The sequence below is a fragment of the Trichoplusia ni genome, chromosome 3 (assembly GCF_003590095.1).
Source record: "Trichoplusia ni isolate ovarian cell line Hi5 chromosome 3, tn1, whole genome shotgun sequence".
Taxonomy (NCBI): Eukaryota; Metazoa; Arthropoda; class Insecta; order Lepidoptera; family Noctuidae; genus Trichoplusia; species Trichoplusia ni.
The window spans coordinates 3,357,548-3,421,547 of record NC_039480.1 but is presented as its reverse complement, the minus strand read 5'-3'; the positions used below and the strand labels follow the sequence as shown (position 1 = coordinate 3,421,547).

The 64,000-nt window shown below is 37.3% G+C and overlaps 3 protein-coding genes across 5 annotated transcripts in view; all 3 read right to left on the bottom strand.

Moving 5' to 3' along the window:
* Positions 1 to 3,752: 3,752 nt before the first annotated feature.
* Positions 3,753 to 8,126, bottom strand: LOC113508913. The gene is made up of 2 exons (XM_026892091.1): positions 7,706 to 8,126; positions 3,753 to 4,641 (listed from the first exon to the last, which is right to left on the bottom strand). The coding sequence occupies exons 1-2, from the start codon at positions 7,749 to 7,751 to the stop codon at positions 3,779 to 3,781; spliced, it is 909 nt and encodes a 302-aa protein (XP_026747892.1). The 5' UTR covers positions 7,752 to 8,126; the 3' UTR covers positions 3,753 to 3,778.
* A 2,636-nt stretch (positions 8,127 to 10,762) lies between these two features.
* On the bottom strand, positions 10,763 to 33,591 carry LOC113508912. 2 transcript variants are annotated; one of them, XM_026892090.1, is made up of 10 exons: positions 33,213 to 33,591; positions 18,175 to 18,368; positions 17,390 to 17,524; positions 16,140 to 16,494; positions 15,335 to 15,711; positions 14,487 to 14,608; positions 13,921 to 14,055; positions 12,917 to 13,171; positions 12,400 to 12,513; positions 10,763 to 11,713 (listed from the first exon to the last, which is right to left on the bottom strand). In XM_026892090.1, the coding sequence occupies exons 2-10, from the start codon at positions 18,349 to 18,351 to the stop codon at positions 11,626 to 11,628; spliced, it is 1,758 nt and encodes a 585-aa protein (XP_026747891.1). In that variant the 5' UTR covers positions 18,352 to 18,368; positions 33,213 to 33,591; the 3' UTR covers positions 10,763 to 11,625. The 2 variants fall into 2 exon arrangements, with proteins under 2 accessions (XP_026747891.1, XP_026747890.1); XM_026892089.1 differs by having other exon boundaries at positions 18,175 to 18,354.
* Positions 33,592 to 39,753: 6,162 nt separating this feature from the next.
* The window catches only part of LOC113508911, a 27,924-nt gene continuing 3,677 nt past the window's right edge, over positions 39,754 to 64,000 (bottom strand). Inside the window, exons 1-24 of one of the 2 annotated variants that reach the window (XM_026892086.1) lie at positions 60,114 to 60,136; positions 59,999 to 60,004; positions 59,618 to 59,629; positions 59,513 to 59,521; positions 58,530 to 58,651; positions 57,609 to 57,632; positions 56,840 to 56,848; positions 56,146 to 56,308; positions 55,247 to 55,430; positions 54,671 to 54,682; positions 53,668 to 53,786; positions 53,310 to 53,315; positions 52,481 to 52,486; positions 52,362 to 52,367; positions 51,701 to 51,706; positions 51,002 to 51,182; positions 49,696 to 49,781; positions 48,825 to 48,830; positions 47,939 to 47,944; positions 47,502 to 47,605; positions 46,909 to 46,980; positions 45,978 to 46,096; positions 40,235 to 40,386; positions 39,754 to 39,800 (exon numbers count right to left, since the gene is read on the bottom strand). In XM_026892086.1, the coding sequence (XP_026747887.1) occupies positions 40,245 to 40,386; positions 45,978 to 46,096; positions 46,909 to 46,980; positions 47,502 to 47,605; positions 47,939 to 47,944; positions 48,825 to 48,830; positions 49,696 to 49,781; positions 51,002 to 51,182; positions 51,701 to 51,706; positions 52,362 to 52,367; positions 52,481 to 52,486; positions 53,310 to 53,315; positions 53,668 to 53,786; positions 54,671 to 54,682; positions 55,247 to 55,430; positions 56,146 to 56,308; positions 56,840 to 56,848; positions 57,609 to 57,632; positions 58,530 to 58,547 (1,269 nt within the window). In that variant the 5' untranslated portion in view covers positions 58,548 to 58,651; positions 59,513 to 59,521; positions 59,618 to 59,629; positions 59,999 to 60,004; positions 60,114 to 60,136 and the 3' untranslated portion in view covers positions 39,754 to 39,800; positions 40,235 to 40,244. Of the gene's footprint in view, positions 39,801 to 40,234; positions 40,387 to 45,977; positions 46,097 to 46,908; positions 46,981 to 47,501; positions 47,606 to 47,938; positions 47,945 to 48,824; positions 48,831 to 49,695; positions 49,782 to 51,001; positions 51,183 to 51,700; positions 51,707 to 52,361; positions 52,368 to 52,480; positions 52,487 to 53,309; positions 53,316 to 53,667; positions 53,787 to 54,670; positions 54,683 to 55,246; positions 55,431 to 56,145; positions 56,309 to 56,839; positions 56,849 to 57,608; positions 57,633 to 58,529; positions 58,652 to 59,512; positions 59,522 to 59,617; positions 59,630 to 59,998; positions 60,005 to 60,113; positions 60,137 to 61,715; positions 61,727 to 62,243; positions 62,371 to 63,095; positions 63,251 to 64,000 lie in introns of those variants that run through there. The other variant, XM_026892087.1, reaches the window with a different exon arrangement.

Genomic DNA, 64,000 nt, shown 5'->3' with positions numbered 1-64,000 from the left:
TCTAAATCTATGTTCGGGCAGTTTGAGTATGCGCAAAATGGTGTTGAAAAGAAAGTATGTCTTAAAGATTTTGACGTTTAAAAGAAAATCTAGCTATGATAAAGCGTATTTTGAAACGGAGTTTAAAATTATTAATAGTAAACTTATATGTATAATTATTAATGTTCTATTTGTATATATAAACTATTGTGATTGTACAGCGCGATCTGGCAACGTCGCAAAATATCGACGCGCAATTTAACTTCGAGAGAATTCATTAATAACGGTTATTTAAAAACGGTATAAAGAAACCGTTATTAAAATCACGGTATGTTTAACAATTTCCATTTATCGGCCGACTAGTTTCGGACCCAAATATCGTTATCGGACGAACTAAAAAATATATATGTAGGTACATTATATATTATACATATTAGTGTATAGGTATAGATTAGTTAAAGAGAGAAAGAAAGTGATAAAAGAATTGTGAAGTATTAAAATTTAAATGATTGCAATACGCGGTGATTTTCGAAATTATGCAAGCAAACATATCGATCTAAATAATTATGTATTTTCAGCCACCTAATTATAAACACACTCTGCTAAACTAAAAAATGTACGAAAAATACATAATAAACGGACAAAAACATCACAAAAATGTTTGTCCTAGGTGGGAATCGAACCCACAACCTCCGGTTTACCAGTCAGGGTCACTAACCACTGGACCAAGTATATGATTGCTTGACTAATTTTGATAAAATATTTGTCTATCAAACGTTATGATAAGAGTATGAAGTCTGAAAGCCCCGATGTTATTAGTTAAGATAACAATTAATTATGATATTGTATCCTATTAATGTTTTAAGACCAGAAAAATAATTGTACGAAGCTGTCATGTCAATATTTTAGTATGGTAACACTGTAGCAGGAGGCTCTTTTTTAAACTACTCCTTCAAGCAGACGTTTTCACAAACATTCAAGTCACATGCACAAGACACCCAGACTCGGAACAAGCATTCGTGAGTCACACACATGCTTGTCCTACGTGGGCATCGAAATCATGACACGTCGCGCTCAGTGGCTTTGGCGTGATGACCTCAACTCGGCTATCCGTCGCATTAAATGTAATTTTGACAGTAATATAGCAAAATACCAGACGTTCTTGAATCTGTGCTTCATCAGCTGTTTTTCTGGTCTGTAGTTTGACATTACATAAATCGGTTTTCTCTTTCTTTCGTATAGAAAGTGAGAGATAGAGATATTCGTTTAATGTTGAACATACCTTTATAAAGATACTGGAATAATTTAATATTTATCTTCGTGTATTTAGATGAGTGATAAATAATAATATTTAATTAGTGATATTAATTTCGTTTAGTAAAACGCACATACGTTTGTATTATTAAGCTGTGTAAGATATTACATAATTGACTGAATCTTAGCAACTGTCAAAAAAACGCGGGAAGAAAACGCGAGGCAAATCTCTATACAATATTAAATAGATTGGGTATCACACTAATATTTATAATAAGAGGTGTGTTTGTTTGGTACCTTTTGACGCCTAAACGGCTGGACCAATTTCAATGAAGTTTGGTAAGGAGATAGCTGATACCTTGAATAACACACAAATACATACGCGTCTATAATATAATAGTGAAAATCAAGGCCATATGCAATAACAATAAAAAAATGAATTCAAAGTCATTTTAGATTTTTAACGAGGAATAATCAAGTGTTAATTATTTAATATCTTATATGTGCATTAAATAAGGTGCTAGTCACCAAAATATGTATATTGAGTTGTTCCAAGTGTAGAGATAGTCACAGAATAAATATAATGTTTTTCATCACATCTGAATGTCAATAAAAAAGATCTTGTAAATGTTGTTTTATTTGATCTTACCAAATGAAATGTCATTTATTCAAATAAGGCTACTAAGTAGCACTTTTTGAAGGTCAGAGTACATTACACAGCACCCTGTTTCACCCACCCTTCACTGCTTCCTAAGTGCTTTTGCTGTGAGAGAAGAAACGTAGTTACCTAAAGAAGAGGAGGGTCTAGATAATGTTACGTATATTAAATTTATTTAGGTAGATACTTACAAACAAAAGGTACTCGTGACTAAATTATTTGACTAAGGGCCGATTTTTCAATCACCAGATAACTTTTATTCGACGAATATGTTTGACGTTTTGACAGCTTTTGTATTGAAAATATGTCAAACGGCCATATTCATTCCTCAAATAAAAGTTATCTGACGATTGAAAAATCGGGCCTAAATCTAATATAAATCTGTTCAGCCTGTCAGACAGATTTTCAAAAAATATTGTTTACTCCTTTTTTGTTTTATCTCGTGTACGTCACTTACCAGTACGCTTTTTACTAGCAAGTGATGTTACTAGACCCCATCTCTATATATTTCATCATTTTATGTTTTTTAGTGATTGTTACTAAGATAGACGTCAATTTTATCTGACACTTTAATTACTCACCTATATTTTTTATTGACTATAAATTGATTACTATACTTTTATTGATTGATTTTGCCTTTGTAATAAATTAGAAAGACAAATTCTTCTCTCAAGGATTTCACAAACATACAATGTTATGTATACCTTAACATGTTTTTAACAATAGTGCACCACCTACCTCTGTACATACTGATATTTTTCCTGTCCATCCAAAGGTTGTCTGGAAGATATCGCTTTTAGCGATAAGACCGCCATTGTACCCTAACATTGTATGTATTAAGAATCACTGCTGTAATTCCATGGTGTACAATAGAATATTCTAATCTAATCTAAAATCTCGTGTGACGTCACTTACCAGTACGCTGTTTACTAGCAAGTGATGTCACTAGCCCCCACTACTATACATCCTAATTGCTTTTAATCTTTGTTACTTTTTATTGTAGTTTTTAGTGATCGTTACTAAGATTGTACTTTCTTACTAGCGAAAAATTGAAGATGTTGACGTTAAATATTTTTAATCTGACACTTTACTAACACTGTTATTGATTATAGATTTTGCTTTTCTACTATAGTAGGGATGATGACTGGGTATAAAAAGAAAAAATCTCATTAGTCCCTCAGTTAGATAATTGAAAAGTATGAGATGCATATTTTTTACTTTTTCAGAAAAACTAGAATTGACAAAGATTAACTGCTTTAAAGTTTAGGAGAGGGGGCTTGTGACGTAACGATAGGGTAAAATTTATACTCAATCGTGACGTCACGCGTAAGTTTCATTCACTGTAATTTGGTCAATTTATGTTTGCGGGACAAATAAAAAAATACGTATCCATTATTATACAAAAAACTACAAGACGGATACTGCAAAAAAAATTGTCATCATTGTCATTCATCTGGGGAGTTCGTTGTGCCGTTTTTCTTCCCACAGCAAAAGCGGTGAAGGATCTGAATACCGTTCATATTATTATGATAAGTCAATACTAATGAACGGAGTTTGTCGAAGTGATTCAAAAATGTGTAATCCAGCCCAGTAGGTACAACCGAAAAAAAACCGTTCTGACATCTGTTCATTCTGCTGGGGAGTTTGTTGCGCAGTTTCTTCTCTCACAGCAAAAGCACTTAGGAAGCGGTGAAGGGTGACCGAAACTGGGTGCTGTCCAATGTAAATGGTGCTGACCTTCAAAAAGTGCTACATAGTAGCCTGATTTGAATAAATGACTTTTGATTATTGATTTTGATTCTTAATAGTATTGGATTCCTAATTTTGATCACCTAATGCACCAAAAAAAAAAACACGAAAATGTATCTTAATCGTTTATTACCCTAATTAATATTTCGGTAAATACTTTTTAAGCGACTCAATAAGACTGGTCGCGACTGCATTAGTAGCTTTAATTCTATCAAACAAGTCCAAGACTTTCTCGTCATCCCAATAATGATGGTGTAACCTCATATCACTCCTCATCTTCTTCAAATTGACCTCCAAAGTGTCTAGAGTAGCTATAATATACCCTATCCTATAATGATCGTCATTGGATAGAGCAATCTTTATATTTGTCAACGGTCTAATCTTCCTCTCAACGTCATTAAAAATGTCTTCTAAATAGGAGAGTAATTTGTCTTTTACTCTAGACGTTCTTCTTTCAGGCATCATTCTTCTGCCACTTATATCTTCAGTTTCATTATTAACCCTCAAAACTTCTAGTTTCTCTTCAGGTTTCTCCGTAACCGTCTCTTCAGTTACAACGTCGATTTTAACTGTAGTCGTTTCGGCGGTTCTTAGTAATGTTGAATTTTCAGTGCCAGTTGTATTTGCAGTGGTTTCATCTGCTAGGTCTCTCCTGTATCTCCTTTCGTTTTTAATGATTGGAACTTCAACGGTAAGGATACCGTCGCTGTTGAATCTAAGTAGATCAGTTTTTATTTTGTCTAAAGCATTGGTTACTTCGCCTAAAACTTCATCTACTTTCTCTTTATTCGATTCCTTGTTAGCTCGTACGAATTCAAAGTTATTTTCTTGGTTTGTACCTATATTGTCAACGAAGTTGTTTGTCTTTTCCTCGAATAGGTCGTGGAGGTTTGACAGCATTTGGTCGTATCTGTGTTTATTTGGTCGCTCGTATTGATTAGACTCCGGTTCGTCATTTTCTTCGTAGTCTAAAGCGCTTTGCGTTGTGTGTAGCAGGATACCTGGAAAATTTTTAATGTTTAGAAAGATACCCTGACATTTTTTGGGGAATATCTACATTGCAGGGACCACAGAGAGAGCAGTAGGATAGAGCGAAGTGGAAAAGAGTAGGAGTAGTCTAATCATCATCCTAGCTTAACTTCCCAACTATGTTGAGGTCGGCTTCCAGTCTAACCGGTTTCAGCTAAGTACCAGTGTTTTACAAGGAGCGACTGCCTATCTGACCTCCTCAACCCAGTTACCTGGGCAACACGATACCTCTTAGTCAGACTGACACACTTTCTAGCTTCTGACTACCCGTAACCCGCAAAAGATTTTTAAACCCCATTGCTTTATTTTCCCTACTCCTCCTATTTAATACTTCTGATTAATTTTGATGCAGGTTCAAAAACAGACAATCATTTCTGGACACACCGAGCTTAAGTGTTTTGGTGGTTTTCATTGGTTATCATTGTTGATCCTGGTTTACAGATGTGGAGTAATGATGAGAATGGAGGGCTTGTCCAATTATGACAGCCCGCCATTTTGAAAACATTAATTGACATACAGTACCGCCGATGTAACTTGGCACTTCGGATATGAGATAAAAGTTTGTAAGACAGATCAAAGTATACAAGCTAACTATCTGAAACAGAGACAGCTATATTTTGTAGCTTTTTCCCTACATGCCAAATTAATCAGCCACGATGTACTTATATTGAAGGGTATAAGGTTTTGAAGAATAAATATTGTCCTATTCTCAGACCTACCCAATATGCTCTCAAAATTGCATAGGAATCGATCAAGCCGTTTCGGAGGATGTCAATTTGGTACACCGTGACACGGAAATTTTATATGTTCTTTAACTTTTAATTCTTTATAACCTCACGTGGCTATTAACGTGATAAGATTTCGCATTAGCAATTTGCAAGAGTTAGTCATATAATCAGTAGGTATACATTTACTACATAACTACTTCTGATGACGTTATCTAACCTAAGCACGGCTAATCTTTTATGATAGCTGATATCGCTAGTTCTGGGCCCCAATTCTGCTATTTACAATGGCCGATGAATGAATGAAAATTGGCTTAAAATTAAATTTTTTGTATTTTTTTCTACAAAATAATTGTAAATTCAGTGGACGGCACACTCAAGGCCAATGCAATCAATTTCCAATTATTGTATTGACAAAATGCTTAAGGAAATCGGAATAATTTCAAATTTAATCCAACTGCCATTCATTCATCGGCTGTTTAAATAGAATCGGGTACCTGCTCTCTCTTTATTAATCGTAGCGTGATTATACTAGCTGTTGCTAGCAGCTCTGCCCGCTACAAATTGTAAATGATCCCACGGGAGAATAAAACTCGATGTTTGTTCCACTTTCACACAAAAACCACTGAACGGTTTTAGACGAAACTTGGTACACAGATAGTTTATAACCAGGATTAAAACATAGGATAGTTTTATCCCGATGTTCCCGTGGGCTCATATTCGATTAGAAGTGGGCGGGCAAGCGGGTAACAGCTAGACCCTAATATAAGAAGCCTATTTTTAAGCTTTTAGTTATAAAGAGACTATCTATCACAATAATAAGTCTTCAGATCGCATTTCCAAAAAGAATGGTTTCGAGTCCGTCCTTAAAAAAGAGACTTGCCTGGTGGGTGATTCTCCAGAAAAAAATAACACAAATTAACGTCGTCATTATCCTCACCAACTGGTCTAAGTAACTGTAGTACTAAATTTTTAAGTCATCTATTAATAGCCTGAGTACTTTACGAACTTGGATGAAAATAATATAGAATACATCAATCTGCAGTATCAAAAGTGTGGTGTGGATAATGACGTTTTTAACTTGTTTAACTTTTTTCCGGAGAATCACCCAGGTTCCAGTTTAGGTTGCGAGACAAGAAACTCAAAAAGCGACTGTGAAGCGAGCTCAATAATAATGCAGAAATATGTGAGTGTGTTTGAATATTAAAAACCGTTAATTTTATACACAAGTAAGAAAGCAATCTTCTCACTTAGATATGCAATATAAAAACACAGGGATTAATAACCATTTATGTTAATCCATTGCGTCAGCTTTATCCTAACCTAATTCTATCAAAATCAGTCCAGGAGTTAACGAGTGATAGGTTAACAAACATGTATGATTAATCTAACTATTATAAATATTTCATCAGCTATGTTTGATACAAAACGTTAAATCCGTTTCTTTACATGAACACTAACTAGTTCCAAAAAACATTATGAAATGGTACAAAATTAAAGATTGGGTTAAAGAGTGATCCTAATCCCTACTAATATTGTAAATGCGAAAGTAACTCTGTCTGTCTGTCTGTTACGCTTTCACGTCTAAACCACTGAACTGATTTTAATGAAATTTTTTACAGAGATAGAGTTTGCCTTGAGAAAGAACATAGGATAGTTTTTATCCCGGACTTTTGAAGAGTTCTCTTGGAAACGCGATATAACCGACCTCGACGCGGGCGAAGCCGCGGGCGAAAAGCTAGTTCTTTATAATTTAAATAGACAAAAGCATTCTAAAGAACAGGCGCACGTTTTTAAAAATAAAAATATTTTTTATGAGGTATTTAGTCCAATGAAAGTGTTCAAAATAGAAACAAATCTTTAAAAAAAGGATGGAAATGCAATACACAATCTAAAGAATAATACAAAAATCCGTTATTTTATAGCGGCGAGGCAAGCTTCTATGGAAATCTTTCAGCGTCAGATACTAAGAGCATGGATTCCATCACAATGTTGCATTATCACACAGTATACAAATAGTAAATAATTAATTGGTAATCCCTCTCACAAGAGTTTAAAAAGGCTTTTAAGCTGGTTTTTTAAATCAAAGTACCCTAAAAGAAGATTAAATGAGCCCAAACACAATGCAAAAATACTTAACTCGTAGCTTAACACATCAACTCCTTGTAATAATACTTAATATTGCATTATTCCACAATATACAAATACATACCTACAAAATCTCAAATCAATCGTAAACCACAGAGAAGATTTAACTACAGACAAAGTGACAGATGAAATTAAATAAATCCGTAAAAAAAACGCAACTTACAAAATAATATAAAAAACTCCACCATCTTAAATATACACAGACTCATATCTGCGTAACGATTTTCGTTTAACTATTCAGTACGCAAGGCGTACATAAGGTGACATGTCTCAATTTGTTTTCAGTACAATCGGAATCTTAACTTGCAATACTTGCTTATAATACATGTTAAAACATATGTATTTCATAATTTTGCCGCGTTTTTTACTAGTTTTGTTAATTAAACGTCATGTGACTGTATTAACAAAATGGCCGCCTTGTTTTTTTTTCTTTATAAGCACAGGTTTCGTTTTCTGATAACGGTTATTAAATTAATGTCGTTTGATATTTTCTTTTAAAGTTTTGCAATATTTAATGTTATTATTCAAATAAGGACTTTTTATTTCCCTTTTACTAATTTGCAGTCATCCTTATATCCACCTATTTATCCACATTAACTGACCGTTATTTTATTATTGACTTCTTCCTTTTTCAAAATGTATTTCCTTTTAATTCATTTCCATCGCTTAGTAAATTATATGGATTTCTTAAAATAAGTCAAAAAGTTAAAAAAAATCAATCAGCAATGGTACCTATCTTCAAATATTTCTAGAATCATAAACGCATGAGTCGCACTAGACAACAGATAAATCTATACTAATATATAAAGCTGAAGAGTTTGTTTGTTTGTTTGTTTGTTTGAACGCGCTAATCTCAGGAACTACTGGTCCAAATTGAAAAATTATTTTTGTGTTGAATAGACCATTAATCGAGAAAGGCTTTAGGCCATAAACCATCACGCTGCGACTAATAGAAGCGAAGATACAATGGAAAATGTGAATAAAACAGGGCAGGTTTAAATCATAACTTATATCTTCTACCCACGGGGATGAAGTCGCGGGCAACAGCTAGTCATCACACAAACACTAGTCCTTTGTGGGAATCGAACGCAAGACCTCCGGTATAGCCGTCAGGATCACTGACCATAAGAACAACAGGCCAGTCCATATAGCAAGGCGTATGCCGGGCCGGATTAACCATCTTGTGGCCTCTAGGCACAGTTCGTTTCGGGCCCCCCTTTTTCATACCACAGAAATTTTTGCAATTTTTACAACCCCTAATTTTTTTTTCATTTTTTATTCGTGAGTGCTGGGCCCCTGCCCATAGAGGCCCCTAGGCCTAAAGTGCCTTATGGATTTAATAATACGGCACTGGGCGTATGGAACTACTGGAGAGAGATGCCGATCCTCGCTACGGCTGTGGACAATACTCAATATAATCTTTATTGACTTCCAAAATGTATATTTGTAAGTTAATATAAGCTAGTAAGTTGTAATGTAGACACAATTTTGGACTCTGTCGGGCACAACATGAATATGTCAGAAAGAAGGAAGAGTTTAATTTAAATATATATATATATATGTATATATATATACACGGTGATTTTTAGTCGTCTTACAAAAGAAGCCCAGTTCATGTATCCGACGTAAAATACCCCTAGGAGCGATTATTATTTTTGTATCATCAACTAAGATAATAAGTACGAAGAAAAATTAAACAAGAGAAATCTAAAATATACTCTTAAAAATGATAAAAACGCCGCCGCCCGCGCCCCTCGCCATTGTTACAAGGCTCGAACCGCACTCGCAACTAAAAATCATGGTGTATATATATTTATATTGTATATTAGCTGTTGCCTGCGGGCCTGTCTGCTTCAAATCGATTATGATCCCACAGGAAAATAAAGTTCTATAAAAACTATCCAGGGTATAAACTATCTGTGTACCAAGTTTTGTCTAAATCCGTTCAGTGGTTCAAGCATCCATTCTTTCATACATAGAAACTTTAACGCTTATAATATTTAAAGTAGGATTTCTTATTATTTTCAAATACTAACTAATACGGCCAAAACTAAAATGCTCTTGAATTTAAAGATTGAACTCAAATACCCGCCATCTTTAAACGTCATGCCGTATAGTGCGATGTCATAATAGGGATGATGACTGGGTATAAAAAAAAAACATGTCATTAGTCCCTCAGTTAGATAATTGAAAAGTATGAGACACGTACATTTTCCTTTTTCAAAAAAAATAGGATTGATAAATATTAAATGCTTTAAAGTTTAGGAGAGGGGAGGGGAGGGCTTGTGACGTAACGATAGAGTAAAATTTAAACTCAATCGTGACGTCACGCGTAAGTTTCATTCACTGTAATTTGGTCAATTTATGTTTGCAGGGCAAATTAAAAAATACGTAGCTATTATTATACAAAAAACTACAAGAAGGACCCTGCAAAAAAAACTGTCATCATCCCTATTTGACGATATCAGCCATCTTGTTTTTAAAAATATATTTTAATGGTGCCTTCTTAATCTGTATCAATATTAAAATTTCAAAATATTAAAACAGTATTCTAAGCCTTAATTTAAACCATGACAAAGAAATAAGCGTCCATTTACAAATCTAACTGTACCCCAGTAATTGGACAAGGCAGGTGTATGTCACATTCGTCATGCCAAACCAACCTAACAGGCGAGTAATTATAAGATACAAATACGTATTACTTAATAAGCGAAGTGGTTAACTGTTTTAAAGATTAAACCCATATATTTTAAACAAGAATTTTCATTTTTGTTAAAGTTTATAATAAAATTTGTAATAGTTTTGTAGCTACATTGGGCCGTCCATGTTTATTCTTTGATACAGAAGGGGTGGATGGCCCCTGGTAGATACCCCGTCACATTTTAGATTATAGTTCTCAATAAGGCCTCTGCATGTTGGACCCCTGTCTTCGGGTCCTTTCTCATGAAGTTAACCCACCATTGAAAAGATATACAATTAATAATTACTTTAGTAAATAGCCCTCAAATTTGTAATGCCTGTAAATGGCCGGTTTTAAGTGCTTACCTACCAATTATATTCGATCTCATGAACACATGGTTTACAAATATAAGATTGATTGGTTGATAAATGTATTCGAAAATATAGTACAACACAGTTTTCACAAATATTTTATATTGGATCAGCCATAGTTTGACAAGAAGGCATGAAAAATTTAATCATTGACAATTAGGGGCGCTCGTAGCTAAAAATCGCAAAACATAGAGAGGTTTGGAAAAGAAAGGATGCTGGGCAAAGGCGGGAGGCCTTTGCCCAGCAGTGGGATCATTCGTTGTTGTAGAATATATATTCTATTCTTAGTATTATAAGCAAAGTAAAAAAATGAAACACAGATGTTTAAAATAAGGATTTATTATAATTTATCAGTCTATGATTTAACAACATTAGCCTCAGCATTAAAAATACAATAAACCATCACTATTTGTACTTAAAAATATACTAAACTCTATAATTAAGTACTAAAATAATAATTACCAAAAATGGTAATAACACGAAAATAAATTGGCAACATTTAAGTACAAACTTCAAACCGCGCTTAGGATTTAGTGGAAATGTAATTTATTACCCTGCAACCCCAAACGCGGTTTAAATGCCATTGATAAATAAATTGAAAATTAAATATAAAAACTTCTTTAAATTTGATTGTATTTTAAAAATAAAATTTAAAAACTTAACATTTTGTCTGTTTGCCGCTGCCGCATCAACTGTCTGAATTATGTTTAAGGATTTCGGTTGAGTCTGAAAGCAGTCGAGATATTCTGATAAATGTAGTTACATCTATAAATCGTTTTGGTTATTGATCGAATATCAATAAGTTCAAAAACTGTCATAATCTTTACTAATTCATTATTTCACAAAAGTATCCTAACACATCCTGCTTTTCTTGTTGAATAAAACCATTCTTATCCCTCCAAGGGAATGAGTACAAAGTTTCATGACGATCGGTTAAGTATTCGTCGCGTGAAGGCGTAGCAAACAAACTGTCATTCACATTTACAATATAAGTTAGGAATAGGGATGTATATTTTTAACTAATTAACTAATTTATCGTCCTCTGTTACTGACAGTCGTTTTTCTGTGTGATTGAAGAATAGAATCGATTACTACTGCCGCCGCATTTACTTTACTGCATCTGCAAAAAAAAAATGTAATTTAAATGGAGTATATAGGTTGTATGTATGTATTAAAAAACGCAGTGTGCGCAATTTAATCCTTGTGTCGCGGGTTTCACAAACATTCAAGTCACAAATACATCCGACAGACTCAGGACAAGCATTCGTGGATCACACGGATGTTGTCCTACGCGGGGATTGAAACGCACAGTGGGTTTGGCGTGGTGACCTCAAACACTCGGCTTTACGTGCAGTGTATTTATAACTTGCAGGTTTGATCCTAATGCAGGATAGTAAAAATAACTTAATATGTCAAAGTATAGTATTTCCATAATCATTTTGACTGCACGGATAGCTGAATGGTTGAGGTTACCAACAGTGCCGGCGTGATGGGGCGATGGCCCAGGGCGACAAATTCTGGGGGGCGCCAAGGTCTGAAGTTGGAGTCTCTTGCCTCTCCTGGCGCAAACCCTCAGAACTGTGCTCTACGCTACAGGTGGAATACTTCCACCGCCAAACGTAACGCTAAAGGAAAGATGAAATTCTTAAAATAATTTTACTTGGGATTAGCAAAAAACTAACACTTGATATTGCTTCCCTCAAGTGGGCGCCACAATATTTTCGCCCGGGGTGTCAGTGGCCTTTACGCCGGCCCTGGTTACCAAGCACGCAGGTTACAACCACTTGAGGCTCAACTAGATCTCACCTTGGGAACATTTCATTACACTTTAGCTCCGTCCATCCTGTTAGCAGCTCATATAACATTGTGTCAAGTGCTTTATTGGCCACCAGCTCACCAGTCAGCATTCGAAGCGCCACCCTGGAAGATACGGAAGGTAAGTTATCAATGCTCGTTCTCTGTATGAGAGGCCTGCAGTGGGACAGTTACAGGGTGGTGTTATTAACAGCTTTGGTAATGGCGCTCCACCGTGGGGGCAGCTCACAAGTGTGGTGATCAATGCTCGTTCTCTGTATGAGAGGCCTGCAGTGGGACAGTTACAGGCTGGTGTTATTAACATCTTCGATAATGGTGCGTTATTTGATATCCTCATTTGTTGTTAAAGCGGCAACAGAAATACATTTATCTGCGAAAATTGGCTATCACGGTTTATAAGACACAGCCTAGTGACGAACGGACAGATAGACAGAGGACCTTCAGTAATTGGGTTCCGATTTTAAAACCCTAAAGAAGCCTAAAAATTACAACAAATAAACGCACTCACCCATTAATCCTAGCCATGGTACCGTACGGCGGATTCAATTTAGTAGTTGCCATTAAATTTCTACAGTACAATAACCACACGCAGTCCAGTTCGGTATAAAAGCTACCATTATTGTTGCTGGCAACACCTTGAGTACTGTCATATGACGTTTGCAAGTGATTCAGCGCGTGAGTGTTGGCATCAAGGTTGCGTGACATTTGATTCTGAATGTTGGCGGCCTGGAGTTCTTTATTTGAAATCTGGTTTAGGATGTTTCTGAAAAAGATGATGATTTTTGTGTTTTTTATTAACAAATAAAAAATGGAATATCACATCTTAAATAATTATTGATATCTGAAGTTATAATATAATAACTAATGTTGCGGTCAAAAATCGGATTGTTATTGCTATTAGGGGTTTTGTTGTTTAAGAAATACTTTGCATTAGTTTACACACTTATTTACATTTTAAAATTCTATGGACACTAACAGAGTCCGCGACCCCTCAATTTGTTTCAACATCCCTCTCAGGATAGTCAGATGGGATATGTCGACTCTAGCATTCACAAAATGATTTCAATTCACAAACATTCAAGTCACATGCACAAGACACCCAGACTCAGGACAAGCATTCGTGGATCACACAAACGCTTGTCCTGTACAAGGATTCCATCAATACGTCGCGCACAGTGACTGTGCTATGTTTACCTATAATACCATTTACGTATATAATAATAATAAAATAATAAATGCGGACAACATCCCATACATTGTTCTGAACCCAAAGTAAGTTGCTGAAGCACTTGTGTTATGGAATTCAGATACAACGAAGGTACCACAAACACCCAGACCCGAGACAATGTAGAAATGTGAATTTTTACATTGACCCGACCGGAGATCGAACCCGGGACCTCAGAGTTAGCGACACCTTGAAACCGGTGCGTACGGCACTCGACCACGGAGGTCGTCAAAGTGTATGTATGTATGTATATTTGTTCGTATATGTGTGTATATTTAAGATTTTACTTGGTATTCTTATACGCCCTGCCCAGGTGTATTGCTGCTCTGGCCGTACTCATTCCAATCTCCATTATATTTTCTAGAAGATTCTTGCCAATATCCAGATCTTCGATAACATTCTGCCGAGGGCTCAGACGCTTCCTGAAAAGAAATAATAACGATAGGGTATTTGACCAAAAGAATGTTAGTAGTCCGAAGATCGGTTTCCCATCCCATCCCATAGGCAGCCTTTTCCCAACTATGTTGTGGTCGGCTTCCAGTCTAACCGGATTCAGCTAAGTAAGTACCAGTGTTTTACAAGGAGCGACTGCCTATCTGACTTCTTCAACCCAGTTATCCCAAAAATACATCGAATATGTAAAATTCTCGTGTCACGGTGTACGAAATTGAACTCCTCCGAAACGGCTAGACTGATTCTTATGAAATTACGTGTACATATTTTTTAGTTCTGAGAATTGGACAACATTTATTTTTCAGACCCCCTTTTTTATTCTCTAGAACTCATTTGTATTGCAAAACAACGTTAACTGGGACAGCTCGTTCTTGTATAATAAAATCTTATAAAATCTTACAAAAATAACGATCCATCATGAACGACTTCATTTTGCTTGGATTCCACCTTCCCAGGGTCTAAGAACAGCGCGTTAAACGCAAACACGTCTGGGTCTTTCAGCATTTTGTTTCTGGCTGCCTCCTAAAAATATATCACAATTATTCATGCGTACATTCCTTATATTAACACATCATTCCCCTGCTCTTATCCCAATTTTTATTTGTGGTCGGCACAACATGTCTTCTTCTTCCATACATTTTTATTTGACGTCATCTCACGAGAAACACTCTTTGCACAATCGTCTTTCAGACAATCCATCGTTTCCGTGGTCGTCCTCTTCCCCTATATCCCCCTATATTGAGTATGGATGTGGATACATCCATACTCAACACCTTCCTCACCACATGACTCTCATTTCTCCGCATAACATGCCCATACTATGACAGCCGGTTGCTACGCAATTTTTGTAACAAACTAGTGAGAATCCTTCATCATCATTGGCCTAGCCTTTTCCCAACTATGTTTGGGTCGGCTACCAGTCCAACCGGTTTTAGCTAAGTATCAGTGTTTTACAAGGAGCGACTGCCTATCTGACCTCCTTAACCCAGTTACCTGGGCAACACGATACCCCTTGGTTAGACTGGCTGTCAGACTTTTTCAATCTTCTGACTACCTGTAACGACTGTTAAAGATGTAGGAATAACAGCCGGGACCCACAATGTAACGTGCCTTCCGAAACACGGAGGAACTGGTTATGATAAAGATGGTCACCCATCTACGGACCAACCGCGTCAAGCATAGCTTAACCTGTGACCGAATCACTTATGGAGTGAGAATCCTTCTAAACAGTTAAATAAATGTCTGTACCTGATTCTCCCACGCCATTAGCTGTATATTATGCAACAACATGACATCCAACGTCAGAATCCCAAAAGAAAGCAAATCAGTAGAATTAGTAACTATAACTTTTCTAGTATTATTCGCGTTGGTATAATTATCTCCGAAATAAACCTCTTTTAATTTATTCATTACTATAGTGACGTTGCCTTCGACCAGGCTTTCGTTTAGAGCCTTCAGAACAGTGCTGAAATCCGTTGTACTTGTGTGATTGGTTTTCAAGTCTGGGTCACTCGATACCCACTCATGTAGCTCCTGAACTTTTTCTATTAAGTAACTGGTCAAAGTATTGCTTTGCATATAATCATCGTAGAGGTTTTCGTCGTTGTAAAAATAGTCTTCTCTGCCTGAAAAAAAAGCATGGGTTTCATAAAAAAATTGTACCGGAGGTCGTGGTTTCGATTCCCACCCAGGACAAATGTTTGTGTGATGAGCACGATCTTTTGTTCTGTGTCTGGGTGTAATTTATCTATATTATGTATGTATTTAGAAATATATAAGTATGTTTATCAGTTGTCTAGTAATCATAATAGACTAGATGGCGTCGTGTGAAAGTTTGTGTAGTTCAATGTCACTCCATTCGAATTTATCAAAAACGATCTAGCCGCTTTATAATTGTAAATTGCACTGTCATAGAGTTTGAAGCTACCCTGTAAATTTCAGCCTGCTGGGTCATCAGGCAGTGCCTCAAAATTGAGTAGCAAAAATCCAACCGGAACGACAAACAAACAAGAAAAGTGAGTGTATAAAAACGTAGGAAAAAATAGAGACTTACCATCCAAATATCCATACGGCAATTCCAAGTCGACATTCTTGCTTATTTCAGGTAGAATAGGTTTAAAATGCGGTACTTCTACAATTTTGAAGTCCGATCCTTCTGCATCTTGTACCTCATTGTCCATTACTTCTTTTTCTACTTCCGCTCTATCCTTCTTCTTGATGTTTCTCTCCTCGTGTGCAATCTCTTCATGCAGAGGATGTATTTGTGTCTTGGATATGAGATTTTTGTGTTCCCGTTGTGGTATAACATTTTTGAATATTGATAGTTTTTCTAGAATCGCGTTCTCTTCGATTTCATCTGAATTGTATTCTGGTGTTGGTTTTGGGCGGCTATAGGCACGTATTGGTTCCTAGAATATTAAAAGTAAACATTTTAAATACTCCCGACAAAATCTCATAAACATCTCAACTAAACATCTTTAGCAGAATTGCAAAGACTGAGAGATGTAGTAATTGACACTTTCACTTGACAATCGTGGCCATAAACAGGCATGCATGATCACAGGTTATGCTACGCTTGACACGATTGGTCCATAGATGGGTGACAATCCTTGTCATAATGAGTTCCTCCTTGCTTTGGAAGGCACGTTGTTTCCCGGCTGTTATTCCTACATCTTTGACAGTCGTTACAGGTGGTCAGAAGCTAGAGAAAAAAAGCCTGACAATCAGTTTAACCAAAGGGTATATTGTTGCTCAGGTAACTGGGTTGGGGAGGTCAGTTGGTACTCTGCTGGATCCGGTGAGACTAGAAGCCGACCCCAACATAGTTGGGAAAAGGCTAGGGTGATGGTGACTTGACAATCGGATTTCCATAACCCATTTTCCTTCCACCAATTTTCTCATCAGACGAAGCTTAGAACTCGCTTCATTAAGTCATCAATATTCTATTTCAGTGCGCTCTCATTTGAATCCCCACTCCAGTATATTTGCTGATATTCGGTTATTTCCCCCCCCCCTTTCCCCCACAAAAACTAATCTGTTTTATTTTTCCAGTCTTACTGGATTCAGCTAAGTACAAGTGTTTTACAAGGAGCGACTGCCTATCTGACCTATTCAACACAGTTACCTGGGCAACACGATACCCCTTACTTAGACTGGTTGTCAGACTTTCTAGCTTTTGACTACTCGTAACGACTGTCAAAGATGTATGAATAAAAGCCAGGACCCATAATTTAACGCCTTTCGAGACACTCGGATGAAAATCCTTACTGCGGGAAACGTTTAAAAAAAACTATAGGTACTTACTGGGGACTGATACACTTCTCTCGTGGTAAAAGCGTCTGACGTGCCCCATTTGGTGACCACCACGGTCGCCAGTACCAGGGCCGCGCAGACGGCGAAGCAGGATGCACTGGCGATGATCCACACTTTCAAAGGTACCTGGAATTGATATGACATGATCTATTTACTATTTCGTGGGTTTTGATTTGATTTTTATGTGATGAGCACTATCATTTGTTCTGTGTCTTGGTGTAATTTATCTATATTATGTATGTATTTAGAAATATATAAGTATGTTTTTCAGTTGCCTAGTATAGTACTCATAATACAAGCTTCCCTTAGTTTGAGACTAGATGGCGTTGCGAGAAAGTTGTGGAATAGTATATTATTAAAATGTTATTATTTGAGGATTTTTATATTATTTTTTGTTTGTTTTGCCTGAGTTTTGGTTGTTTTGGTTGTCGAGTGCGAAAACAGATAATGCAGCTGTGTTCTCGTACACGCGCGTTCACTATAATTTATGTCATGCATCTGGCTGGTGTCAATGTGAAATCAGTCAGGGCTTCATTTTAAAGTCAATCGAGTCTCATACTAAGCTTGTATTATGAGTAATAGACAACTAATAAACATACTTATATATTTCTAAATACATACATAATATAAATAAATTACACCCAAACACAGAACAAATGATCGTACTCAACTCATCACACAAACATTTGGCCTGGATGGGAATCGAACCCACGAAGTCCAGTATAGCAGTCAGGGCCACTAACCACTAGACCAACAGGCCATATATTTCTACTTACTGTAGTTTTATCCGGCATCCGATGTATAACGGTCGGTCGCGGCGGTAGAGGGCGCCTCGCGTTCGGCATTCGTTCGGCTGCGCTCGGGTAAGATCGGCTCCAGTCGGCCGCCATCTTAGCGCGGCTGTCACAAGATGTCGCCGACGCCGGACGCTTCTCATAATCGTATTGAAACATACTCTAAAACAACATTACTAAATTTACATTTAAAATTATATTTAACTTAATATCAATACAATATACAAAATTTACAGCCTTGTAACGGAAAATAACTGTTTATAAAACATAGCAATCGATTTTAATACAATATTTACATTAAAAAACTATTTAAGGATGTCTAGACTAAATATCAATCATCGGCCTAGCCTTTTCCCAACTATGATGGGGTCGGCTTCCAGGCTAACCGGTTTCAGCTGAATACCAGTGTTTTACAAGGAGCGACTGCCTATCTGACCTCTTTAACCCAGTTACCTGGGTAACACAATACCCCATGATTAGACTGGTTGGCAGACTTTTTCAAGATTCTGACTACCTGTAACAGCTGTCATAGATGTAGGAATAACAGCCGGGACCCACAATTTATCGTGCCTTCCGAAACACCTCGGAACTCGTTATGACAAACCACGTCAACTGTCAAGCGTAGCTTAACCTGTGATCGACTCACATCAATAAAACTAAAAGTGTATATGATTTACAGACCGTAAAAAATCTTAATCCCTGCCAGTCTTCTGGCATGTTTTCCGATTGTGGCAAGGATGTAGATGTCTTTTTACCCGACTGTCAGGAGGGTTATGTGTTTAGCGCGTATCTTGTATGTATGTAATATTCTTTATTACCTTGTATCTCTAGAACCGTTGAATGGATTTTCACATTTGAGGTATCGTTAGATTTGTCTTAATAGCCCGAGTGTTCTTAGGTAGGTGAAATATAAAAAAAACAATATAGCGGCTGTTTGAAGCCATAATGTGAGGAAATAAAATAAATCTACCAGGCATATTAAGTGGGGTATCAAAATGAAGGATTTTAAACACTGAATCTAAGTATGTACATAACTTGCATTTTTAATATTAAATGGAACGATAAATAAATAATAAATAATCCGGTTACGTAATCTTTCTTAACTAAAAAGACATAAACAAAATAATAATTTAAAAAACAAAAAACCCGCCTGCATGGATAACTACAATTAAAAATCAACTGAAAAGACTGAAACAAGATAAAAATTCAATGATATGATGCGCAAAGAGATAATAATTTATCATATAGAAGCACTTAATTTCATGCCTCCGACTGCAATTCTGTTTATTCATCCTTATCATTGAATTTTTATCTTGTTTCATTTACATTATAATTTTTATGTTTATTGATATTTACTCTAGACAGCCTAATATATTTTTTGAATCTAAATATTGTACTAAAATCGATTGCTATGTTTTATAAACAGTTGTTTTCCGTAACACGGCACGCGCCGAACCGGTTTTTAACGCAATCGTTTTAACAACGCATGCAACATAGTGTTTTCGTGATTGAGAATAATAAATAGATTTTTGCATGGAAATATTTGTCAATTAACGGTAAAATTAACAAAAAAAAAACTTGGCAAGAGCGAGTCGGTCTTCGTAAAAATAGACTAAAGAAAAACGAATATTATAAACGCGAAAGTTTGTATGTATGGATGTTTGTTCCTCTTTCACGCAAAAACCACTGAACGGATTTAGACGAAACTTGGTAAACAGATAGTTTATAACCAGGATTAACAAATAGGATAGGTTTTATCCTGATTTTATGTTCTCGTGAGATCTTTTCCCATTTGTAGCGGGCAGGCCCACAGGCAACAGCTAGTTTGCAATAAATTTGGTTATGCGTCTAATTTGTGACCGTATCCAACCGTTGCTTAACCTAGATTTTTTCATTATATTTTTGTTCTAGCGGCAACCAAAACATTAATCATCTTTCGAGATACAGGCCGGTAAAGACCGACAAACAGAGAGACGATCCGTTCGGTTTGTTTGGATACTGAATCCTAAAAACTCTAACTAATCTATACTTCTATACTAATATTATAAAGCTGAAGAGTTTGTTTGTTTGAACGCACTAATCTCAAGAACTACTGGTTCAAATTGAAAAAATATTTTTGTGTTCAATAGACCATTCATCGAGGAAGGTTTTAGGCTATTTACTATCACGCTGCGACTGGAGCGAAGATACAATGGAACATGTGGCAAAAACGGGGAAAAATATTAATCTTCGAGGGCTTCCGTTCAAAAATTCCTAACTTATATATTCTAACCACACGGACGAAGTCGCGGGCAACAGTTAGTCATAGTATAAATACCAACAATCGAAAAAGCATTGTTTTTATATAAAATCCATTTACCATTTAATTATATTTTTTATTTATTCGTCACGTTTTAATTAAATTCAATCGCTGTATCATGTTATACGCATTCCTTTTAAATATTATTGTAAATAGCATGATACCGAGTCATTAATAATTTTAACCGACACCAAAAAAGTGAGGTTATGTTTATGTCGTTCGATTTCAATGGCGTATTAATTTTAGGAATATACATATACCTAACTTCAAATTGATAAAATTACAGTGGATAACTAAATATGTCGCTGTTGGCTTCCAGTCTAACCAGAGTCAGCTAAGTACCAGTATTTTACAAGTTACCTGGGCAACACAACCCCTTAGTTAGACTGGTTGTCAGACTATCTAGCTTCTGTCTACTTGTAACGACTGTCAATGATGTAAATATCAGCCGAGATCAACAATTTAACGCGCCTTCCGAAACACGGAGGAACTCGTTATGACAAAGACCATCTACAGACCAGCCATATAAATAACTAGCTGTTGCCCGCGACTTCGTCCACGTGGTTAGAAGATCTTGAACCGTTTCCGCAGCGCACGCAACGGAAGCCCTCAAAAATGAATTTAATTTTCCCCGTTTTTTTTCAGATTTTCCATTGTACTTGCGCTCCTTTCCATTGTATAGCCTTTCTTGATAAATGGTCTATTGAACACAAAAGAATTTTTCAATTCGAACCAGTAGTTCCTGAGATTAGCGCGTTCAAATAAACAAACTCTTCAGCTTTATAATATTAGTGTAGATATTTAATTATGTATCTCAATGATTGAAAATATTTCTACCCAATCATCATCCCATTATGAATCCAAGATGGCTGACACCAGTGACAGATATCATTTGTCTAGTATATGCACTATCTCACGCATAAGATGTCTCTTCATGGTCCGGTGATATAGTAGGACGGCTAACTAGGTCCACATCCGGGGCCAATGACTCCTCTAAGAAAAAAACCAGTCAGGTGCGACTTGGAGTCACAGCACTTATAGTTCCGTACGAGTGACATAAGTAATATTATATTCCAGGGTTCTCACAGAACGCCATCTAGTGACAAACTGAGGAAAGCTGAGGGACATACTTAGATATTTCTAAATCTATATGTATACTTACTAATCTATACTAATATATAAAGCTGAAGAGTTTGTTTGTTTGTTTGTTTGTTTGAACGCGCTAATCTCAGGAACTACTGGTTCGAATTGAAAAATTCTTTTTGTGTTGAATAGACCTTTCATCGAGGAAGGTTTTAGGCTATAGACCATCACGCTGCGACTAATAGGAGCGAAGATATAAAGGAAAATGTGGAAAATGTTCCAACCACGCGGACGAAGTCGCGGGCAACAGCTAGTATATATATAAAGCTGAAGAGTTTGTTTGTTTGAACGCGCTAATCTCAGGAACTACTGGTCCAAATTGAAAAAATCTTTTTGTGTTGAATAGACCATTCATCGAGGAAGGCTTTAGGCTATAAACCATCACGCTGCGACTAATAGGAGCGAAGATAGAGTGGAAAATGTGAAAAAACAGGGCAGGTATAAATCATAACTTATATCTTCTAACCACGCGGACGAAGTCGCGGGCAACTGCTAGTATATACATAATATGAATATATTACACCTAGACTCAGAACAAATGATCGTGCACATCACAAAAATATTTGTCCTGAGTGGGAATCGAACCCACAACCTACGATATAGCAGTCAGGGTCACAAACCTCTAGACCAACAGGCCAGCCAAAGCAATATTTACGTACTCTTAAATTTATTGGTCACCAACAAATATATCGTTGTAACAACCGTTGCTTAACCTCGTTCTTAATTTTTAGTATTTGTTTTGAGAAGACAGATTTGAGAAAATTTCAATTTTATCCATTACGTTTCATGAGATATAGCCTGATGAGAGACGAACGGAATGACGGACAGACTACTTAGTAATAGGGATCCGTCTTTAACTTTTAGGTACGGAATCTCCCATTGACTCCATCCTTTGACCAACCGCGGTGAGCGCGGCTTAACCTTTAGCGTTATTTGAACCATACATTTTACAGGTACCATACCATGAAATAAAATCAAATACTCTTGACTATAGATTTTATTATATTTTCTTAACGACTATATTTAATTATTAAAATAATTACTATTTAATACTCGTATCTCTCGAAAGGTTTCACAAACATTCAAGTCACATGCACAAAGACACCCAGACTCGGAACAAGCATTTGTGGATCACACAAATACTTGTCATACGCGGGGAATCGAACTCGCGACACGTCGCGTACAGCTCGTTTCGCGTGGTGAATATAAGTCGACTATACGTACAATCAGAAATGATTTTACATAATATTTTATTGAATCGAAATTCACTATGTGCAATAATAAAAATGTGTACGTTCGTTTGTATATTGCAATTCAGTTTTATTGCAGTTACATAATAAATATAAGTTGTTTAAAGTTATAAACTTTTGAAACTTATTGCTTTCTAGGAAACTGTGAATATAGTACAAAACTATTAGATATAGACGCGAGTTTTAGATATAAACAGTCTACACAGCATTATTATTTATGAAAGCTGGTATAGTCAAAAAGAGTCTGCAGGGGGACAGTTACAGGCTGGTGTTATTAACAGCTTCGGTAATGGCGCCCCACCGTGGGGCAGCTCACAAGCGTGGTGATCAATGCTCGTTCTCTGTATGGGAGGCCTGCAGTGGGACAGTTACAGGCTGGTGTTATTAACAGCTTCGGTAATGGCGCCCCACCGTGGGGCAGCCAACAAGCGTAGTGATCAATACTCGTTCTCTGTATGAGAGGCCTGCAGTGGGACAGTTACAGGCTGGTGTTTTTAACAGCTTCGGTAATGGCGCCCCACCGTGGGGCAGCTCACTAGCGTGGTGATCAATGCTCGTTCTCTGTATGAGAGGCCTGCAGTGGGACAGTTACAGGCTAGTATTATTAACAGCTTCGGTAATGGCGCCCCACCGTGGGGCAGCTCACTAGCGTGGTGATCAATGCTCGTTCTCTGTATGAGAGGCCTGCAGTGGGACAGTTACAGGCTAGTATTATTAACAGCTTCGGTAATGGCGCCCCACCGTGGGGCAGCTCACTAGCGTGGTGATCAATGCTCGTTCTCTGTATGAGAGGCCTGCAGTGGGGCAGTTACAGGCTGGTGTTATTAACTGGTCTGTTGGTCTAGACTCTAGAGGTTTGTGACCCTGACTGCTATGCGTCGACGTAGGTCGTAGGTTCGATCCCCACCCAGGATAAATATTTGTGTGATGAGCACGATCATTTGTTCTGTGCCTGGTTGTAATTTATCTATACACCGTGATTTTTTAGTCGTCTTACAAAAGCAGCCCAGTTCATGTATCCAATGACTAGAACACGTTCCTGATAAAAAATAGCTATTTATGAGATTTCAATAAATTTAAAATGCATTTCTTTTTTCAATATTATGATGCAATTCGTAGTTTTTTAGAAACAGCTCTGTTGCGAGCGCGGTCCGCCTTGTAACAATGGTGAGGAGCGCGGGCGGCGGGGTTTTTATCATTTTTAAGAATATATTTCAGATTTCTCTTGTTAAATTTTTCTTCCTACTTATTATCTTAGTTGATTAAAAAAAAAATCGCGCCTAGGGGTATTTTACGTCGGATACATGAACTGTTGTAAGACGACTAAAAATCACCGTGTATTATGTATGTATTTAGAAATATATAAGTATGTTTATCAGTTGTCTAGTACTCATAATACAAGCTTTGCTTAGTTTGAGACTAGATGGCGCTGTGTGAAAGTTGTGGAATATTATTATTAACAGCTTCTGTAATGGCCCCGTTCAAATAAGGAAGTGTCAAAAATAAATATTGTGAATGTGTCTCAATGGATTGCTTGTTCTCCAGTTGACGATTGCTTGTCGTCTTGGTTTTCCGTTCCCAAGACACGGAAACAATGGACCTGTTCGTTGATATTTTTAATTCTCATAATGATTAAATAATCAATTGTGATTTAAGAATTTTAATTAGTTGTTTTTGATAACTTTTTATGTGACTTCAATGAATGGAGGTTGATCGTTTCGTGGGTATTATTTCGACTAGAAATAGTCTAGTGATTGTAAGTGTGGCTGTCTAGTGTGGCCTGACAGGTTCGAATCCCAGTTTGGGGTGAAAATCGTTAAGAACTTAGTTTTTTCCTGCACTGGCTGGAATAAAATAAAAATGACTGGACAGGTTTTGATAAAATTTGAATGAAGTGGCATTTAAAAACTATTAGTTTTAGGAAATACCGAGTAACACTCGAACCCGTTGTAAATTCTATAAGATGTGGGTATAGCAATAATTTTGAGTACCAAAATAGTATAAGTTATCGCAACAAAGTTCTTTTTTTAACATAACAATTAACAATCCTATCTATTAAATATACAAATGACGAAATAAAAGATGAGAAAAACGACTTCCGCATGAAGGAATTAATGCTTGTGTCACGGGTTTCATAAACATTCAAGTCACACGCACAAGACACCCAGACTCAGGACAAGCATTCGTGGATCACACAAATGCTTGTCCTACGAGATCGAACTAACACGTCGCGCTCAGTGGGTTTGGCGTGGTGACCTCAACCACTCGGCTATCCGTGCAGTCGAAAACGAAGGATGTTCTATTCGCATTTGAACTAAATTTGACAGTTCACATTGACAGCTATCCTTCTCCATTTTCATTTTAAAGAAAGAGATAGAGCTAGTTTATAACATGTTTGACAGTATAAGAACTTATTTCAATCGCTGTGTCTTACAAACGGCACAGAATAACAATGTCGGAATTACAATTTTAAATTAGACTATTTACATTTGGCCTGTCACCTTATGCCAGCTGTCTTACTTTGCGTTATAAAATATAGTATAGTTTTAATACTAAAAGCGAGTACTAATCCCACAGCTGGGCAAAGGTCCTCATAATTCTGCTTCGTTATAGGTCCACTCATGCCTTAAAGAAGCTTGCCGTAGCATCGGGATTGTCCGAAAGGGTTACCGTAGCCCAAGTCATCATTGGCCTAGCCTTTTCCCAACTATGTTGGGGTCGGCTACCAGTCCAACCGGTTTCAGCTAAGTACCAGTGTTTTACAAGGAGCCACTGCCTATCTGACCTCCTCAACCCAGTTACCTGGGCAACACGATACCCCTTGGTTACACTGGTTGTCAGACTTTTCAAGCTTCTGACTACCTTGTAACGACTGATAAAGATGTAGGAATAACAGCCGGGACCCACAATTTAACGTGCCTTCCGAAACACGGAGGAACTCGTTATGACAAAGATGGACACCCATCTACGGACCAACCGCGTCAAGCATAGCTTAACCTGTGATCGATTCACTTATGCGGTTATAGCTTAGCCACAAGCTCTAACCGTACCTAACTCTACCGTAGCCCAAGTAGGTACACGAAAGGAAAAGAAAGCAACATGGGTGGGTTTTGGTTAGACCTATGCAAAAAGTCTTCACAAAATTCCATGCGAATCGGTCGAGCCGTTTCGGAGGAATTTTACCTCAAACACCGCGATACGACAATTTTATATATTAATAGCTGTTGCCCGCGACTTCGTCCTCGTGGTTAGAAGTTATAAGTTATGTTGAAATGAAACTACTTTTACGGATTTTATCGCGGTTTAATTTTAGATTTTAGTTCCCGACGTTATAAGTTATGGTTTATACCTGCCCTGTATTTTCCACATTTTCCATTGTATCTTCGCTCCTGTTAGTCGCAGCGTGATGGTTTATAGCCTAAAACCTTCCTCGAAGAATGGTCTATTCAACACAAAAAGATTTTTTCAATTTCAACCAGTAGTTCCTGAGATTAGCGCGTTCAAACAAACAAACAAACTCTTCAGCTTTATATATTTGTATATATAGATAAGTATGTATTATATTATTACAAATTACATAATTTTTTCTCTTTTATAACAGTCTGAAATTTCCTATGTTATTAAAAGTTGTGAGAGACCAATTAAGTTGTAACTAATACACCGTGATTTTTTAGTCGTCTTACACAAGCAGCCCAGTTCATTTATCCAATGACTAGAACACGTTCATGATAAAAAAATAGGTATTTATGAGATTTGAATAAATTTAAAATGCAATTTTTATTCAATATTATAATGCAATTCATAGTTTTTTAGAAACACAGCTCTGTTGCGAGCGCCGTCCGAGCCTTGTAACAATGGTGAGGGGCGCGGGCGGCGGCGTTTTTATCATTTTTAAGAGTATTTTCAGATTTCTCTTGTTTAATTTTTCTTTGTACTTATTATCTTGGTTGATGATAAAAAAAAAAAATTGCGCCTAGGGGTATTTTACGTCGGATACATGAACTGGGTTCCTTTTGTAAGACGACTAAAAATCACGGTGTATAAAAATCGTACTGACTTTGCAGTTCTATGTACGGATTTTTAAGCACGAGACGTAGATTCAATCCCAACGCTGGCAAAGAACTAATGTGACTTTTTCAAAGTTATATGCATCCATATATTTGTTTTACATACATACATGCAAACTTTCGCGTTTATAATATTACTAGCAGTTGCCCACGACTTCGTCCGCATGGTTAAAAGATATAAGTTATGACACCTTGGGTTACAATATCACAATTTTCTTATGGAACCCTAATATTTTTGAAATATATTATAGCCTATGTTCAGCGAGGATAATGTAGCTTCTCAACAGTGAAAAAAGTTTTCAAATCGGTGCCGTAGTTTCGAAGCCTATTAGTGTCAAACAAACAAACAAAAAATCTTTATTCTTTAAATATTCCACAACTTTCACACAACGCCATCTAGTCTCAAACTAATCAGAGCTTGTATTATGAGTACTAGACAACTGAGGAACATACTTATATATTCCTAAATACATACATAATATAGATAAATTACACCCAGACACAGAACAAATGATCGTGCTCAACACACAAACATTTGTCCTGGGTGGGAATCGAACCCACAACCTCCGGTATAGCAGTCAGGGTCACTAACCACTAGACAAACAGGCCAGTCTTCTTCTTTATAATATAAGTATTAGTAATCTATATACGACTATATAAAGCTGAAGAGTTTGTTTGTTTGAACGCGCTAATCTCAGGAACTACTGGTCCAAATTGAAATAATCTTTGTGAGTTGAATAGACCATTCATCGAGGAAGGCTATAGGCTATAAACCATCACGCTGCGACTAATAGGAGCGAAGATACAATAGAAAATGTGAAAAAACAGGGCAGGTATAAATCATAACTTATATCTTCTAACCACGGGGACAAAGTCGCGGGCAACAGCTAGTATATAAAAGGTATTAAGTCTGATTCGGATTAAACCGGCTTTTTAATTAATACGCCTATGTGTCATTATGATGAATAACTTATAATATATTAAGTAGTGTTTCTTTATTGTTTACTCCCGAAGTAAAAACTATACAGTCATAATTTTGGTGTGCTTCTCAAAACCCAGTCAAGCCCAGCAGTGGTACATTTCAAGACTGGTTTTATTTTGTATTTAATAATAATAATATTGTACATCTTTCACACAACGCCATTTAGACTCAAACTAAGCAAAGCTTGTATTATGAGTACTAGACTAATAAATATGCTCGAGGTCGGTTATATCGCGTTTCCAAGAGAACTCTTCAAAAGTCCGGGATAAAAAACTATCCTATGTTCTTTCCCAAGGTCAACTCTATCTCTGTACTAAATTTCATTAAAATCAGTCCAGTGGTTTAGACGTGAAAGCGTAACAGAGAGACAGACAGACAGAGTTACTTTCGCATTTATAATATTCGTAGGGATTATAATATTTCTAAATACATACATAATTAAAAAAAAAAACATAAATATCGATCCAGCCGTTTTATAGTTCAGTTGTAAATTGCATTGTCATTGGGTTTTGAAGCTACCCTGAAATTTTCAGCCTGCTAGCTTTTCGGGAAGTGCCTCAAAATTGAGTTGCAAAAATCCAACCGGAACGACAAACAAACAAGAAAAGTGAGTGTATAAAACGTGGGAAAATACAGACAAATTGAGAAACTCCTACTTTTGCATGGACTCAAACATACGGTTACGTTAAATTACGTTGCTCCTAATGTTGTGACACAACGCTGTCAAAAACTAATTTTGCCTTCATTTGACGTTTCTTTTCTGACCATAATCCTGCGGTTTCATGCGGTTTTTTATATTCATTATTGTATAATAATAATAGGCTTTATGATTTTTTTAATGGAATAATAAATTAAAAAGAAAGTTTGAATGAATGAAGCACTATTTTTTTGTATAGTGCACTTAGCCGAATGGTTCAGGTCACCACGCCAAATTTCGATCCCCGCGTAGGACAAGCGTTTGTGTGGTCCACGAATGCTTGTCCTGAGTCTGGGTGTCTTTGTGCATGTGACTTGAATGTTTGTGACACCGTTACGAGTAGGTGCTAGACTATAATAAACATACTTATATATATCTAAATACATATAATAAATACACTCAGACACAGAACAAATGATCACACAAACATTTGTCCTGGTTTGGAATTGAAACCACGATCTACGGCATAGCAGTCAGTGCTAACAACTACGACAAAGGCTTTGTCACACACAGATGTTAGTGCCATATGGGGATCGAACCTGCACATCACAAGCCGCGGCCATCAGTATAGTGACCTAAACTATTTATAACGAAATTGGTGTAAACTAAAACGGCTTATTAACAGTATATTGTCGTGTCAATGTAAATTAGACCGTTTAGCGACAGCTTTGAGTTCAAATTTCTATATTTTAAGTGGTGAAAGGTGTTAGCACTTTTGACTAGGTCAAATCATGACTGTTATCACATTAACACATTATTCGGGTCATCGACATTTCTAAATTATGTCCTTCTTAGCTTTTGCCCGCGGGTCTGCCCGTTACACATCGAAAAATGATCCCTAGAAAACATAAAATCTGGATAAGAACTATCCTATGTGTTAACCCTGGTTATAAACTATCTGTATACGAAATTCCGTCCAAATTCGTTTACTGGTTTCTGCGTGAAAGAGTAAAAAACGGCGTTAAATATTGATGACTTAATCAAGAGAGTTCTTAGATTCGTTCGATGAGAATATTGGTGGTAGGGAAATGGTTTATGGGAATCCGATTGTCCAGTGAGAGTATCAATTAGTAGACATCTCCGTCAAAGTCAAAGTCAAAATATCTTTATTTTGTTGATAACCCAGTTACCTGGGCAACACGATGCCCCTTAGTTGGACAGACTATCCAGCTTCTGACTATCTGTAACGACTGTCAAAGATGTATGAATAACAGCTAGGACCCACAATTTAACGTATCTTCCGAAACACGGAGGTTTTAAAGGAGCGACTGCCTATCTGACCTCCTCAACCCAGTTAACTGGGCAAAACGATGCCCCTTTTCAAGCTTCTGACTACCTGTAACGACTGTCTAAGATGTAGGAATAACAGCCGGGACCCACAATTTAACGTGCCTTCCGAAACACGCGTTATGACAAAGATGGTCACTCATCTACGGACCAACCGCGTCAAGCGTAGCTTAACCTGTGCTATTCACTTACGCAGTTATATCTCTATTTCCCTGATAGCATGACGCGGCTGACAGTGAATGAAACTTACGCGTGACGACACGATTATGTATAAATTTTACCATATCGTTACGTCACAAGCCCCCTCTCCTAAACTTCAAAGCAGTTAATCTTTGTCAATTCTAGTTTTTCTGAAAAAGGAAAAAATACGTGTCTCATACTTTTCAATTACCTAACTGAGGGACTAATGAGATTTTTTGCTTTTATACCCAGTCGACATCCCTATTCTTGTTTTTTTTTGTATTTTTTATAGTCAAGAAAAGGTGAAAAATTGAGCGTTAAATTAGAAAATTTAAGAATACTTAACCACCATATTAAGTAATCCTGATTTTTGTTACGATAGTGAATTGATCCATCTCCGCCCAATAATAAAAAGGAACTGGATACGGGACCTACGTTTTCACGCGGGCGAAACCACGGGACACAGCTTGTAAATAATAATAATAAATCCTTTTATAATCTGGCTACTTACTATACCATCCTACTACTATTATAAAGGCGAAAGTTTGTAAGTATGGATGTATGGATGTTTGTTACTCTTTCACGTAAAAACTACTGAATGGATTTGAATGAAACTTTACCACAATATAGCTTATACATCAGAATAACACATAGGCTACAATTTTTGAGGTTTCTAATGTGAGGTCGTAAAAAACACATTTTTTGCGCTTACATTGCAAACGCTGACTGAATCCTACAAGATAGATAGAGGCAGATAGATAGATAGAAGGCAGGTATAAATTATAACTTATATCTTCTAACCACGCGGACGAAGTCGCGGGCAACAGCTAGTATACCTTTAAATACATCTTTACTAATATTATAAAAGTGAGAGTGTAGATGTTTGGATGTTTGTTACTCAATCACGCAAAAACGGCTGAACGGATTTGGATGAAATTTGGCATGCATATAGCGATTGACATGGAAAAGAACATAGGCTACCTTTTATCCTGATTTCATAAGTAGTTCCTAAGGGAAAATTGAAAATATGTGTAGAATAACGAGAAGACTTAAGTAATATATTATTTCAAGCCAATTTTCATTACTTCATCGGCCATTGTAAATAGCAGAATTGGGGCCCAGACTTCGGTTGCCATTGCATTAATCAAACTGCAACTATTTAAGGAAAATGTATATTGCCTGCCGGTTCATCATCATCGGCCTAGCCTTTTCCCAACTATGTTGGGGTCGGCTTCCAGTCTAACCGGATTCAGCTAAGTACCAGTGTTTTACAAGGAGCGACTGACTGTCTGACCTCCTCAACCCAGTTACCTGGGCAACACGACACCCCTTGGTTAGACTGGCTGTCAGACTTTTCAAGCTTATGACTACCTGTAACGACTGTCAAAGATGTAGGAATAACAGCCGGGACCCACAATGTAACGTGCCTTCCGAAACACGGAGGAACCCGCTATAACAAAGATGGTCACCCATCTACGGACCAACCGCGTCAAGTATAGCTTAACCTGTGATCGAATCACTTATGCGGTTATAGCTTAGCCACGAGCTCCTCTTTTGCCTGCCGGCTATCATTTCCAATCATTTACTATTTATTTTTGTTTAAAAAAGCAACTCCTGCATTAAGGAACTTAATCCTTGTATCGCGGAGTGTTTCACAAACATTCAAGTCACGTGCACAAGACACCCAGACTCAGGACAAGCATTCGTGGATCACACAAATGCTTGTCCTACGCGGGGATCGTTAGGATAACAATTTTATAGAGATAAAGATTGAACGAAACCCCGTTTCCTCTCTTTCTTTCGGAGCGCCACAATTCACATCTCTGACGCATGTCCTTAGTATACACCGTGATTTTTAGTCGTCTTACAAAAGCAGCCCAGTTAATGTATCCAATGACTAAAACACGTTCATGATAAAAAATAGGTATTTATGAGATTTGAAAAAAAATTAAATGCAATTTTTATTCAATATTATGATACAATTCGTTGATTTTTAGAAACACTGCTCTGTTGCGAGCGCGGTCCGAGCCTTATAACAATGGTGAGGGGCGCGGGCGGCGGCAATTTTATCATTTTTAAGAGTATATTTCAGATTTCTTATGTTTAATTTTCTTCGTACTTATTATCTTAGTTGATGATAAAAAAAAATAATCACGCCTAGATTATTTTAGGGTCTAGGGTATTTTACGTCGGATACATGAACTGGGCTGCTTTTGTAAGACGACTAAAAAAACACCGTGTATTATATTTATAGTTTTAACGATATATCCCTTAAACTAGCTGTTGCCCGCAACTTCGTCCGCGTGGTTAGAAGATATAAGTTATAATTTTTTCTTCGCTCTTACAAGTCGCAGCGTGATGATATATAGCCTAAAACCTTCGTCGATGAATGGTCTATTCAACACAAAAATAATTTTTCAATTTGATCCAGTAGTGTCTGAGTTTAGCTCTTTCAAACAAACAAACAAACTCTCCAGCTTTATATATTAGTATAGATCATTAATCTGATCAAAAAAAATTGTTACCATTTTTTGTTGCAAATTAAATTGTCTGCAACCTAAAATTCATATAATTATGTTCTAGCAAATGAATATATTGATATGAAAATAATAACCGGTTTAAGGCAAGTCGGATCGTGACGTTGAGGGTTCCATAAAGAATAGCTACAAATGAAAAACAAAAAGCAACAAAAAATATCTCCCATCGAATTCGCGACCGTACCAATTGTTGCTTTACTTCATGCGCCTTAAGACTGCCTTAGGAAAATTGTTCCATATTAAATCTCTTAGCACGAAAACAAAAAAAAACGAAAAATATCTCTCTTATTTAATCAGCTCAATCCCACGGCTGGGATTCCGGAGTTCGGACATTCGGAGTCCGCCGCCGCCTCTTGCCATAAAAGCTATCCTGTGTTAATCCTGGCTATACACTATCTGTATACCAAGTTTCGTCTAAATCCGTTCAGTGGTTTTTGCGTGAAAGATGAACAAACATCCATACTTACAAACTTTCGCGTTTACATTCGTAGGATATAATTATACTACATAACCTTATTTAAACCTGAAATGATAGCAAAATCTACAATAAACGGTTTAAAAACAAAACTATAACTGACCTTTTTATGAAGAATGAACCACAATAACACTTTTAAAAGTAAATAAATACTATTTTACACATTCACATTAACACGATTATTTATTTGAAGTGGCGTGCGTTCCCCACGCCGGCGAATGGTCAACTGGCGTTAATCGTCATTGAAGTTATTTGAACTTGCTTATACACACAGCAACTGTTATTTTCTTATGGCGAAAGTGTAGCTCGCATTTACAGTTTGCAAGTAGACATTAAGTATTTCTTTTTGAAGTTGAAACGTTAAATTGGAACACTCTTTCTTATTATATTTCTTTGTATTAAAAAAGAACGGAAATAGGAATTTAGTCAAGATCTTCTTCTTTCTTTTTTACATATCTATACTTCTATACTAATATATAAAGCTGAAGAGTTTGTTTGTTTGTTTGAACGCGCTAATCTCAGGAACTACTGGACCAAATTGAAAAAATCTTTTTGTTTTGAATAGACCATTCATCGAGGAAGGCTTTAGGCTATAAACCATCACATACAATGGAAAATGTGAAAGAAAACAGGGCAGGTATAAATCATAATTCATATTTTCTACCCACGGGGACGAAGTCGCGGGCAACAGCTAGTAAAATATAAAAAAAATTGGTAATTAATTAATAATAATAATAATATCCTGGGACAACTCACACACGGTTATCTGATCCCAAGCTAAGCAGAGCTTGTGTTATGGTAACCAGACAACTGATAAACTTACTTATATATTTCTAAATACATACATATTATAGATAAATTACACCCAGACACCAGAACAAATGATCATGCTCATCACACAACATTTGTCCTGGGCGGGAATCGAACCCACGGTCACTAACCACTAGACCAACAGGCCCGTCAATTACTGTTTGTTAGTCTCGCTAAAACTCGAGAAAGCCGGAACCGTTTTGAAATACTCGTGAAAGTCCAGGGAAGGCTTAAACGGTTAAAAATATGAAAATATTGCAGAAATATGACGTTTTTTTTGCATTGTTATCATCGACATCGATTTTTTTAAATGATTATGGATGATTATTATATGATGCAACGGTTTACTCACGCGTATGTATCGGGATCGCCCGACTAGTTTCGGACCTAACCGGAGTCCTTAATCATGAGCTGACGCGGCGGGCGAGCGGACTTTGGTTGGGTCCGAAACTACGTTGTTGCTTCATTTTATCTATATACTTACTAATATATGAAACTGAAGAGTTTGTTTGAATCTCAGGAACTACGGGTTCGAATTGAAAAAATATTTTTGTGTTGGATAGATCATTTATCAAGGAAGGCTATAGGGCATAGGCTATATAACATCACGCTGCGACTGATAGGAGCGAAGATACAATGGAAAATGTGAGAAAAACGGAAAAATTCTAACCATGTGGACGAAGTCGCGGGCAACAGCTAGTGTAATATAAATTGATCACAGATATCTGATCGTCTTATTTAATTTATTCAAGTCACACGCACGAGACACACAGACTCAGAACAAACAATCGTGGATCACACAAATGCTTGACCATCGCGGAGCTCGAACCCGCGACATTTCGCGTGCTGTTAGTTTCAGACTCCAACTTCAGGCAGTATAAATTCATATAATATATTATGTACTAGCTATTGCCCTCGACTCTGTCCGCATGGACTTCAAAATACCCCAAAAACCGCTGTGTTCATATTTAAGTCAAATTCAAAGTCATAGTCCATTCAAAAAAGTTTCATATTTAAAAACTTTGGCTCCAATTGAAACAAGTAAAAATAGGTAGTCTATGTTCATTCTCAATTTCATTAAACTTGGTTACTTAGTTTTGGCTTTAAAGCGAGATAGACAGACATACAAAGCGACAGACATTTCAGAAATTTCTTTTATTTGATCATGAAATCGAGATAAAAGCTATCCAATAGGCTATGTATTAATCCAGGTTGTAAACTATCTGTGTACCAAGTTCATCTAAAATCGTTCAGTAGTTTTCCGTGAATGAGTAACAAACGTTCGTACATACAAACTTTCAAGTTTATAATGCGGACAACATCACATACATTGTTCTGAACCCAAAGTAAGTTGCTAAAGCACTTGTGTTATGGAATTCCGATACAACGAAGGTACCACAAACACCCAGACCCGAGACAATGTAGAAATCTGTTTTTTACATTGACCCGACCGGGGATCGAACCCGGGACCTCAGAGCTAGCGACACCTTAAAACCGGTGCGAACGTAATGGTTTACCATCATGCTGCGACTAATAGGAGCGAAGATATAATGGAAAATGTGGAGGGCAGGGCAGGTATAAATCATAACTTATATCTGCTAACTACGTGGACGAAGTCGCCGGCAACATATAGTGTTACATATGTTTAAACAAATAAAATTATTCCATTCACTTGTTCTGTCATTGAAGTCGGCAACTAGGTATCATTTATGAAAGATTGCAACGCATTGCCGTACACCGACACACAAACGCGGATGACGTCACACGGCGGTTCAGGTTCAGTCAGTAAGAGTCTGACACTACCCGTTCCCTCCCCCGAGAGAGTGGGTGTCCATGAGGATTCGTCCGCCTTACGACATAGAAAAGAAAAAGGCATTTATTATGGGGTTGAGTTTGGCTCTCATTTCACATTTATGTTTATGATACACCATCCCATTTGTACGCCACAACATGCGGCTGAGTGTGTTTGTACTTTGATTTTTGTGTTTATAGTATCTTGCATGCCAAGTATAGTTACCGGCACGGATCTTGAGCGCTCGGCGGAAGAGTGGGGATCGCTTTGCGCATCGTAAAATAAAACGCCAATCAATAGTGCGTACTCGTCGTCTTGCGGCCAATGCAACTGCAGCAGATAACGAATTTCAACCAATCACGAGTGACGGCTATGACGCGATGCGCTGCGGGCCAATCACTGCACTGTGTCCGCCCCGCACCTCAAACAATCACTTCTGCGCAGGTCAAGGTCAGCGCTCAAGATCCGTGCCGGTAACTATACTTACACCATGTTAACACAAATAAAGACTTTTCTATTAGATTCCTGTACTCTACTATAGCTCTTGCCAGCGACTTCGTCCGCGTGGTTCGAAGATTTTAAAAGTCAGATTAGTTTTTTAAAACTCCACCCGATTTCGGCCCGTATTTGTAAGATATTTCAATACCGCTCTGCTCCTATTAATCATAGCGTGATGGTAGATATATATCCTATAGCCTTCCTTTTGAAGATACTATCTAACACAGACATATTTTTTTAAATCGTTCAGAAATTCGTGAGATGTCATGCGGATCACAATTATTTTATTTTTTTCAAAAAATATATGGCCTATATTAATTTGGGATAATTAAGCATTCTAACTGGGCCACCTGCCAGATGGACCGACGACCTGGTGAACACCGCTGGGTCCCGTTGGATGCAGGTGGCAATGAACCGGTCGCGCTGGAGAAATTATGGAGAGGCCTATGTCCAGCAGTGGACTGCTATAAGCTGAGATGATGATGATGATGATAACTTAGTAAGAATTTTCGAAATCGGTCCAGTAGTTTTTGAGTTTATTAATTACATACAAACATACAAATCTTTCCTCTTTATAATATTAGTATAATTAGAAGTATAGATCTATTATTTTTTTGAATGTAAAATAATTATACTTTAATTTATTTATTATTAAATTTATAAATTATAAATCTAAAATTTCAGCCTAATATCTTATGATGATGGGTATAAGGAAAAAAACATTCTTGAAAAAAAATATTTTTTAAAATCGACTCCCGCGTCCCGATACTTAATCCATGTGTCACGTGGGTGTGTCACTTTCAAGTCACATACACAGACACTGCGACTCAGGATAAGCACTGATGGACACAACGCTTGGTCTAGGCGGGGATCGAACCTGCCTAACCTGCAGCAGGTCACGCCACCCATTCGGCCATCCGTGCAGTGTAAGTGGGTTTGATAAGGTCATAGCAAAAATAAAGGAGTCTGCCCACTATACCGTTCCATACCATGACCGTGCTATGAACATGTTCGGCAAAAAAATATTCAAATTAAAAACAATAATTAATATTGTTTTTAAGAACTTAATTTAAGTGTACATAACGTAGATCCTATTTTTGTGAATATTAAATCATCTTCATTTTTTTTAAAGGTTAGGTGACTTTTTACTCAATCGTGACGTCATGCGTATGTTTCACTTACTGTAATTTGATCAATTGATGTTTGGGGGACAACAGAAAAAATACGTGTCAAGAGAAGACGGCAAGACGGCCGTTGTTGGGAATATGTTCAGATTATGCAAGGATTAAACGACAATGAGATAATGAGGCTTGGATATCTGTTTCATTGAATGCTCTATCCCGATGTCGGCTATACTGACACTTAAGGCTCTAGACGGACGGACTGCATTTCAACTGCATTCAAACTGCATCCGAACTGAAAATTTGCAGTTGGATTGCAGTTGAAATGCGGCCGTTTGTTTAGACCCTAAGACGCCGTCATATATACTAGCTGACCCGTCAAACGCTGTTTTGCCTTATAAACTCTTTCAAGTTTCTAGATAAATTCTAGTTACAAAAATTAAGTGAAAAAATTATAAAAAAAAAGCAAAGAATTTCGTCCAAAAAATTAAAAAATAAAATATTTTGACTATCACTTAGGGTTATAAAAATAGATGTTAGCCGATTGTCAGACCTACTGAATACGTCAATAAAGCCGTTTCGGAGGAGCACGGTAACTAACATCGTGACACAGGATAATACATAAATTTAAAAGTCAGCTGCTTTGTACGCTTTCACGCGAAAACTACTAAACCAATCATGAAACTTTGTACAAATATTCTTGGATATATTAAAATTAACACAGGATACTTGTCTTATTACTGAAAACAAAAAATAAATGTTTAAATCAAATCTTCTTCAACGCCATCTAACGGTTCAGTAGTGTAGTTCCAACCTTGAGTACTGTAATACCGTTGCTCTGCTTTACCGACGGTCACGTCCATGTCCAATCCCTACTATCATTGATAATATTATAAAAGCGAAAGTAACTCTGTCTGTCTGTCTGTCTGTCTGTTACGCTTTCACGTCTAAACCACTGAACTGATTTTAATGAAATTTGGTAGAGAGATAGAGTTGACCTTAAGAAAGAACATAGGATAGTTTTTATCCCGGGCTTTTGAAGAGTTCTCTTGGAAACGCGATATAACCGACCTCGACGCGGGCGAAGCCGCGGGCGAAGCCGCGGGCGAAAAGCTAGTTTATTATAGTTTTATCTGTTTGGGTTTTTGGTATAATTATTTTAAGCTATTATTTTTTTGGTTAGTTGCTAATATTTACTTTTGACCTTACCCTTTCGCTTTAATTCTTATTCTGTACTTCTTTATGGGTTTTAAAGGCAAAATTCGTGGTAGAGGGTCCACTATCCCATGTCCTTCTCATGGTTCAAACTGCCTCCTGGTAATAGGGGGGTGGAAGACATGTGTCCTGGCCACGGAAACATGAAATACTGCGCGCTGCAAACTGAAGCCCGCGGACGGAGTCGCCTAGTGGTTCATGATTTAAAGTTAGATCAAAATTAAGAATCAATGATGATTGTTTTGCTTCGGATGTTTGCGAAAAAAAACAATCTTCTGTTCCGGTTGGCAAGTTTTACAAAATGAAATATAGCTGCTGTAGTTTGGATTGAAATTGTTAAGAGAGGTGATTTTTTTGTGAAAAAATTTGTGGTTTTTCATGCCACCACCATATTGTGTGGTGGGATCTCAGACTGTACCATACTCAGGACTCCAGCAAATAGACGGCAATTTTCTGCCTCATTAGTAGGGAGTTTATTCTTTTTCGGCAATCTCTAAAATTTATTTAGGGAATCATTTCCATTTCAATAAAAAAAAGACTACGTAATTTACTCATTTATTTTTATTATAATATTGCAAGGTTTTCTGTTAATTTTACTCTGTAATAAAAATCATAATAATTAATTGAGATCAGGCATTTTACAGTATTATAGAAATTTAGTACGCAGCACCTTTACAAAAAGACCTTTATATGTCATTAATAATATTTTGTTTCGTTTTTTGTTTTCCTGGGTGAAACCTTTATGACTTCAACCCACTTCGAGGGCATCGCGGGGATATGGCGGACTTCCACCGACTAAACCACCCTGGACCACGAGTCACGGGATCATTCGCGCTTGTTCTGCGCGACTCTGGGCTGCGTTTGACTAGTTGGACCTTTCTTTAAAGCTTACCCCTCGTTCCTCGTAAGAACGGATGTGCACCGTCCTGGCCTAGCAGCTGATGGAGGGACAGGGTGGGCACCTTGTCACTCCATCAGCTGCTGCTCTGGCACCTGAAGCCCCAAAGCGGTGGCCCGTGAGGCAGTAGGTAGGTATGCGTCTCACGAGCATGAGACGAGGCCCGCGCTGACCGGGGCTGCGGAACTATTTAGACTCCCGCGGACCGTGAGGACTCACAAAGTACCGGTTTCAACCGATTCCAGGCTGGCACATTGTAATGAAATGAAATGAAATCATTTATTCCGCAAATAGGATATTTTATCATTACCTGTCTTTTTTGAGAACGCTGGAGCCGACATTTCTTATCTGACTACCCTGAGGAAAAATGTCGAAACAAACTCAGGGGTCACAGTCTCTTTTAAAGTCCAGACAATTTTAAAATGCAAGTAAAGTGTACAAACTAATGCAGAGTATTTCAATGGAATTGATAATATAACTAACTGCATTAGGTGAATACTAACAAAAAAAAAATGTATTGAAAAAGAGGCCTTTGCCACAGAAATTCTAATCATGCGTGAAGTAATAATAAGTATCAAATTGCTTTATAAATTTTATCATAATACTTGCTTAATATCCTTCAATTTTATCACAAACCTTATTAGCTTGAATATCAAAACCCCCTAGCCCCGAATTACTACAATCTTCAACGTCGGTTTAGGAATGTCATTTTGATACATGTCATATGAGCGTTACTCATTGCCGTTGATGATTGTTGATTGCGACTTAGAGGGGCTGGCTTGAGCACTCACCTGGCGCGGGTTAATTTGGCGCGGGTTCATTTGGCGCGGCATCATTTGGCGCGGGTTCATTTGGCGCGGCTTCATTTGACGCGGCTTCGGTGGCAGGAGCCGGTGTTTCGTTGGATGCCGGGGGTGCATCGAGTGCTTCGGTCACTGCGTTGCTGTGGACAAAAAATAACAGAAATTGAATAAAAATTGACTGGCCTGTTGGTCTAGTGGTTAGTGCCACTGACTGCTATACCGGAGGACGTGGGTTCTATTGCCACCCAGGACAAATGTTTGCGTGATGAGCACGATTACGTGTCTGGGTGTAATTTATCTATAATAAAGTATATTTATTAGTTCGGCCGCGCAGTTCCCGGTTTCGAATAGGGCTGCCCCATTTCCTCCCATGGGTGTCGTAAGAGGCGACTAAGGGATTTCCAGACCCACCGCAAACTATCTTGCACCTTGGGTCAACCTCTTGGTGGGAGTAATCACCAACAACAGCATTCCCAAGGAGGGTTGGCGTCAGGCAGGCGGCCGGCCATAAAAAAATTCTGCCAAAACTACCAGCAACATGGACAGAATAAATGACTTGAGCGATAGGGCTAGGGCGTACCCCTCAGGCGACGCGCAGGGGCAGCACCCGGCTCTTGTGAGAAGTGGACAAGGGTTGTCGCACCAGAACGGGCGGGTGCGACATAAGAAGCGAGCCCAGAGTATGAGAGAAATAAGGTTGAGGTGTGCGAGCTGGAATATAGGAACCATGACTGGAAGAGGAAGAGAGCTGGCAGATGTGTTAAAAAGGCGAAGGATAAATGTAGCGTGTCTGCAAGAAACAAAATGGCGGGGTGGAAGGGCTCGAGAGATAGGAGAAGGATATAAGTTTTATTATTGTGGTAGTGATGGAAAGAGAAATGGTGTGGGTGTAGTTTTAGACAACAGGTTGAAAGAAAGTGTGGTTGATGTTAAAAGAGTGAATGATAGACTGATAGCGGTTAAAGTGATTGTGGACGACATCATCTTCAACATAGTAAGTGTATATGCGCCACAATCAGGTTGTGAAGAGAGTGTGAAGGAGAAGTTTTGGAACGACTTTGACTGTTTGATGATGAATGTGCAGGATAATGAGGAAGTGTTTATAGGTGGTGACTTTAATGGACACGTAGGAAGAGAGAGTGATGGATATGAGAGAGTGCATGGTGGTCGGGGATTCGGAAACCGGAACACTGACGGCGAGGCACTGTTACAAGCTGCCTGTGCTTTCGACCTGGCCATAACTAATACGTGGTTTAGGAAAAGAGAGGAACACCTTATAACCTACAAGAGTGGCCACCACGCGACACAGATAGACTTCTTTCTAATAAAGCGAAGGAGTCTATGCTGTGTTAAAAACTGCAAAGTGCTGCCAGGCGAAGCATTAGTTACCCAACACAGACTGATTGTTTTGGAGGCCAAATTTAGTGTCTCGCCCAAAATCAGGAAACACCGACCCCCCCCAAAGACACGATGGCGTATGTTACAGAAGGAAGAATGTGCTACTATGTTTAGGAATCAAGTTGTGGATAAGATGACGGAAGTGAGTGAGATGGAAGGAAAATCTGTGAATGAATGCTGGAGTGAGATGGCAAAGTGTATAAGAGAAAGCGCAAAAGACGTATGTGGAGAGTCAAAAGGTAAAGGTTTGATAGACAGGGATACATGGTGGTGGAATGAAGAGGTACAAAACGTCTTTAAAGAAAAAAAGGCCGCGTTTAAAGAATGGCAAGGGGTAGAAATTATGAATGCAAGTTTGAAAGATGAGAAAAAGGCACTTTACAATGAATGCAAGAAGAGAGCAAAGAAGGCGGTAGCAGTTGCCAGGGCTAGGGCGCAGGAGAGGTTATACGAAACTCTAGATAGCCCTATTGGCCAAAAGGTACTCTACCGAATTACAAAAGAGAGAGAAAGACGAGCAAGAGATGTAATACATATGAAATGCATGAAAGATGAGTGTGGAGATTTATTATGTGAAGATGACAAAATAAAAGAGCGATGGAAGGTGTATTTTGAAAAACTTATGAACGAAGAGAATGGCTGGAATGGTATACTTCAAGAGGCACAGGTTAATAAGGGATTGGTAAGAGAAATTAGCATGGAGGAAGTAATGACAGCAGTTAAAGGCATGAAAGATGGTAAGGCTTTGGGACCGGATGAAATACCAGGTGAAGTATGGAAGGTGCTAAAGTATGAAGGATATGTGTGGCTGACTTTGTTCTTCAATAAGTTGTTGCATGAAGAAGACATCCCACAAGAATGGTGTACCAGCTCGCTAGTGCCCATCTTCAAAAATAAAGGGGATGTTCAAGATTGCAACAACTATAGGGGGATAAAGCTCATGTCACATACTATGAAAGTATGGGAAAAGGTGTTAGAGAAAAGATTGAGAGAAGAGAGTGAGATTACTGAAAACCAGTTTGGTTTCATGCCAGGTCGAGGGACAATGGATGCCATCTTTGCACTTCGTCAACTGTGCGAGAAGTACAGACGTGTGCACAAGAACTTGCACATGGTATTCATTGACCTCGAGAAAGCTTATGATAGGGTGCCTCGTGAAGTGTTATGGTGGGCTATGAAAGAGAAAGGTGTGCCTGGAAAGTATGTGGAGTTAATTCGTGCTATGTACAGGCAATCTTGTACATACGTCCGATCGTCTGCTGGCAACTCCGACCAGTTCAGTGTGGCAGTGGGCTTGCACCAAGGGTCGGCATTAAGCCCTTACCTCTTCCTGCTGATTATGGATGCCCTTACGGCAGACATACAGGAAGAGGCACCCTGGTGCATGCTGTTTGCCGATGACATTGTTCTGGTTGGGGAAAATGGACCCGAGATCCAGAGCAGATTGGAGGTGTGGCAACAGAAGCTGGAGAGTGTGGGCTTGAAAATCAGCAGAACAAAGACAGAATACATGTTCTGCGATTTCGGCGGTCTCTCCAGTCCTGAAGCTATAAAGCTTGATGGTGTGCGCCTTCCAGTCTGCTCCGACTTCCGGTATCTTGGTTCATTCATTCAGAGCGATGGCGAAATAGATCGGGCGGTTAAGCACCGAATTAACGCAGGATGGATGAAATGGCGGCAGGAACGGGAACGATTTGTGACCCCCACATTCCCCTTAAATTTAAGGGGAAGATCTATAAGACCATTGTCAGACCTGCTGTCTTGTATGGATCAGAGTGCTGGGCGACAAAAGGGATGAATGAAAGACAATTGCATGCAGCAGAGATGAGAATGTTAAGAGGAATGTGTGGTGTTACGAGAGCGGATAGAGTAAGAAATGAGTATATAAGGGGAAGTTTGAAAGTGGCACCGGTTACAGAGAAACTACGTGTGAAACCGGCTGTCATGGTATGGGCATGTTATGCGGAGGAATGAAAATCATGGGGTAAGGAAAGCGTTAAGCATGGATGTGGATGGATATAGGGGAAGAGGACGACCAAAGAAACGATGGATGGATTGTGTGAAAGACGATATGGCTGTAAAGTGTGTTTCTTGTGAGATGACGGCCGATAGGAAGGTATGGAAGAAGATGACATGTTGCGCCGACCCCAAATAAAATAATTGGGATAAGGGCAGGGGAATGATGAAAGTATATTTATTAGTTGGCTAGTACTCATAATTCGAATAATGCCTTCTTCAGGCACCAGTCTCTCACATAGGTTATAACAACTTTGTAATTCTGTAACCTTAAATTATTATTTATGCTACTTTTACACATAATCGGTAAATAAGAAACTGAACCAAGTGATTAAAGTGGTGAACCGAGTACTCTGAGGTGAGATCTGCAGAAAATGATAATTCGTCCTCGTGGCACAACAACGAAGCACCGATCTGTCGGCAAATACACGAATAACCATCAATTTTTACTTAACAAATAGCTGTTGCCCGCGACTTCGTCCCCGTGGGTAGAAGATATAAGTTATGATTTATACCTGACCTGTTTTTTTCACATTTTCGATTGTATCTTCGCTCCTATTAGTCGCAGCGTGATGGTTTATAGCCTAAAGCCTTCCTCAATTAATGGTCTATTCAACACAAAAATATTTTTTCAATTTGGACCAGTAATTCCTGAGATTAGCGCGTTCAAACAAACAAACAAACAAACTCTTCAGCTTTATATATTAGTATAGATATAGATTATAAAATGACATTAAGTTGCTACCACTCAACTATATACATATACATAAATACAACAACATTACGTTCAATGCAAAGTTATATATTATGTCGGAGATGAGCAAGAGAATAAATAACTAAATCATAATTAAAACCTCATTGGTGATAAATAGTTCGCAACCTCATTCATAAAACCTATATTGTTATAGTTCGCGCCAATACTAGCTGGTTGTAAAATAGAAGCGCGGGTATATATGAATTTAGAATAGTGGATTATAAGTTTGAAGATGTCGTGTCGTGTGATTATTGCGTAATATTAAAGTTAGTAATTGTTGAGACCTAATTGATGATTGTGTTGTTAATATTGTGAATATAGATTGTGTAAAGTTACTAGATAATGTGTAATGATTGGACAGCGCAAGACTGGGGAGTTTGTTGCGCCGTTTGTTCCCTCCAGCGCGCTTAGCAAGCGGTGACGGGCGGGCGTTGTTGGGAATATGTCCAGATAGGTTTAGGACTTAACGATAATGAGATAATGAGGCGTGATTATGTGTTTTATTGAATACCCTATCCCGATGTCGGCTGTCGTGACACCCAAGAGAGTCACGCCGACATATATAACGATTAAGAATAGGGTTGTTTCTAATTAAATATTATTATTAAAATCTATTTAAATAGCTTCTAAATAATTTGAAAATCACCGTCTCTATAATTTTTAGTCTTAAATCGGTTTAATTTATAACTAATTTAGTTTCTATTGTTCTTAAAAAGTTGGCCTGAAAACGCTCGATCACGTGACTGTGACGTCACTTTACATTACGTTCCTTTACATTTAACGCACTTCTAACAAAAATACTAAACAATTCATTTTTTAATTTTAATTATGTTTTTTATAACACACATACAAAAAAACATATTTTTAAACATTTAGGTAGCACGATATTGTTTCCTTTTGTGAGCACAAAAATAAAATAATGTTTTGAATTGTCTGCCGTTAGTAGTGGTTTAGAAGTGTCAACCGTAATGTTTGAGAAGATACTTGTCACTGTCAATTGTCAAATAATTGTCAATGTTAAATTTAAACTGACGTCATCGGGCTCTAGTCGGCGCTACTCGTTCTTTTGAATTTGAACAAATTTAAATTTCATAAATTATTTAAAAATTATGTGGTAAGTTGTAAATAATATAATACAGCTTATCGTGTTTCCAATTTTGTGAACTTTCGGTGCATTTATGTATTTTTTATAGAGTGAATACTAGGAAACAACCCCATTGCATAATCTAAAGCAAACGTTCATTGGGTTCTATTCCCGGCATTCCCGCCGACAAACTGCCACACAGTTTGGCTGCAATACGTCTTGAAACCAATAAATGCTTTAATAATTATTTCTTTTATCATTCTCGGGCTAACTTCATGAGAAGAGACCCGGTCGTTATTAAAGGCGTGAACGGGGACACAGGTCCAACGTGCAGAGGTCTTCTTGAGAACTTTAATATTATACAATGTGATGGGGCATCTACTAGGGATAATTCACTTCAGCTCTATGGGACTCTATGGATTGAAATTTGTTGCAGGTGACTAGGGCAACGGCTAATAAAAAATTATATTGCAACTTGCCCAATTTCCATAAGATTTTTCGTAATCTGTTCGCCGTCGACGTTGAATATAGCTTGATACATTCCCGCGTATGGCTCGCTGAATTCTGTGATCCGTATTGTGATGAGATTCTCCGTTAACTGTAGAAAAAATAAGTTTTCTAGTATTTTTTTCTTTTTGTCAATATGACTCCCGCACTAAGGATTTTAATCCTTGTGTGCCGGGGAATTTCACAATCATACAAATCACATGCACAAGACACCCAGACTCAGAACAAGCATTAGCCGATCACACAAGTGCTTGTCCTACGCGGGGTTCGAACCAAGATCGATCTTTAATCGATTATCAATAAAATAAGTAATAATAATAACAAATGCGGACAACATCACATACATTGTCCTGAACCCAAAGTAAGTTGCTAAAGCACTTGTGTTATGGAATTCAGATACAACGAAGGTACCACAAACACCCAGACCCGAGACAATGTAGAAATAAGAATTTTTACATTGACCCGATCGGGGATCGAACCCGGGATCTCAGAGCTAGCGACACCTTGACACCGGTGCGTACGCCACTCGACCACGGAGGTCGTCGAATAAAACAGGAGCACTCCAATTTAGAACACAACAGGATTGAATCCTCCCTAAATTGGTATTTCTTTTAATTTAAAACTTAAAGAAGAAAAGTAGAGCAAGCAAATTTACAAACACAACCTAAAACAAAGAGTTACCGTCATACGCGATTGCAGTACAAAGTAATACTTCTTTGCTTTACAAGATGGCAATTAATATTAATAATTAAATTTCATATCATACTAGCTGTTGCCCGCGACTTCATCCCCGTGGGTAGAAGATATAAGTTATGATTTATAACTGCCCTAATTTTTTACATTTTCCTTTGTATCTTCGCTCCTATTAGTCGCAACTCATTTTATCTCAAAAATTTAGCTTACCACATAGAACGCTATGGATCCGACATTCGATCTTCTCGTATTTGTCTCAAGTGGTATACCGTTGACATTCACCTGAAAAAAAGAACTCGTTTTAACAAAAACTGTCTAGCTAACACTGTTTGTTAGTATACCAGAAATAATAACATGTCTTAATGAGAAGTATATATACAAATTAATGATATTTACAATCTACATGCACTTAAAAGAAGTAATAAACTAAAAATCAAAAATAAAAGCCAGCCTTTTGGGCACACTCCCAGCCGGCAGCGATGCCGATTAATTTTTTGATGCCTTTTTAAGTTATTGTTTTTTTTTTAGTGTATTACTTATTCTAGCCAACGTGTTAATAAAAATATTGCATCGCGACATATCGAATCAAGACAATTTAACAAAAAAATGAGAAGTACTTCGGACAGACTTCCAAACAAAGCATTTGTAATTTTTCTTTTAGCTTGTAAACGATGAAGGGGATACAGCGATTTATAATCCGGAGTCATATTTATTAAAAAAAATACCTTAACAAAAAACTCTGTTTCTATCCACCACGTTTAACTGATAGTGCCGCGCCCACAAATGAATATAGTTATTTGTACCTTCTCTACACTGCAATCTCCAGTGCAAGAATATTTGATCTCCTGCTCAAACTGTTCCCCTTCCTGTGGCGGCGGTATAAGACCGGCGAATTCAACAGTCACAGCTGCAAAACAAAAGAATTAAACCTCTGTTTTGATGACATTTATTTCAAGGTTTCTAGCTTAGATGCCTCTTATAGCCAATTCATTCATCATCATCCTAGCCTTCTCCCAACTATGTTGGGGTCGGCTTATCAGTATCAGTGTTTTACAAGGAGCGACTACCTAAACCCAGTAACCTGGGCAACACGATACCCCTTGTTTAGACTGGTTGCCAGACTTTCAAGCTTCTGACTACCTGTAACGACTGTGAAAGGTGTAGGAATAACAGCCGAGATCCACTTAAAAACTACTACATATTGCTATGACTATCGTACTAAGATATAAATTTTACTTACATGGAGCTAGAATAATTAATAAATCATTAAGTAGTTTAATCACTTTTCTTTATGTTTCAAGCCTTGGTCTTCAGATTGGAGCAAGAATGGTTGTCCAATGCTGTTTACACGTGCGTCGGCCTAAAAAAGCACGTGAGAGCCACCAATAGGGGCTGGCTTTCTTTTCTCCAATAACCTCGGAAATTGAACCAATAGTCGCTGGTTTGAGTCTCGTCTGATGTTCTTATTGAAATACATTTATCATCATCATCCTTATCCTCCCACTGCTGGGCATAGGCCTCCCCTTTCTCGTGCCAATTTCTACGATCCTGTGCCAGCCTCATCCAGACTCGACCCGAGACCTTTACTATGTCATCAACCCATCTTGCTCCCGGACGACCGAGGCTTCTTTTTAATACATTATTTGTATTAAATTTTTAATTCATTTAGCAAGATATTTACATATTATTGATATTTACAATCTACATATATACGCGGCTGTTGAGAATCTCAAACGGCGCAAAGATAGTAATCTAGTTGGTAGTTACTTCTTTCAGCCGTTTGGGGTTGAAACTTTGGGGCCGTGGGCGCCGAGTGCATCAACGCTTATTAAAGATCTAGCAAATCGTCTTGTTGACACTTCCCGTGACCTCGCTCAGAGGATTAGCATTGCCATTCAACGTGGCTATGCTGCCAGCCTTTTGGGCACACTCCCAGCCGGCAGCGATGTCAACGAATTTCTTGATGTATTATTTAAATTAGTGTTTTTGTTTTTTAGTACTTATTTTAAGGGTATTAGATTGAATACCATTTACAAGCAGAGTTATATATCTTGCGGGTTTTTGTAAATAATTGGTGTAAGAATCAAGTTGAATGATGCAATATTATTTATAAAACCTTTGCTTACCGCTATCTGAAAAAATAAATACAATTATTAATTTATTCTATAAGTAGTTCAGTTATATTCAGGATAAAACTATATCATTAGTACGATCATTAAAAATTGTTGTATCATCACCGGCGTAGCCTTTTCCCAACTATGTTGGGGTTGACTTGCAGTCTTAACGGTTTCAGCTATGTACCAGTGTTTTACAAGGAGCGACTGCCTATCTGACCTCCTCAACCCAGTTACCTGGGCAACACGATACCCCTTGGTTAGACTGGTTGTCAGACTCTCAAGCTTCTGACTACCTGTAACGACTGTCAAAGATGTTTGAATAACAAAGGGGAACAACGATTTAAAGTTTTATTATATATGTGTAATTTATCTATAGCTATCTGTAACTGTATCTGTAACCGAAAGTGATTCCTCGGGAACATAAAATCGGGATAAAAACTATCCTAGGTATTCATCCTGGTTATAAATTTTCTGTGTACCAAGTTTCGTTTAAATTCGTTTACTAGTGTTTGCATGAAAGACGAACAAACATCCATACTTATTTTCACGTTTAAAATATTAGTGGGAAAAACGGTATGTACCTATATGGATGTATCTAGAAGCATAACTAATTGGCATACCCAATCAGTTATTAATAATCATATTACAAGTTTTAATAGATTGGACAGTATATGGCGTTAGTAATGCTGCGTTTTCACCAGAGATGTGCGATGTAAATGTGTCGTGCGAAGACGTCCGCTGAGTTACCACCAGAGCTGTGCTGACCGTGGCGAGGTGAATGAAGCGATTCTATTGGTTCTTTACAAACACATCCCTCGCTACGCATCCTCGCACATCTCTTGTAGAAACGCAGCCTTATTTGTGGAAATCTTTCACTTACTTTCAATGATCGCTACGATTTTTCTGTATGTATTTTCTCCTCTTTTGAAGATGCCGATGTAAACGCAAGAGTTAGTATCTTCAAATCTGAAAATACAGTATATAATTATGTATTTAATATCGATAAATTATGATTATTAATTACTATTGCGTCACCCATTAATAGGGATGATGACAATTTTTTTTTGCAGTGTCCGTCTTGTAGTTTTTTGTATAATAATGGATACGTATTTTTTAATTTGTTCCGCAAACATAAATTGACCAAATTACAGTGAATGAAACTTACGCGAAATTTTACCATATCGTTACGTCACAAGCCCCCTCTCCTAAACTTTAAAGCAGGTAATCTTTGTCAATTTTAGTTTTTCTAAAAAGGAAAATATACGGGTCTCATACTTTTCAATTATCTAACTGAGGGACTAATGAGATTTTTTCTTTTTATACCCAGTCATCATCCCTATTGCAGTCAGCGGGCAATCGGACTGCACGTTTGGTTTGCAGTTAAATTGCAGTCATGTCAACTGCATTCAAACTGCACTTGAACTGCAGTTTGCAGTTGGATTGCAGTTGAAATGCATTCCGTCTGTCTAGATAAGCCGTCTGCCGAAAAAAGCGTTTACGGAGGGTGGGTATAACTTATACAACATGGCGCTATATTGGTGACATTAATTTGACACACGGCTAGGGTTAGTGGCCATTAATCATATGAGTCATGATAGGTTTCAATAGTTCGCAAATTGGAAGATTTTTTACTAAATAATGAATATTTAACTCAAATTCATTCGTGGAATTATTTACACAACACAGCAGTAATTACGTTTACTCATTGCATTTTTTAAAGATTTTATATTATCTCATAAATATTAACATTGATTAAAAATCTAATTAATTCATTTTATCTTAATTTGGAGCTGCTGAGCTTTGAGGAGCTCGTGACTAAGCTAAAACTGCATAAGTGAATCGATATCAGGTTAAGCTACGATTGACGCGGTTGGTCTGTAGATGGGTGACCATCTTTGTCATAACCAGTTCCTTTGTATCCCGGCTGTTATTCATATATCTTCGACAGTCGTTACAGGTAGTCAGAAGCTTGAAAGTCTGACAACAACTGCTTTGCCCAGGTATATGGTTTGAGGAGGTCAGATAGGCAGTCGCTCCTTGTAAAACACTGGTACTTAGCTGAATCCGGTTAGACTGGAAGCCGACCCCAACATAGTTGGGAAAAGGCTACGATGATATAGGAACTGTACATGTGTGTCAAATTAATGTTACTAAGAAGCGCCTCGCTGTATAAGTGGAACTCTTACCCTGGGAAGTTCACATTTACAGTTTTGGAGGTTGGTATAAGGGTGACCCTGCCAGCCGGCAGAACACTCTCCCCGCGACACATGACGTCATTCAACTCGCAATCGTCACATGTATAAGATATAGTTTTGTCCAAATGATCTCCCACGGTGGATGCTACGCGCAAACGTAGTGCATTGATAGCTGAAAATGAAAAAATTGCTTTCGTAAAGCGTATTCATACCGAATCAGGTATTTATGATAATAACAGTTTAGTCCTTCAGACAGATTTTCAAAAAATATTAGAAACGTGTTTTGCCTTTGATCTATTTTTTTTTAACTTTTTTCCTTGTCTTTGCGTTTGTACGCGATGATCTCAGCAACAGCTAAGTCAGACAACAGTCAAGATATATTGTGGCAAGTTTCACTTACATTTTGTGTTTATATAGTGATTGAACGGTTGATAAATAAATAGGTAGTGCCAATTTCAAAATGGGATTTCGTTCAAAAATCGACAAAGTCAGTCCACGCAAACGAAATAGACGCACAAAGACACCCAGACTCAGGGCAAGTATTCGTGGATCACACGAATGCTTGTCCTACGCGGGGATCGAACCCTCGACACGTCACGCTCAGTGGGTTTGGCGTGGTGACCTCAACCACTCGACTATCTGTGCAGTTCATTAAATAATGCAGAAAAAGGAATGCAAATGAAAACTCACCGTTGTCTGCAAAAAAGGATTATAAATCATTATTATTACCTTAATTAAAAACAAAAAGTTGAAAATTCTTTTTCAGAATAAACTTTTTAGATCGTTTTTTTTTCCTTGAGATCAAAGTACTCGATGATATTATGAAGTTTATATTACAGATGAAGTATCAAGATCAGCATAACATAACAGAATTGTGACGTATACGCAAGCTTTAGACAAACGGATCGTATGTCAACTGCAATCCAATTGCAAATTGCATTTCAAGTGCAGTTCAATTGCAGGCGAACTGCAATACGACTGCATATTTAGTTTGCAGTTCTTCTGCAGTCGTGTCAACTGCATTCAAACTGCAATTTGTGGTTGGATTGCATTTGAAATGCGGTCCGTCTGTCTAGAGCCTCAATGTCAAATCTGTCGAAAAGAACTCCGTTGATTCTATTAATAAGTGACAATGCTGCCAGCCTTCTGGGCAAAGGGATGAAGATATATTTTTTGAAGTTATGTATATTATCCATTTTGTATTTATACTAAATGTAGTATAGTTTTAAAACGTGAATAATAGGTATTGCATATAGCAACACTTTTGGTATTTGCCGTTAGTATTGCCAAACTATTGACTTGAAATGAAAACAGTAAAATTAATTAAGTAGCAGCTGATAAAAAAACTTACTGGGATCTGTAAAATAATTAAAACGTTATTTATTATACATTATTAGATATTAATATAGTAAAAAATTAATGTTTTTATGACTTTTGATAAATAAAAAATAGTATAAAAGAAAATATTACCAGATTCTGAAAAGAACGCATACAAATATTAAAGACGGTAAGAAAATTTTATTAAATTAAATAACTAGATTTGACCTAGTTTTGAATTCCTTATCCTAGAAAGAAAAAATGGAAAGAGGGGAAGTAGGTCTTTGCCCAGCGGAGGGGCAACTTGGGCTTATAACAATAATCATTTGACTTACTTATTTATTACAAATTCAAATTATGAGAAATCTGGACCGCAATTTGTACGTTAAACGAATATTCGTACAAAGACGCTAAAAAAACAGTTTTGAAAAAAAAATTCTCTCACCAAATGTATGACCCTAGCAACGGATGCGTATCCTCATTTTTTTGCCATGTTTTTGTATGGAAACATAGATTTGCGACACTTTTATAATAGGGATGACGACAATTTTTTTTTTAGTGTCCGTCTTGCAGTTTTCTGAATAATAATGGTTACGTATTTTTTTATTTGTCCCGCAAACATAAATTGACCAAATTACAGTAAATGAAACTTACGCGTGACGTCACGATTATGTATAAATTTTACCATATCGTTACGTCACAAGCCCCCTCTCCTAAACTTCAAAGCAGTGAATCTTTGTCAATTCTAGTTTCTCAGAAAAAGGAAAAAAATACGTGTCTCATACTTTTCAATTATCTAACTGAGGGACTAATTAGATTTTTTCCTTTTATACCCAGTCATCATCCCTATTAAGCCATCATAGTTTTATAACCCACAGCATCGTGACAGACAGTCGAATCGACAGCGAAGTCTTAACAATACCCGTTCTAGTTTTATTAATTCGGCACAAAATCCAAAAAAAACGATTATAATAATACTTACGAGGTGCTAGAAAAATAAAGAATCTTTATTAGTAAACATTTTAATAACAACCGCTCTAGACAATTAACATTGTTACAATCATTATATCAAAAGAAAATAATCGAACGAATGAAACTGATGTGTTTTTTTTTAAAACAACTCCCGCGGTAAGGAATTTAATCCTTGTGTCTCGGGTTTCACAAGTCATATGTACAAAGACACCTAGACTCAGGACAAGCATTCGTGGATCACACAAATGCTTGCCCTACGAGATCGAACTAACACGTCGCGCTCAGTGGGTTTGGCGTGGTGACCTCAACCACTTGTCTATCCGTGCAGTCAAATCTATATTAATTTAAGAATGTAATTGATAACATACCTTTAATGGTTAAGGCTTTTATCCTTTCTTCACCGCCATCATCGTTTTGAATCATTAGGAAGTAGTCACCAAAGTTATGTGGAGACATTTCATCGAAATCTATTTCAACGTAAGATTGCCTTTAAAAAAATAAAAAAATATTAAGTAAATCCGTCAGATAGATTTCCAATTGTCGACTGGCCTGTTGGTCTAGTGGTGAGTGAACCTGACTGCTATACCGGAGGTCGTGGGTTCGATTCCCACCCAGAACAAATGTTTGTGTGATGAGCACGATCATTTGTTCTGTGTCTGGGTGTAATTTATTTATAATATGTATGTATTTAGAAATATATAAGTAAGTTTATCAGTTGTCTGGTTACCATAACACAAGCTCTGCTTAGCTTGGGATCAGATAACCGTGTGTGAGTTGTTCCAGGATATATTATATACTATTATTATTATATTATAATTAATAAATTTAAAAAAAACCCGCGATTTTAAATGTCACTCCATTAATTTTTTTTTCAAAATCAGTCAACTAGTTTTTTTTGTTGTAAATTTCATTGTCATCTTGTTTGAAGCTACCCTGAAAATTTCAGCCTGCTGGCTTACCGGGAAGTGCCTCAAAATTGAGTAGCAAAAGACACCCAGACTCAGAACAAGCATTCGTGGATCACACAAATGCTTGTCCTACGCGGTGATTAAACCAACCCGTGGCGCTAATAGGTTTGGCGTGGTGACCGCAACCACTCGGCTATCCGTGCAGTCGAAGGAGCAAAGAGATGGATCTTTGATTATTAATTACGAACTTTCTTAATTAATCTAAGACACCACTGACAAACGGTGAAGGAAAACATCGTGAGGAAACCTGGATTACAAATATTGGAATCTGAAATCGCCCGCAGTGAGCTAGCGTGGTGATCAATGCTCAAACCTTCCCTATACGGGAAGAGGCCTGTGCCCAGCAGTGGGACGTATATAGGCAGGTAATAATTATTAATATTATCTCGTAGATATACTCAACTCCATTCCTTTCCTGGAAAAAGAAAACATATTTACGTTATAATTCGTCAATTATTTCAACTTTCATAAAAACCTTCAGGGCCCCGATTCTAATTGGATTAAATTAGAAATTATTAATATTCTAATAAGCATTATGCTAACACAATAATTGAAAATTATTTTTTTGTATCGTCCCACACTAAATTTCTAATTATTATGTAGAAGAAATGCTTAAGAGAATGGGTGATTCTCCGGAAGAGAGTAACACAAATTAAGAACATCATTATCCTCACCTAATTTTTCATACTGCAGATTGCTTGATTTAATATTATTTTTACCTAAGCTTGTAAAGTACTACGGCTATTATTAGATGAAGTAAGAATTAAAACATTTTAAGCATCATAGTGAAGTGAACCAGTTGGTGAGGATAATGATATGACCTTAACTAGTGTATTTTTTCCGAAGAATCACCCGAATACGAAAAGTGACATTTTAAGCCAATGTTCATTCATTCATCGGCCATTGTAAATAGCAGAATTGGGGCCCTGATCTTGTGACGTTTTGACAATCTTTAGTGTTAATAAAAAACAGTATTTACTCGTCGGTGAACTTTCTGATCCTGTATTTGTCAATGTCCACATTCTTGACAGTGCCATCATCGCCTCTCAGCATGATACCACGAACAACGCACTTATTGCAAGTGAAATACAATGTCGTCATATTCAAACGTTGTCCTGGTAACACCTCCACAACCTGTGGCGCTAGTCGGGTGATTCCCATATCTAGAAATAGATAGATCAAAAAATTAATAGATGTAAAAAAGTCAATAGTAGGACTCGTAATAGCATAACGCAATTTTATTTTTCAGATGTTTCATCATCATCGTATACAGCCTTTATCCTCCCACTGCTGGGCATAGGCCTCCACTTTCTCGTGCCAATTTCTACAGTTCTCTCCAGCCTCATCCAGACTCGACCCGAGAGCTTTATTATGTCATCTCTCCATCTTGCTCCCGGACGACCGACGCTTCTTTTGCCTTGCCTTGGCCACCATTCTGACACCGGCTCAGTCCGCTTGCCGTCACTTTATCTGAACAAGTGGCCTGCCCAGCTCCACTTCAGCCTCGTTATTGTGTCACCGACGTCTCGAACTTTGGTTCCTTTTCGGATATCCACATTTCGGACTCGGTCTTGGGCTTCGATGCCTAGCATAGCGCGCTCCATTGCTCTCTAAGACACTTTAATCTTTTGGATTTCCGGTATTGAAGGCTAAAACTAAGTTTGTGGGGTTGCAACTCTTGTCCCACGGCTGCCATCTTGTGAACAGTGCTAATTGAAATGGTTTTTACGATATATCTCTTAAATTATTGATTCGATCACAAACAAGTATTCAAATTTTTGTTGCAAATTAAATTATCTTTAACAACTATTTTTGGTTCAGCAACTTTTTGTTGTAGAATAATTTAATTTTAATTAAAAAATATATGAAATAACTTACTGATAGTAACCAAAGGTATGTGTACGAAGCTATTCTTCTTCTCCAAGCTTTCAAATCGGACGTAATACGTCGTTGCGTCCAAAGGTCGTAGAGGAGAGAACTTAATGGTTATTTTCACATAATTCCCAACTTCCTCGTGTACAACATCTATATTGTTGTAAGTCTGTGAAATTATGAATTTTGAAAAATCAAAAATAAATTAATATTTCATTGTAACATGACCTGGATTTAGTTATGTTTGAAAATCTTTTTCTTCTAAAGACTGCCGAAGAATTGTATACCAAATGGCAGTGATTAACAAAACCGAAAAGCCGCCATGGCGAAAAATAATCTAATTTATTAGATAACAAATAAATTTGCCTCAAATTAATCATACATTTTCAAAAGACCGCATACAAAATAATTTATCTCTTTTCATTCACGGGCTAACTTCATGAGAAGAGACCCGGTCGTTTTTAAAGGCGTGAACGGGGTCACAGGTCCAACATGCAGGGGCCTCGTCGAGAACTTTAATATAAAATGTGATGGGGCATCTACTAGGTATCACTCACCTCCGCTCTATGGGAGAACAGACATGAAAAATACAAAGTAGATACAAAATGTATGTAAAAATAATTATGCAAAATATATGAGACATGTTAAGTGGACCAGTTTCTTAAAATTTAATAATGTATTATTATTAATTGCAACTTACCCTCAACACCTATAAATAAATAATTATTGTTGAATAAAATTAATCAAGTGCGAAAGTACACGCGTTACTGTGTATTCCGTACAAATATGCGAGATAAAATCATTTCCCCACGTTTTTATACACTCACTTTCTTGTTTGTTTGTCGTTCCGGTTAGATTTTTACAACTCAATTTTGAGGCACTTCCCGATAAGCTAGCAGGCTGAAATTTTCAGGTTAGCTTCAAACCCGATGACAATGCAATTTACAGCTTTAAAAACGGCTGTACCGATTTTGATAAATTTCGAATTCACAGTTAAAAACGTGGGTTTTAAAATGTTTTAATTCTATTATTATTTATTAACAACAAATTTTGGTCAGCTATCCAATTCCAAAACCTATCTTCTTTCTTTATTTTCATTTTATATTTGAACAGCGGCAATAGAATTAAATCAGCTGTAAAAATTTGGGATAACCCCTAATAATATAACATATATACTGCGACAACTCACACACGGTGATCTGATCCCAAGCAAAGCAGAGCTTGTGATATGGTAACCAGACAACTGATAAACTTACTTATACATATATTTCTAAATACATACACATTATAGATAAATTACACCCAGACACAGAAAAAATGATCATGCTCATCACACAACATTTGTCCTGGGTGGGAATCGAACCCACGACCTCTGGTATAGCAGTCAGGCTCACCAACCACTACACCAACTGGCCCTATATAAAAAAACTTTATAATATTAGTATAGTTAAATGAAATCTTATACTTACACCCTCTTTACCGGCAATACGATTCTGAAATAAATAATTTTAAATTAAGACTCTTTAAAACAAGCATAATTTGAAGATCTCGCGGACAAGCAATAACTGCATAAGTTGATCGATCACAGGTTAAGCTACATTTGAAACTATCGATCTGTAGATGGGCGACCATCTTTGTCATAACGAGTTCCTCCGTGTTTCGGAAGGCACGTTAAATTGTCTCGGTTGTATACACCTTTGACAGTCGTTACAGGTACGCAGAAGCTAGAAAGCCTGACAACCAGTCTAACTAAGGGGTACCGTGTTGCCCACGTAACTGGGTTGAGGAGGTCAGATAGGCAGTCGCTCCTTATTAAAAACTGGTATTTAGTTTAACCTGCTTAGACTGGAAGCCGACCCCAACATAGTTGGGAAAAGGCTTCTATGGTAAAATAATCCATTTTTTCATTACTTTCAATTAAAACACTTAAACAATCTCTAAAATTTCTAAAAACAGACAAATAAATGAAGTACACCCGGACAGAGAATAAATCATCATGCTCTCCACAGGTGGGACTCGACCTCTGGTATAGTTGTCAGGGCCTCTCACGGCTAACCACTAGACCAACAGCTGGACAGACGATAATTTAAAATTACAACTACCTGACCCAGCAAACGTTCTTTTGCCTAATAAATTATTTCAATTTGTATGTATTTTTTAATGCCACATTATAAAAAAAAACATAAATCAAAAAATTTCGACCAAAAAAATTTTTTTTTTTTTAGTATGAGCAACCCTTATCACTTAGGGGTATGAAAAATAGATGTTAGGCGATTCTCAGACCTACTGAAAAAACATATAAAATTTGGTAAAAATCGGTTTAGCCGTTTCGGAGGAGTACGGTAACTAACATCGTGACTCGGGAATGTATATATTAGAAGGTTACTCACCCGTTGTCCATTAGGCATATATTTGCCTATTCCATGGTAGGCATAGCCATTAGGTATAAGAACTCTTCTTGTACTGGTAATATAACTCTCAGCAGGGAATGTAGTTTCATTCTTATCATCCTCTGTAAAAATAATAATTATTGGATTTAAAACATAAGTTTTTTAAATATCACTTCATTAAAATTTTATCAAAATCGGTCCAGCCGTTTTTGCAGTTGTAAATTGCATTGTCATCGGGTTTGAAGGTGCGTTGAAAATTTCAGCCTGCTAGCTTATCGGGAAGTGCCTCAAATTGAGTTGCAAAAATCCAACCGGAACGACAAACAAATATACATACAAGAAATGTGATGGTAAAAAATGTATCCCCAAATGAATCTTAAAACTCTCTCGATTAATTCTCTCGCTTTCATTTTAATCACCTTTTCAGTATATTTTCAGACATTCGGTTATTCCTGCTCATTTTTTAACCCCTATAACTATTCAAATCAAATCAAATCAAATCATTTATTTCGCTTTAAATATGGGTACAGACAGATGTTAGTATTTAAGCCAAATTTAGTTCCACACATTATGCCTTACGCAGCATGCGAAAGTATGAACACCAGACATGGTGTTATTTAAATATATATAAAAAGATAGATAAAATTAATGAAAGTTAAGTAAATTATATTACAATGAGGTAATTCAGTCTTAGCGTAATAATATACTTAGGTGCAATATCACGCAATTAATAATCATAAATGCTGTAGGTACTAAAATCTGTGGTCGAAAAATTATTTATCAAACATGTCTAAGAACCCTTGCGTATAATTAACCTTTGGCCCAAAGTAAACTAAATTGAAATGGGGGCTATTCGGGAGCTATGAAACCAGGGACATACAAACAGACCGCCCTCTCTTTGCATCTGGAGTTTAAAAACCAGAAATAATAGAAAAAAATTGATTTTATGTTATAAGTGTGTATAAAAAAATTTTTGGTCGTACCTGGCACAGCTATAATAAAATAAAAACCATTTTTAGTTAAAAGTAGAAATACATTAAAATTTAAAATGATACAATTTATATAAAAACGTAAAAACAAATACTTACGCGGAACAATTTCTGTGAAAAAGTAAATAATAAAAAGAATTTAAAATAGTTTTTAATATGCTAATACGTTTGCCGTTAGATATTCGATCAAATAAAGACAAGAATAAGAAATATTTTTCAATTAAAGACAGTTCAATTGTAGCTTATTATCATCTAACAAGAGTTGCTCATAACTAACTCACTACCCACTACTAAAGCATTAAACTTCTTCTCAAACGTTCAGCTAAACAGCCTTTATATTTATCCAATTTATCAGCTTACTCCATACCAAATTTCATTAAAATTGGTCCAGCAGTTTAAGCATCAAGAAGAGACAAATACACAAACATGTTCAAAAAATGACTCCTAAACTGTAAAAAAATTAATTTAAATTAACATTACCTTCACCTGTTTCAACAAAAGATTTAGAAATTAATTTTAAATGATATAAGTGTTAAACTATTACCATTAAATACAAATTTAATAACATTATAAATATTGTAAAAATATCACTTACGTGAAATCTCTGCAAATTGAATATAGTATTAATATTCCCTAACTTTCACACAACGCCATCTAGTCTCAAACTAAGCAGAGCTTGTATTATGAGTACTAGACAAGTGAGGAACATACTTATATACTTCTAAATACATACATAATATAGATAAAATACACCCAGACACGGAACAAATGATCGTGCTCATCACACAAACATTTGTCCTGGGCGGTCGTAGATACTCCGACTAGTTTCGGACCCAACCGGAGTCCTTAATCATGAGCTAACGCGGCGGGCGAGCGAGCAAAGTTGCATTATTAATAATGAATCATTCTCACGATAGTTACTCATCGGCCTAGTCTTTTCCCAACTATCTTGGGGTCGGCTTCCAGTCGCACCGGTTTCAGCTGAGTACCAGTGTTTTACAAGGAGCGACTGCCTATCTGACCTCCTCAACCCAGTTACCTGGGCAACACGATACCCCTTGGTTAGACTGGCTGTCAGACTTTTCAAACTTCTGACTACCTAGCGCTGTAACGACTGTCATAGTCATAGATGTAGGTATAACAGCCGGGACCCACAATGTAACGTGCCTTGCCAAACACGGAGGAGCTCGGTATGACAAAGATGGTCACCCATCTACGGACCAAACGCGTCAAGCGTAGCTTAACCTGTGATCGATTCAGTTATGCGGTTATAGCTCAGCCACGAGCTCCAAAATTTATTATATTATATTTCCTCGTTGAAGTTAGCGGATAGTGTAAGACTGGAACCGAGCAACTTGACTCATTATTGTAACGTTTTGAAAGTGCCTGGAAAACAGCCTATTTAAAACAAAAAGTCTTGATTTTGATTTTGACTTACTAATCTATATCTATACTAATATATAAAGCTGAAGAGTTTGTTTTTTTGAATGCGCTAATCTCAGGAACTACTGGTCCAAATTGAAAAAATCTTTTTGTGTTGAATAGACCAATCATCAAGGAAGGCTTTAGGCTATAAACCACCAAGCTCAAAGCTGCGACTAATAAGAGCTAAGATATAATGGAAAATGTGAAAAAAAACCGGGCAGGTATACCTAAATCATAACTTATATCTTCTACCCACGGGGACGAAGTCGCGGGCAACAGCTAGTTTAATTAAAAGCCGTGTATCGTGTAACTTTAATTTCTTACCTTCGTCGGTATCTGCAAAATTAACAAAACACATTTAATTAATTACTTTCAATACAGACACATCGAAAAAAATTCTTGAATTTAACGTATTGCGTACAGCCATATTGCGACTGAATTAGTTTAGTTTAAGTAGAATTCCATTAAAACTTGCCTCCAGCTGTGAAAAATAAATTATAAACATTAATTAAAATGGAAAGAGAATATTTTGTTTCAGAAAAATATCAATATGAAATCTAAAAAATATGTCTCATATTACCAGCCTGTGTACTTCCCACTGCTGGGCACAGGCCTCTTCCCGTATAGGGAAGGTTTGAGCATTGATCACCGCGCTAGCTCACTGCGGGTGATTTCAGATTCCAATATTTGTAATCCAGGTTTCCTCACGATGTTTTCCTTCACCATTTGTCAGTGGTGTCTTAGATTAATTAAGAAAGTACATACATATAACTTCGAAAAAGTCTCATTTCTACTTTGCCCGCGTCGGGACTGAACCTGCACCTCGTGCATATAAATCCATGCATAGAGCTGCAAGACCATTATTAACACTCCAATTGATGTAATATTTTTTTTATTGATTTGAAAGATTTTTGTTGGTAAGTTTAATAAATTATTTGATACTCACAATAATCACCTGAAATTTAAAATTAAATATACTATTTTAATAATTCATACATACTACATAGTTACACACAATAGTTAATTTATATTTACAGCATATATTTTTAACACTCAACAGCGAAGCCTAAGATTTTGAAGTTAATAAGGCAGCCGTAGATGATCAAATGTATTTTTTTTTATCTAACCTACTGTGTCCCACTGCTGGGCAGACTTCCCAAAAATCTTGTGAATATTGCACATGTTTTCAAATTTTCACCATCATTCTAGCCGTTTCCCAACAATGTTAGGGTCAAACAGACGTGCAAACTTCCTCGACGGAACATGTCCAAAACGAAGCCAGGGCAATTGTCATACTTACGCCAAAGTTCGCTCGCTGGTGTGGCTGTATCAGGTCCTGGGAGACTGAAGATGTAGCCAACTTGGCAAGGGTTCCAATGTTCACAAACCTCGCGATCTGGGTCCAATTCAGTCACAAATTTGTAGGTCTGAAAAAAAATTGGCCATCAATATACATAATTCTCGGTTGAAAAAGACCTACGTATAATGACACGTTAATAGGGTATTTGACTATGGCATAATATAAATCTGTTTATTAAGTCAGATAGATTTAAAAGAACAATTGAAAAATAGAGGCTAAAAACATCACGTGCTAGTAAAAAGCTTAGTGGTAGAGACTTAAAATCACTTTAATTTAATCCCTACTAATATTATAAATGTGGAAGTAACTCTGTCTGTCTGTTACGCTTTCACGTCTAAACCACTGAACAGATTTTAATGAAATTTGGTACAGAGATAGAGTTGACCTTGAGAAAGAACAAAGGATAGTTTTTATCCCGGAGTTTTGAAGAGTTCTCTTGGAAACGCGATATAACCGACCTCGACGCGGGCGAAGCCGCGGTCGAAAAGCTAGTTCACGATAATTGAAAGTACAGTACGGGCGAAGCTGACGCCGTATTACCGTAACGGACTTCTGTCGCATTGTCGTCCAGTTACCTCTTACTTCTTTTAAACGACTCCCGCATTAAGGAATGCATCTTGGGTTTCACAAACATTCAAGTCACATGCACAAGACCCCCAGACTCAGGACAAGCATTCGTGGATCACACAAATGCTTGTCCTACGCGATCGAACTAACACGTCGCGCTTAGAATTTGGCGTGGTGACCTCAACCACTCGGCTAGCTGTCATTAACTACTTAACTGATACTCACCCTATCTGGGTAGTACCGATAATGAACTACCACATCATCGGTGTCCTCCAAGGCGCACTTTTGACTGGTGTAGTTTAGTGAGGTTCGCTCGCATGGCGCGCAGCCTATGACGGTTGTGCCGTTACGTGGTAGATCTGGACCTTCGACTTTGTGCCCTGGGGAAAAAGGTCGATTTTTAAATAACGATATTTGTGCAATATCAAAAGTAATCGAGTTCAAATGAAAACTGAGTGAGATGAGTAAATGACAGCTGTTTTACGTTAAATGAAAATAAAAAGAATTGGTTCGAAGTTCTGAGGTAGCAAATTTAAAAATAATTCAAGAGAAATGAGAAAATACTTTTTGAAAAAACTTGAAATTAGAAAAAAAATATAGGTAGTTAATATCTAATACTATAAATATAAAAGTATGTGAGCTCGTATGCAATGCGTGACCAATTTCGATGAAATTTAGAATGGAAATAGCTGAGATCTTTAATTAAGACTTAAGACACTTCTCTCCGATTGCTTTAAAAGTAATGTTTTAGCAGCTTTCAGTGATATTAAATTCTGTTCTTATTTGCGCAATAAAAATAAGTGTTTAATTAACGGTTTATATTTGCTTTTGCATATCATCATCATCATCATCATCAGCCCGTATTCGTCCACTGCTGAACATTTGCCTGCCAAGTGACCATCATATAATAATAAATGAAATTAAATAAAAAACTGGATAAATCTTAAAAAAAGCCTAAAAAGCCATCATCATTATCATCATCCACAGCCTTTGTCAACCCACTGCTGGGCATAGGCCTCCCCTTCTCGTGTCAATTTCTACAGTCCTGTGCAAGCCGCATCCAGACTCGACCCGAGATCTTTACTATGTCATCGACCCATCTTGCTCCCGGACGACAGAAAAAACGTCAT

Bases quoted from the DNA above. Each gene is read 5' to 3' on its own strand.
- LOC113508912 (XM_026892090.1), bottom strand. From the start codon at position 18,351: ATGTTTCAATACGATTATGAGAAGCGTCCGGCGTCGGCGACATCTTGT. The intron at 16,495-17,389 runs GTAAGTACCTAT...TTAATATTCTAG, and splicing joins GAGAAGTGTATCAGTCCCCA to GAACCAATACGTGCCTATAG. The intron at 12,514-12,916 runs GTGAGTGCGTTT...CGTATCTTCCAG, and splicing joins ACCATGGCTAGGATTAATGG to GGTGGCGCTTCGAATGCTGA.
- LOC113508913 (XM_026892091.1), bottom strand. From the start codon at position 7,751: ATGAGTCTGTGTATATTTAAGATGGTGGAGTTTTTTATATTATTTT. The intron at 4,642-7,705 runs GTAAGTTGCGTT...AAAATTTTCCAG, and splicing joins GGAGTTTTTTATATTATTTT to GTATCCTGCTACACACAACG.